General features: G+C 37.8%; 2 protein-coding genes across 2 annotated transcripts; one reads left to right on the top strand and one right to left on the bottom strand.

Moving 5' to 3' along the window:
• Positions 1–4,055: 4,055 nt before the first annotated feature.
• LOC104616064 (neuron-specific protein family member 1) lies at positions 4,056–10,241 on the top strand (the record flags this gene model as incomplete). Its single annotated transcript, XM_010290312.1, has 2 exons — positions 4,056–4,166; positions 9,413–10,241. Coding segments are annotated over 2 exons (312 nt in total), but the record flags the coding sequence as incomplete, so codon positions are not given.
• A 2,208-nt stretch (positions 10,242–12,449) lies between these two features.
• Positions 12,450–50,114, bottom strand: STX18 (syntaxin 18). Its single transcript, XM_010290310.1, has 12 exons — positions 49,959–50,114; positions 48,522–48,713; positions 45,773–45,840; positions 33,944–34,059; positions 32,778–32,855; positions 32,603–32,669; positions 28,695–28,810; positions 24,106–24,194; positions 15,574–15,632; positions 14,644–14,713; positions 13,979–14,059; positions 12,450–12,582 (listed from the first exon to the last, which is right to left on the bottom strand). Exons 1-12 carry the CDS (start codon positions 50,112–50,114, stop codon positions 12,487–12,489), a joined length of 1,188 nt encoding a protein of 395 aa, XP_010288612.1. The 3' UTR covers positions 12,450–12,486.
• Between the last annotated feature and the right edge of the window lie 21,975 nt (positions 50,115–72,089).

Genomic DNA, 72,089 nt, shown 5'->3' with positions numbered 1-72,089 from the left:
TCCCTCTTTCTGTGCTTGTACTTCTGAAAGGCATCTGGGAGGAGAGGGCTCAGATGGCGAGGCAGGGACGCAGGGTCACGCTGTGTTACTGGCAGGGGAGAGAAGCTTACTGCCTCAGGTTCAGAACTGAACCTGAGGATCTGACAATTCTGGACCATTGGTGGTAGGTTATTATGAGAGTGAAGGAAAATGGGTATTAGAAGGAAGAGAAGGATTTTCAGTTTATAAGGGAGAAGTGGATTGGATTAACAGGTGCTTGGGATTGCCTTGGAATCTAGTGATGGATTTCTTTCCATCTGTGGTGTTTGCATGTGCAACTGTCCTCTACTTACATGGAAGTTACTATTGCCCTGAAGGATGGCAAAAGAAGGGAGCATCTCTCCTGATAGGAAGGATACAAGAGCTTACTTGATTAGGGATTTGCAAATGGCATGTGATTGCAAATTATTGGAGATAATGAGAGTAAAAATTTACGTGTTAATACCAAAATTAATAAGATTAGGAGATACAGTTAAGTGCAAGAGAAAGATTCGCTGAGAATTATGAACCAAGAGCCCTGAGAGCTCTTCCCAGTGGCTTACTGTGTGGCGATGGAAGAACCATGCTGGGCGTGACTTGTACAAGCGGTGAGAACTCACAGCTCCACGTAGGTCAGTGAAACAGGTAGATGCTCCATGTCTCAGCAAATCAGCCCTGAGGCTGTGGCTCTACAACCTGCCAGGCTCCACCAATCCGCACAACACTGAGCTTTTAACCTCTGTCAAAAACCGTAAGTACTTTCCAAAACAGTTTCAGAGCCTTGGAGAAAGATTCTGCGGTAATTGTGGAACTACAAATATTTTTCCATTGTCCAGTATTTGGTCTCAACTACAAAATAGCCTGCTTAGCTTTCCTGAGGCCTCATCTGTATGTCGAAATGGTTACGACTGGGAAATAATGTTACAATTCTACTCTTCCTGGCCAGTAGGGTAGCCAGGGAATATTTTTAAAATGCTTTGAGATTTGAGAATATTTTTCAAAGCATTTTAACCTGTTTACGCCTGTCTGTGGAGGAGACAAATGTGAGTGGATTTGATCTGTACCATAGCAGTTGTTCTGCTTGGTGTCCGTGTCCCATGTCACAGGCCTGTACTCCTAGAGAGAGCAGCCGTTCGTGAAGGCTGTGTGGAACATATCTTGTAGGGCATGGGAAGCCTCAGCAATAATCCCAACTGGATTTTATCGTTTCTGTCCCCACTTTCTAGTCTCTCTTTTCCGTTTCTTCTCTAAGGGAAAGATCAGGGACTGTCAGAGCAAAGGAATGGGTCAGTGGGAAGTGAATGACCCAAAACCTGCAACTTGGACCAGGCCAGGTGTGTGTTGCAGAGCTGCTGGGCTGGGTGAGGAGTGCTCCCTCCTTTCTGGTTCCTCATCTTCCCATGCTGCCCAGCAGCAGCTGGAGCTCAGCGGGGGCGGAAGGCCTTGGGCCCATGGCCTCGCAGGCGCACAGGGCTGCAGACATGCTTTGGGGCCCAGGCATGGTTAGGGCCCCATGGCCTGGCGGGGCTGGTGGACCCTGGGCATCTGCAGATGGGTATAGCATGACACAGGTAGTGTGTGGGACTTAGAGATACCAGCAAGGTGCTGGGGAGGTGGGACAAGGAGTCCCAAGTGGGAACTGCAAGCTTAGGGGAGAAAGGTCAGTTTTTCTTCTGGAGTGCAAGGAGGATTTTGGGGGAAGAATAGAGAATAAGGCTTGTTACAGTTGTGGGGAGGGGAAAACACTGGAAGGTGGGATGCAAGGTTTGGGTCAAACCAGAGGGTGAAGGGTCTTGTACATGTGTGTGGGTGGGATGGCTCAGGAAACACAGGAAGAGGCCCCAAACAAGTGTAGAAGAAGAAAGGGAGAGGCCTGATTAAAAACACATGAGAGGGCTGAGCTAGGGCATGGCTTGGCCAGGAATGGGGGGGGGTTTGTTGTTTGTTGTTAAACTGGGCCACAGAGAATGACCAGAAAGGAAAATGTGCTTTATCTCTTGGATTCATGCAGGACATACAGAGACGTGGGACATGTAAGCAGAAAATATGAGGTCGGCAAGATAGTGATCTATCCATGTTAACTTTTCTGTATGCAAACGAGTAATAAAATTGGGGAAGGACTAACTGGATTTGAAAATCGATGTCAGTGTGAGGCTTTTGGAGGATGATTTAAGAAGATGTGGGTTTTTTTCTTTTTTTTTTTTTTGTAATCCGGTGACTGTTCTGAGAAACTGAAGATGTTGCTGTTAACCAGAAAGGTCCTTTGCTCCATGTGTCATTTTGATTGGCATTGTTACATTAATATCTACATTTCTTCTGCTAAATTGCTTTCTGATCTGCAGTTTTCCCTGTCTCTCCTCCAGCCCTCCTTTTTTTTTGCTTATTTTCTATCAAAATTCCTTATAAAATCCTTGGCTTGAGCAGCACACAATACTCCCCAACCTTTTCTCAGCCAGGAAATTTAACACTTGTTGTTGTCTGCCCATGGTGAAGTTTGCTTCCCTAGCATGAGAAGTCTCTAAAGGTAATCTCAGACCTTCAGTGTACCAGTCTCACTTCCACATGCAGTTTGCAGTGTTGCAAATCCTGTTATTTCTGGGGTTTATCATAAAGGGAGTGTGTGGTGGCTTTTTTTACCAAGAGGCAAAGCTACAATTTTTTTGGTTGCTTTCTCAAATACCACATTATTCTTGTTTGCATAATTGACCCTGATGTGCCTAAGTTCTCTTTTTAGGGAGTGTATGTAGCTGGCTTATTTGTCTTCCTTTAAAATTTAGATCATATTATACTTCGTTTTATATAATCTTGTTTCTTTTTATTACTGTTTTTTATGCTGTAGCACATGCTGCCTTCTTTCTAACTTGCCAAAAAAACCAAGCTCAACCACTCTTATTCTGTAATCTCCTCGAGCCACTCATTTGTCTATCAGTAGAGGCTTCAGAATAATAAAAACACACACACCTGGGACACTCTCCCAGATAATGAAGGCTATTTGCTCCGCTCATACCTTCAAAAAAACCACAAAAACAGGTCTGAATCAGGGACCTTTGTGGTGTAACTGCTAGACCAAAGTCTTGTGCTTTATCTTGTCAGTGGTAATTGTAGAGGTAGTTCTGTCTCCCAGCTCACCTGAAAGGCTGCTGGTCTCAAGCTGCTCAGAGTTTATTCCTGGGAAAGGTTAGCTTGATACTGACACTGATTTCAGACTCAACTTAAGGTGTGTCTTGGATTTTCCTCTAGTTCAAATTCAGGACTGGAAAGGTACTTAAGGACCTTAAGGTGAAAAGTCAGTGCCATGTAATGCAGTCTGTAATGGCTTCTCTGTGAGCACTGTGGAGAGGTGCAATGGAACGTCTCGAGGCTAGCCCTGTGTTGAACGTGGTGTGTTCCGTTATGCATCTGGCAGTGAGCTACTCCTGTACGGTCTCTGTGTGATGAAGTACTGTTTCAACCTATAAATTAAGGAGCAGAGTAACCAAGTGTGCAGGCTACTGGTGTAACTACCCATACATTCCTAGCAGGTGCAACAAACTCTCATCCTAAGAAGAGGGGGCGGATGTTACTTTCTCCTTGCCCTGCTAGAGTCAAATTTGTATTATCTGGATGACACCTGTGCTAACTTACTGTCACCTGACTCCATTCTTGGACAGGCACAGGGAAAACAAACGTGCTTATCAGCTGACATAAACTAGACTTACACTTGCATCATCCAAACACTGAAAAAGCAGCAGACCGAAGCTACCTCAGTGTGTCCTTCTGGCCTCATCTGTGCACTGAACAGAAATGCAACCAAAAAAGCCTTGCAGTACAGGGACAATGGGCCGCTGACCAGATCATCCACTTTCTTCTCCGAAAATGGGGAGGTAGAAGCACTTATATGCTGTTTCCCTGTTCTCCCTCAATAATTCAGTAGCTGTTTTTATCCTTTGATTTTACTTAAAGTGCATTCACAGCTGGCTTCTCTAGTCTGTAGTAACAAACAGCAACATAATAAGCAGTGCATTACTAACATGAGCATGTTTTATTTTTCTTTACAGGTAACTGTGCTGGTCCTTTTTGCCCTTGCGTTCTTAACGTGTGTTGTATTTCTGGTAGTCTACAAGGTTTACAAGTATGATCATACCTGTCCAGAAGGATTTGTTTTCAAGGTAAATGGTGTACACGTTCTAGAAGAATAGGAGAGCATGTAATATTCTTTGTGCTGTTTTCTGCATAACCTTGATTAAGTCATGCTGTATTGCATTGAAAATTGTGTTTGTTTTCATAGGTTAGTGTGTTTCCTGCTATGTCTCTTTCTGCTTAATTTATAATTAAGGTTGAACTATTGCACAATTTTCATAATGTTGTTGTTTTGCTAATGCTTTAAACACTGAAACTATAGCAAAAGTCCCAACATCAGTGCCCTTCAAACCTACTTCATCTGCAATTGCCTAGACAAAGCCCTCATTCATTGGGTCATACGGTTTAATGTTGCGTGTTTCTCCAAATTAATGTGTCTTGGGACAGAAGAGCATGATAAAACCTGGAGGAAAAAAAATACCCTGGAATATGTGTCAAAGAAACAGTAGAGTGATGTTCTCATTAAGAGTAGCAGAGTTACCTTAGGGTTATTTTTGTAGAAAGAACTTACTGTTCTAGAACAGTGACCTCTGAGCCCTACTGCCACAGGCCAAAAGTGATGCCAAAAAAGGGAAAACACATTTATTGGAAAAAATACTGGTGCTAGCTGAAAGGGAGGCTGGGGCTCACTTCATTCTTGTGAGATGGTACTGCTGTCCCCTCAGCTATGACCTGGGCTGAAGGTCATAAAGGTAACATTCATTTCCTGGTTGTAAATTTAGCAGGGTTGAACTTGGCTGTAATTAGATTAGAAAAGTAGCAGTGGCAATGGCATTCTTCTCTGTAATTTTTTTAAGAATATTTAGTCACGTAATGAATCAAATGGGTACCTAGTATGATCTTCAAAAGGTTTTAAGAAGGAATGGCTGCCTCAGTGCTCCTCGATGATCCTGTTCAGGACTTTTGATTCTGTCACTTGAGGCACATAAGTATCTTACAAGAATCTGTTCCAAAGTTACAATCAGTCATGCCCTGCTGGATTAACTTGGCTCCAAGCTTTGAGTTTTAGGTTACTGCTTTGCTTTGGTTCAAGAGCAGAGGATACTGTGGCTAGAATATTTGGCGGTAACTCAAGAGATCCAGCTTTTGGTTCTGCTGATGGTTTTTTGTGTTGTCTCAGACAAGCACTGAAACCCCTCTGCACTTATGCCTCGTGGGATGATAGCCTTTTTTTCCTAAGTTTTCTTGTGGCTTTGAGCAATTTGGAGTAGGGACCGTATGTTCCTACGGAGCCTATCTTGATGTGATCCTGACTTGACAGGAATGGCCAGTTATGTGCTCCTGTCATAAGTCTAGTAACAGTCTGTTGCTTCTGCTTCCTTTCATACCATCTTGTCCCTTTGAGTTGCAGCCTTCTGTCTTCTTTCGTCTTTTCTTCCTAGTGTCGCAAACATTTAAGGAGAGGACAGTTTCTTAGCCATGTTTCAGTGGCACTGTGAACAGACTCTGGCTGGGTTTCTCTCCCTGGGGCCCTGTGTTTGAAACAGAAGCTACAACAGAACGTCCCATAGCTCACGCTTTGTTTTTAAGGTCCAGCACATACACAGGACTGCGTTACTGTTACTCTCCCAGTGTTGGGTTTTGTAGAGGCTGTTTCCTAGCTGCTTGACGGCATAATGCCAGGAGACACAGCATCTTTGGTCATTTAACTCTTAAGAGTTTTACAGGATAAACATGTTAGTGAATGACCCAAGGCCTGAGACTGACAGTGTTGACATGAATTTGTGTTATTTGTTGCCTTTGCATCTTTTTTTGGGCGAGTCCATAATACGTCACGGCATAGCTTGACACAGGTGTCCTAAGAGAGATGAAGTCGTCTGTCACCTTGTGGCCAGTGTCTCTGTGGACTTGCTTTGTACTTCAGGTGGACTCAACAACATTCTCTGGCCTGGATGTCCCCAGGCTTTGGATGCTGATGTGATTTCCTGGTTAAGGGCAAAGGTGTCCCGAGGAAGCCTGGTACTATAGGAATCTCTGTGTAAAGACTGAGCTACCACTGCTGCAAGTCAGACTGGCTCTTCTCTGCTTTGATGCTCTCGTGGGTGGAGCAGTTCCAAAGGTTTCAGTGTCTTCAGCCTTTCTGCTGTCCTACACATCCAGGGCTTTGAAGGTGTGCTTAGAAAGGTGCTTATTTTCCTTTGTATAGCAATCTTAAAGTGCTTGAGCCTTGCTTTTGTGCTTGCTCAAACTTTCTGCTGTTGTGTAGATTGCTGTCTGAAGCACTCTATCCTGGCTGTTGGTGAGACTCGCTGGAGTTTTCCTCAAAGATCTGAGTGCACTTACATCCTGGAGGAATTCCTCCAGGGCTTCAGTATGCTCCGCACTGCATCTCTTACCCTTCAGCTTTTCTTGCCAAGGCACCTGTGTTCTGTCAGACTCATGGACAGTACAACAATTTCAGTGCATTAAAGACAACATCATCATCTATTAAGTTTGGAGTTAATGTGACAGAAGATGCTCTTTGTAAGTGAATACCACTGGGGTCTTTATGCCAAAGGAACAAAAGGAGTCATCTTAATACAGCCAGATACAGACTGGCAACCAGGATTTCTCTGGCATCAAAGGCCTTAACCCATAACTGATTTCTGAACTAGAAGGGTTGTGAAAGAAGCAAGAGACTGGCAACTCACTCTGGACCATCCCAGTTTCTCCATGGCCTTCCTTATTACTTCTCTCACCTGGGAACCATGGAAACAAATAAAGAGGTGGAGAGGAATGTTCTCCATAAGCTGAAGGTCTCAGGCAAGCAGCAGGAGAATTGGCACCAGTATGGCTTGCCTCGACTAGGAGCTAAGCAAAGGGCGCTGTCCTTGGCCAGTACACAAGGAGCAGTGAGTAGGAGAGGTTTTTCCTGTCTTTTCTGGAAGCTTGAAATCCCAGGAGCAAAACTGCAGTCAAGATGGAAACTCTGCTGTGTGTTTCTTTAGGCTCTTCTGTCAGATGTTATACATGTTTGTGACTACAAAAAATAACATTACTGAGCTATTTTTCCTGTTACAAAGCAAATTGCTTCTAAAAGCAACGGAAGATTCTGTGGCATTTGTTTTTAGACTGGCAGTCATCTTGGCTTGTCTTCAGCACTAATAATTATATTTGCTTGAATTTTCTTGGCAGATTTCATTAGATGAATGGATTGTATTCCTTCCCCCATTTTTAAATATTTAGAATTGTGACTATGTCCCATGACTGGGTGAAATAATCACTACAAAGATGCCTTTGTCTATGTACTTAGTCATTTTACCACATCAATAGTAGTGACAGTTATCCTGGATAAAGCATGGATAATACTTCTAGAAGATGGCATGGTTGATGGAGGTAAACATGCATATCAAATAGCTGTATTCCAGATTTTTTAATTCTTTTTTTAAATCTTGGTCCCAGTCTTGCAGCTCGCACATGCAATGATTATCACCATGGGGAAACCTCTGTGGACTGAAGTGGTGCTGAATAGGCACAAGTGTCTGCTTAGCTGGGCTTAAATCCCACCTGCTTTGTAGTGCTGCTTCAAACAAAACTGTGAGGGAAGATCTGCACTGGCTGCTACCTTAACAGGAGGTAACAAATAAACAGCCTGGGTGGATGTGGTAACTTTGAGTGCTATTGTGAGTCTGACACACATGGACCTTCTGTCACACAAGCAGCTTAGTACCGATGAGGCGCTAACTCCGAGGGAGGGCTGCTAGTCTTGTGACAGTTGTCTTTCAGCCATCCAGTTTGCCACGAGACTCTCTTCATCGGCGGCAGGGAGGTTCATAAGACTACCTCTGTAGGCCTGTTGTTTTGGCAAGTCTTGCTTTTTTCTTTCATACCTTTTGATTTTTTTTTTCACTCTTTAACATTTTTAGGATGCAAAATTTATATTAAGCCAAGACTGCCTGCTGGATCTTTCCCCCAGTCATTTTGTATTTTATGATTTAAACCATTATAAACTCTCTCTTTTGTCCGTGTGGGGGTGTGTGTGTGTCAACCAAAAAGTAAATGTGGACACATTTGAGATAGCATCTGGTCCTAAAAACCAGGACATTTTTGCGTGTGTTTTTTGTGCTCAGAAATGTCCAGTATTGTTTCGTTTGCCACGTTCTGTGAGAACAGAAGCCGTTCATTTCTGTGCTGTAGTATTACAAATTTTAGTCTTCTGGTGCTGGAAGCAGGAAGACCAAGCAGTCTATTTCTTTTTAAAACACTCAGAATTCTATGATTAAACTTCTTTTTCCTCAAGCTGCAGCTACTCATAGCTTATATTTTAGAGGGTCAACTCAGTTGCCCAGATGACTGCCTGTGCCTGACAACAGTCTGAGGTATCAGGCAAGACTGCCTGGGCTGGCAGGTATGGCAGAGGAGCTGTGGAGAGACCCTTCTGGAGCAAAATCTGGGGGTTCACAGGATATGTCTAAGTCATTTTTCCTGCAGTGCAGCTAGCTGCTTCATAGGCTTGCACTGCATCATCACTGGAATGGGCACTAGGCAATACCTGCTGACTAATGCACTGCACATGCACATTCGCTTTGGTGTTCAAGACAACAGCAAAGTTTGGATTCTACTCAGTATGTAACTCTAAATCGAGTATTTCGCTATCAATCAAGAGCTCTGAGCATCGAGCAGCTTCTGTGCAGTGCTCTTACACTCCCGGGAAGTTAAATAATGTAGTCCCACAGCTAAAGATAGCTTTTTAAAAGCCTGTTGGCTGCATCTCTCTGACAATCTCAAGAGTGACGTATTTTGTAGGTGTGTATACACTTGCACATAAGCTTGGCCACCCACAATGTTTTTCCTGTGTGTCTTATTTACTGGGCTATAAAACCCTTCGTACCTTGCCACCAATATATCTGTATTAATTTCTTCTGTCCCTCAGACTGAAAACAACTGTATTAAAGTGCCTGAAGCTAATGGTAGGATGGAGACACCTGCGATTGTAGACCAAACAGCTGGCACTAGGTGGGGAGGAAAAAAAACCAGGAAAACATGTCTGGAACAAGAGATTGAATACTTTTAAAAATAATTTGAGGCAAGCATGTTTCTTGTGTGTTAATTAATTCTGGGATGTAAACCCAGATTGGGCTTCCAGGCAAATGCAGGAGTAGTTTAAGGATTGCAGGGAAGAACATTTTGAACACAGCAGGACAACACTGTAGTTAGTAAATTAATTGCTCAATGTTGTGTCTTGCCTCACAGAAAGGGAATGTTGGTTTAGACTAAAAGGAAAAGAAATGAAACTACCCTACCTCTAGTGTTTGGGACTGTACCTGCAATCTAAGTGATGGATTTTTCTTTTCAGAATAATCAATGCATTCCAGCTGGGTTGGAAAACTACTACTCTGAACAAGATTCCAGTGCTCGAGGGAAATTTTACACAGTCATAAACCACTACAATCTGGCCAAACAAACCATCACGCGCTCAGTGTCCCCGTGGATGACAGTACTGTCGGAAGAGAAACTATCTGAACAGGAGACTGAAGCTGCTGAGAAATCAGCTTAGTATGATAAGCTCATTATTAACACTATGTCATTTGAAGGTAACTAAGGGACTTTAAGGAACTTTTCATTAAATATAATTACGGATAATTTAGAGGTTACTCATGTTTATGGTGCAATTGCTTCTGTTTGCTGATACTGCTTTGCAAAAAACAAAACAACCAAACAAAAAGTTGCTGCAGAACATTCATAGGCATAAACCAAGGTGCATATCAGCATTGCTTTAGAGCTTTGACACCATTTTCAATGTTTAAAAAACAAACCCCAATATTAGATATGTTCTTGCAGTTTATTGGATACTGACAGATTTCTTCACTGGTTTTTCAGGGCTTGGACCTTAGATAGATAAATCATGTGTTCTGTTGTCTGAACTGATACTTTATGTATTACTTTTTCTGTTCGTTCTTTGACATTTTGCAAACTGAAACACCCTAGCCCATAACTAGAGTGATCTCTTGTTTAGCTGAAAGCTATATTTAATATTTTGTTTTGGCTCAAGCAAGAATGATAGCATTGAAGTCAAGGGCATAATGTAATGACTTGTATGGAGAAAGAAACTGTCAGGTAGCATTTTTCTTACACTTTCTTTACTGTTGATTATTTGTAAGTGATAATGAAGTTCTCTGCAACAAGGCATGCTCAATGTTTTATTATTGCTGTCAACTGGATTTAACTGCATTTCCACTGTGGCTTTAGCAGCTTGGTAAGGATGTGCACTGAACCACAACACTAGACAGACATTATGGAAAAGCAGAGTTTTAGTGATGGATGTTGAGGAGAGCATGAAAGAGCTACAGTTCAGGATGTTCTAGTGAGAAACGACATCTTTTGATCATACATAAGAGGCAGAAAGCCTACTTGCAGTAGATGTAGTCCATGATGTAATTTGTTGGATGCAACCGAGGGAGTAATGTGTCTAAATTTTCTCTTATTACATCAACATTATCTGTTTTTATTAATTAGAAAGAGCTTCCAATTTATGTACAGTTTGCAGTTTGCTACTTTTTAAAACACAGAGCATCACAAGTGAAACCGTAGCATATTAGATAACACAACTGGCTGTTTTCATATTAGATAACACAACTGGCTGTTTTAAAGCTACATGTGAAAAAAAGAGTGAAGAGTAGAACTGTTTGTGTATGGCTTGGGAGGGGGAAAGATGTAGAAGAACATAGTATTGTGGATGCACGTTAAAAGTTCCATGGTAATTACAAACTTACCTATTCTTTGTGTGAAACCATGTTTTCATTTTTGTTATCAATCTTAACTATATATTACAAAAAAGACCTCTTAATGACAAAGCAAAGCACGTGAAGCATCTGGGCAAGCAAGTCACGGTTTTGTTCGTGTAACTTGAACAGGACAAGGTGTAGTGGACATGTCAAAAGTTCCTTTTCTTTTTTTGGTAGAGACTCCACAAAAATGAAGGTAAAACATCATGGGTGGGCTGATCCATAGTAGAACAAACATGGTCAGCCCTACTTTTATTTCTCTCCAGTAGAATTGCTTTGTCAACAAGCTTTCTTACCAATACAGTAAAAATAACCATTACTACTTAATTGCCTAGGTTTGAGATGAAATATGCATTACACAGATATATACTGTAAGAAGCTTTTTATTAAGTCATAATGGTATGTGGAATGCATAAAAAGCAATAAATTACGTGCCAAATTTTTCTTTGCATTTAAAAATTTCAAGCAAACCATGTTTGCATTTTCTAGTAGGCCTAAGCTTTATTGAATGCAATTACTTCACACGTAACTTTTGACATTTTCACTCAGTGCAGAGTAAAGAATGAGGATGCTGCTGCTTGTTGCATACAATGTATAGAAATATACATTTCAGAAGAGAGATAGCTAAACCCACATTTCTTATCAACATATTTACAGAGGACATGCAGATTTTACAAGATGGAAAGCTCTGTTCCCCAAAACTGTCCTACATAGAAATGATTCATGATACATCTCCTCCCCTTAAATTCAGGACAATAAAAAACTTCAATTAGTAAGTAAATACTGATGAGAAACAACTTATTTCCCTCTCACAAAAATAAACATTAAGAAAAATACTAAGCTTTATGATCTAGGAGAAAAGAGATTGCTTATGCTTCTCAAAGTCAAAACCATTTTTTCCCCTGATTATAACAAGAGTTTATCTACAGCTGTTTTTGAGACTTTCTTTTCAGTTAAACAAATTGCTCCCACTTTGAGTAGTTTGAAGAGTTTGGCTTTGATATTGTCTATCCTTTGGCTTTGTTCTGACATTGCAGAACATCTGTTTCACTGCACAATCTGTCTGTGTTGTATCGTCTCTTTTCACCCAGAAGTAAAGCTCTTTAGTTGACTTCTTTCTTATCATTATTATTACTATTAAATCAACCTGATCTCTGACTTGAGTAGTTTCAAAGGATTAGAAGTAGAGGTCATACATGTGCAAAATGATCACTATGTACCGAAGTGGCATGATGATTAAATAAAAAAAAGCCTGAGACAGTGTAGATGCTTTTGCACAGTAATAGTTTTCTCTTGGTCTGGTCTGCACACCGGGAGCTGGGCTTCAAACATCACAGTGTGTGGGTGACTACGATAAAACCATTATCGTTCTTCTTCTGCTGTTAGCTCTGCTCCAGCTCTTTCAAAGGTTTCTGTTACTTGCAGGATGAAGGGTGATTTTATGTTCGACAAAGGGATTTAAAATGAATGCTAGCAGCTCCCTCTGCACTACTGGATATATACACGTGCTTATTTACTGGAAATTATTTCCACCATAGCAGTATGAAAAAATGCATAAAATACACTGGTATGCCATAGACCCTGCTCCACTGAAAAAAGTTTAAAGTTTTACAAACAAAGCATGTGGACAATAATAGATTTTTGATTAATTATCATACCAGTCCAGGAAAAGCAAGGAGAATGAACACATCACAAGGAAGAACAGGATCCATACTCTAAATCCAGCATTGTTTTTGATGGCCTGTGAGGAAAAGGTCACTCCATTACCATCACCAGTAAACACACTGCAGAATTTTAACAGTGGCACCCCAGGATGACCGTTAGTGGCTTCACTCTTCCCTCCCACAAGAGAAAGAACAAAACTTGCCATTAATTTCATGTGGATAAGTCAGGTGGGCTATACCTCTTTAGTTGTATCACACTAAAGTTTCTCTCAAAATACTAAAATGGGTCGGTCACTCACTTAAAAAACTAAACCACCACAGTAAAAAAAAAAAAAAAAAAAATCCTGAGTCCCACACGAGGGAAATATACTCAAAACATTAAGAACTACATCAAAACATTCTTGCTTAAAGGTTAGTTTTAATTTCCAAAAGTGAAGTTCTGTGATTAGAAGTAATCAGGCTTTTATCACTCTAATCTGAGTAAAAAAACCACCCCAAATCCTGACAACTGTTTCTGGAGGTTGATTTAACACTGTCAATCATGTATTTCAGGCTCAGAGCAAGAAGTAAGAACAGCAAGGATTTTTTTTTTTTTGGATTCTCCTTCCCAAATTTGAGACCGGCATATAGCAGGAAACCTGTTTCTCATTTGTTACATTTATGCATGGAATAGATTTTTTTTTTTTTAATGTAATACAAACATTAACGTGAGTGACCAAGTTCTGTATTTATCACCTTTCTCTACCATTTCTCAGTGGTTTAGGAAACTTGGTTCTACCTACAAATGTGAAAAATAAAGCAAAAATAACTTCAGTTCATGCTGTGTTTGATGCACATCTCGGTAGAGCTGAGTGGTAGATAACTCATCCTTGAGTTACTCATTTTCTGTGCTTTCAGGAGGGAGGAAAAATAAGAACTGAGCTATTTAGTCAGTAGCCTAATTTAGGAACTCTGGTTTTATTGAAATCTCAGTTCCTGAAAGAAAACACCATTTCATTCTAATTAGCACGACAAAGGTAATGGGATAAGAGTTTTTTACTAGGAGCATGCAAGATGGGTTCAGCGTGATAAAGAGACTTTTCCGCTAACGCTCAGTATTTAACGCCAGTTTCAATTATTTCAGCACTGTCTTTTATTCACAGCCTGCAATTTCTCCCTCCCCTCCTTTTTTAAACAAGTTTCACAGGTGCTTAAATGCATGCCAAGTGACCTTCATGTTTAAAAAACAGGTGAAGCCAAGCAGCTTCCTGCAGACCCATATAGCTATTCCAAGTCACAGTTAGCGAGACGAGCAACGCCAACGATTGAGAACCTCGGCTAACTTGTAAGATTTTTCTAAAATCATGTCCTGACAGCCCCAGACACGCTGCACCTGCACCGTGGGTGAGCTCGCTCACACTGTTTAAAGCAACACTTGGGCAAAACAAAGCAAAGAGAAACAAGTGAGTTTAAAACCCAACTTAGGGACATTACCTCTCTGATGTCTTCGTTGCCTTCTTTGATATTCTCTGTTGCACCCACAACTAGTTGATGGATATTGTCAATATCTGTTTCCTGTCAAAAAAAAAAAAAACCAAACTGAGAAACAGTGATGAATGTTAGGGAAAAAAAGCCACTTCCAAGGACTTGGGGAACAAGCAGAACTTGAGAATAAAATAAAATAAAATCTAGTATTATTAACATTTTCATTTCAATGATGCAAAAGTATAGAGGCAATTAACTTATAATTTCTTTACCTGTGAATTTATGAGCCTGAATGGAGACCACCAAGATGAACAGGAAGTCTCCCATTTCTCTAGAATCAAATCTCACCTGTCTTAATTTTTGCCAGCTCTTTTGGAAGAGGTGCCACCATTTCCAGAAAAGATGCTATTAAACAAGACTTTTAAGAGGACACCAATTCTGAGGCAGAGGGATTGTTCTCATGCATATGTTGTGCTTTCCATTCCCAGCACATACTGATAAGTAACAACAGTAAATATCTTGATTTTGCATTTGGAAAACAAAAATCTTTTCCGTCACATTTGCATCAAAGATTCATTAACTGTATGTTTACATCTTGTGTGCAACCAAGACCAAAATATCCCAAATAAAATTTTCAAGCTATGTTTGCTGCTGTAGTATTAAATTACACTAACCTGTTGCAAGACTTTTTCAGTGAATATCTCTTGTAATCTGGAGATTTCCACCACCTTTCCTTCAATTTGTCTTGGCAAAGAACAGAAATACTCCATTAGAAACCAGTGCAAACATTTCTTGCTCCTGCAGGTTCAGATCCTCCAACCCGGCAAGCAGGCTGTTCAGTCTTGTTGGCTGGCTGTTGGCGCAGCAGCAGCCAGCGATGAGCGCTCAACAACCCATGGCTGGAAGACCAGGGGCCCACAGCGAAGCTCTGGGGAAGGCTCCACCTCTCCCATGTGGGGAGAGGGCACTGGCAGATAGCAGCCTTCCCTGCGAGAGCTTCACCCTACCGTCCTTCTTTCATCCAATATTAAAAAAAAATAAAAATCCATAGCAGACCCTAAGTATTTAATTTTGACGTATCTTTTTTATATGCTACTATGAAGTGTGGAGGTCACCTTGCCTAGTACTAACCACCCAAAAGTAAAGCTCTAGCTTGAGTGCAGAACACGCCATTCAGGCGTTCTGCAGAGCAAGCGCAGAGCAAAGGGCCCTGCCGCTGCCCCAGAGGGAGGTCCCTGCACGGGGGTCAGCGACTGCACCTCCCCTGCTGCTGCCTGTACTACGTTCCACGGACAACGTGCTACGAATGGAAAACCTCATCTTTTAAAACTTATTTAAGTGCGCTAGAACGTAAACCTTCCAAGTTTAACCAGCACTGTTTTGGATAGGTTATATGCCACTCGGAACCATTCTTTAGGCTGTGGGACAACACAATGTGTGAACTCACACAGTTCCTTTCCTGGGCGCTGCCACTTCACCCCTCCTCCTACCACACGCTACCCTTCATGCAGCTGGGTGTCCTGCGGCAGACACGCTGTGCGTGGCTGTCACCCGGCTCTGGGACCGGCGTGCACAGCAGTCTGTCAAGTAACGGAAAATTGTACCTGACTTCATCGAAGAGATTATTCATTTCACCAACAAGCCTCTGGTTCTCCTGCTCAAACTGGAAGAAGGAAACGACAGTGAGTTCGAATGCTTGGACCCAGTGAACCTTCCTCAGCCCCCACGCCTGATCAGCCAACCGCCACCCCTCCTTGCAGTCTATTTACAATGTGTCTTGACTATAAATATCTTCAAGAATTACTAATACTGGCCTAAAGGAGCAAGATGAACCTGCTTAATTGTAACCAGTCACTGTAACACTTGTCATTCTCCTCCCATTAATGACAAACCCCAAAATAACTGGAAGATTTTGCTCAAGTTACTTTGCAGTAAGCAAAAATACAGTGGGTGAAATCTGTCCTTTTTTATTATTTTAGAAATTTGAATGGGGAAAGCTTTCATGCTTGGGAAAGCATGCGATTCTTGTCCTGACATCTTTGCACTATCATTCACATTATTCATGTACTGCCCATGGCATGAAGCCAAGAGCTTTTAGAATTTGTTACAATATGAAATATCATGACATCTAGTACTTCATACTTTACAAATGCATTGGCTTTAGTCATTCCAGCAGACCTCTTCCATTTAAAACTCACAAGTAATCAATGAAACATTTAAATACACCTTTAGCACTATGTTTTTCAAAATAAAAGCAAAAATAGAAGACTTCATACAGGAAAATAAGCTTTGACTTTTTAGATGTACTTGACTGTCGGATCGTTTGGGATTCATTACAGAACACATGATCATGCAGCGAGTACACCACCGCCATTTGCTGGAACAAAGTCCGCACAGCCAAAACACAGCTGGGAAAGGTAACCCCCATCGTAGCGGGGTTTGCTGGAAACTGCATCATAAGGACTGTGCTTTACAGAGAAGCCGTCGGGACATGCTGAGCTGGGACTGGCAAGGTGCTGAAGGAGACCGATCCTGCGGTCTGGCACCCGGCTACAGCTGGACAAAAGCCCGAGGGGGGCCCGCAGCGTGCTGCTCCCTGTCCCACCGCCGCTCGGATCCGGGGTACGCTCTCTGGGAGCCCTGTGGCCTGCCCCAGCCGAAAGGCTCCTGCCCTCTCCTTATCTGCTCTCCGATAAGGAGAGCACTTCGTATCGCAAGGGTCACAAGTCCCATTTTGGGGGAGGGAGGGGAAGCTTATTCAAGGTATTCCACCCACTAATCCTACGTGGCCAAAGCCTCATAACAGCTGGGCCTTGTGGTATGGACACGACTGCCTCTGTCTTTGCGCTTTTCTCACAAAGCTGGGAAAGACCAGGTCTACGCAGTTGTACAGAAATAACACGCAGGATATGCATTTCTACTGAAAACGTCACCTGCTACGCGCCTCTGACAAACCCGAGCGATACGTACAGCAGTGCAAATGCCACAAAACAGGATTCAGAGTCCAAAGACTTTGACACGGGAGCTGTGCAAGACAGCGAGGCCTGTTCTAGTTCAGTTAATCTCATTTTTAACGAGCCTATGTAATACACTGGGATTTTGGCATAACTCAATCACGTTACAACTGCGTTGGCAGTAAAAGCGCAGCAGTCCTCTCAGCCACCCTGCAAGGTCTTGTTATCCTTTAAGACAGAGCAGTGTGTTGTCAAAGACGAAAATGCCAACAGAGCAGCACTGCTTACAGGTCAGATGGTTTTCAGTCGGTGCAAGAGGAATCGCTCGCTATCTGAGCATATGCCTAACACTTAAGCTTGCAAGGAAAGGACGTGTTGCGCAGAGGAGACAATAGTTGTTTTCAAATACTATCTTGTGCAAAAAGCAAAAGGAAAGAAGGAGGGGGGAAAAGTCTGAGTCACAGAGAATTATGATCACAGTGAGGGTCGCGTTACATCAGTGAAAGGCAGATGGGCATTTTGCTTTTAGAGCAGCGCTACTGAAATAGCTGAAAAAAGAAGCACTTCATATTTCAAAGTAGTTTGAACACCACCACAGTTCTTGATTAAGAGACAACATGAAAATTGGGGGCTGTACTATGTCATACAGCTCATCTGACCCACAACTTCTTTCACAGAGCCAGTCTATAAGAGTATGTAAATTTAACATTACTATACAGCTACATTTGGTGACGGATCTTCCGCTCACTACTGTGAGCCCCACCCTGCCCCAGCCGCCACCAGCATCTCTGTCCCAGGTCACAGAATCATAGAGTAGTTCAGGTTGGAAGGGACCTTTAAAGGCCATCTAGTCCAGCCCCCCTGCAATGAGCAGGGACATCTTCAACTAGAGCAGGTTGCTCAGAACCCCATCCAGCCCGACCTTGAATGTTTCCCAGGATGGGGCATCTACCACCTCTCTGGGCAACCTGTGCCAGGGTTTCACCACCCTTGTTGTGAAAAATTCCTTTCTTATGTCTAGTCTAAATCTGCCCTCTTTTAGTTTAAAACCATTACCCCTTGTCCTATCCCAACAGGCCCCTCTCAGTCTGTCCGCATCTTTCTTATAAGCCCCCTTTAAGTACTGGAAGGCTGCAATAAGCTCTCTCCGGAGCCTTCTCTTCTCCAGGCTGAACAACCCCACCTCTCTCAGCCTGTCCTCACAGGAGAGGTGTTCCATCCCTCTGGTTGTTTTTGTGACCTACTCTGGACCCACTCCAACAGGTCCATGTCTTGCCTGTGCTGAGGTCTTTTAAGATCTTCTGTACACAGCTTGTGCAGCTCCTCCTGCACATCGCTTCAGATGCTGATGTATGCATCCCTTGGAACGTTCCAGAATGTTCTGATTGAAACCTCTGCCACATCAAGTACTTTTATAATACTAACACAGAGAAGAATTAAAGTGTGTATAGTACCCAGGGTGAAATGAAAAAGACCTAGTGCAGCCACGAAGGAATTTGTCCTGCTCCCCTCTCTTCCCACATACAGAGTCCTAAGCAAGCAGCACTGCTCGTCTGATTTCTCAGTGCGACATTATCTCAGTAACCACCTTCAGAGTTTTCTGGTAGATTAGTAAACTGAATCCTACCACAGGACCAGATGATAGGGCTGGCTTAAGGGAGAGTGGATGGTAGGAGCTGAGCAAGACTTCTGCACTGACACTGACCAACACAGAAAAGCAAGAAAACAAGAAAATGGCAAGCCACCTTTCATACCCTTCACCTTCACTCCCTCCTGCTCACACCCCACACCATTGCCACTGTCCCCCAGACTTTGTGCTCTAACATTTTTCATCTTGCTTTAGGCCCATCAGGACCTCAGAGAAGCAGCACCTGACTCTCTGCCAACAAGAAATTAAATGTCAACCTGCATGACTTCAGGCGAAATGATTACTGTGTTAAAAATCAGAAATTTGTAGGTTTAATTTGGCAGAAGTGAGTGTGAAGCGACAGATATGTTTAAAGAAGGGTAACAGTGAATCTCATAGAAAAAAGATTTAGTCTTCTAACATAGGCAATTTATGTCATGAAAAATAATGAAAAATTATTTTTTAATTTCTTTTAAAAAACAAATTTCTTTTTGTATTAGAGGTTCACTATCTACCTGATTGGTAAAAAGAGCTTTATCTCCTTGGTTAAAGGACTCCAGAGAGTCCAAGATCACAGAGGAGGAGGAGGGCCACTGGACACTGTCACCTTCGTTGTGGGGTAGAGGCCTCACAGAAGGAGCCCAGACCTGTGGGTTGAGGGGAAACAGAGAGGAACCTATTGGACAGCTCCCTGAAGTCCCACTGATTTCCACCCTCAAGATCCAATGGTTTTGTTAAATAAAAAAGTATCAGTGTTGCAATATATTCAAATGTCATTGTCACTGCTGTCTGTAGGGTCTCCTCCTACAGAGCAGAGCATTTGTTAAAACGTAATCGACTGATAGAGTGATATTTACTTCACAGCGGCGGATGGTTAAAGGCGTTTCGTCACTGCACTCCTGTATGTTCACAACACTGTATGTCTCTGGTTTTAGTGGAGTCCCCTCAGAACAAATCCAAGGAACAGAGCAATGAAATAGATCCACGAGATTCACCACTGAGTCAACTGGTCCTTCCTTAAGTGACTAAACAGGGCCAGTAAGCTGTAATTGTTTCTCTGACTTCTGTAAGGATAAGTATTTCTGCACAAAAATTCAACATCAAAAATTCCCTATTTTGCTGCCCTAGTAAAACTGAGATGACTAATTTAGAAGGCAAATTTTCAATAAACAGTGAATTATTTTAATCCCTTACAAATAATGCAAATCCGCTTGAGAAGTATTCTTTTAAAAGTCCCTTTGATATTTAAAACCCTCCACTGCCTCGGATTGCCTTTTACACCGCTAAATGATCTCTGCAACTTTAAATCATGGCTGATGGACCGTTTGGCGCAGACAGCAGTAAGCTGTGCTAAAACAGCCAATTGAACAAAAGGTTAGAGCGCAGAACGTATCGTACACCACTGTGTCAAAGGGATTTAAATGACGGGAACATAAACCAAACGCTAGTGATCAGTTTAGCTTGGTGACTGATGGCGTGTTAAAGTAGCCTCTTTTATGACAGCGAAATATTCTGTCACCAAAGTATGGCGTAAAGTGACAAACTGCTTAACATAAGTCTAAAAAATCTAATGCACAGAAGGAATAATCACAGTTCTTTTTTGTTATCCCATGAGATATGTCATTATCTGAATTGAAGACAAAAACAAACAAACAAAAGATAAAGTCAGGAAAAATTAGATGTTTTCACAACTCAAACAGCAGAGCCAGATTTCTTCCCCCTCAATGCAACCACAAGACATCTGCTCACAATAACTATAAAAGCCATTAATATACCTGTACTCAGGTTATAAACTGAAATTTATTGTGCAAATCATACAATAGCCTGCAACCATTTTGAACAATGTAAGGCTCTCTCCTGTGGGTAAAATACTGATAGAAATTGCTCCTGTAGCAATATGATAGGGCTTTAATTCATTATTTTACCCACAAGATGGATCATGATTGAGAATTGTTAAGTATGATTTGACACAAAACATTCTAGTTTAAAACCAACACAGCAGTTTCTACACTGTAATGTACCCTCTTCTCAGAGCTGCTGGATTTTCTGAGTAACTTAAACACAGCTGGTCCACGCTTCACAAATCAAATGTTCAAAAAGTAGAAAGTAACTTCTCTGTAACAGCAAACATAGTGCAGAGGAGAAATAATTAACTGTCCTTTGAGTGAACAAATTAACTGAACCTGTGAGGGTTTGTTACATGTTTGTAAAGACCCTTTGATTCCTGCATTAAAAGCTCAATGAAGTCACTAAGTATTGCCAAGTTAGTATGAAGGATTTATGTGAGCAACGAAAAAAGCAATGCACATTCAAATACACAAATTATCTCCTAGTTATACCTATAGTTACACCTTGGACCTATATTTACCTGAAAATCAGAATAATGGATCCAGTGACTTTAAAGTCTGTTAAAAGTGAAATTATACAGTACCCCACTTTTACTAATAAAGGCCAACTTTTTAGCTGTGAGTTTCCTTCAAAATGCACTGAAAGAGCAGGTTTGCTGTGGAATAGTCACCACATACATCCCTAGCCTTTGTAAATTAGATAATTAGAGTGTTCATAAAACAACAAAAAAACCCCAAACCCTAAAAAAAGATCATGTTGGGTCCACAGGACAGAGCGATGGCTTGCTCAGCTCTGAGCATCAACAATACTAGTGTCAAGGTTTACATCCAATCCAACAGCAAAAAAGTTACCTGACAAGAAATTACCCTCATTGTGGGGCATTAACTCTAACTAGAAACAAATAAGCTCGCTTTCTACTTGGCAACTGGTGGAGAAAGAGAAAAACATCTCTATTAACACTGCCATGAATGCTGACTCACTTTTCTTTTAAATCATAATAAATGTAGATTCCTTCCAAGGCATAACGTGGAAGTAACTGATGCTTGCTAATTTAGGAGAGGTAGAAAGCAAGCCTGTATTTCTTCACAACAGTGCCAGAAGCACAGACTCATAGTCAGTGTGAGAAGAAGCTGAGATACCGACAGCTCTGACTGCCGGCGGTCATACTGTCAGCCTGTAGTGAGGTACAACAGGAGAGAACAGCTCTGGGTGAGAGCAGAATCACAGCAAGATTCAACAGGAGATTCACACATCCAGCTCAGAACCAGCTTTCTGCAAAGTTCAGAATAAATTATACAGAGAGGAAGCTGTTCTAGTAGTAACTTCCCTTTGTATGCTTTTTTCAATTCTAGGTTGCTACTATCAGTACTAAAACACAGGTACTGAGACTACATAAAAAAAAAAAGTAAATTCACACACAGAAATTCAAGAATAAACTATGGCATAACAGCAGTAATAATATTTCAGTGTATTAAAATATATATAGGACTTCAAAGAATGTTATTTTTATTTTGGTAGCATTTTGATCTTCTGCTTCTCTAAACAGACTAGTAAATTTGCCTCTCTCTTCCCACTGAGCAGACTGATAAAGCTGACATCTGAAGTTTCCACACAAGTCATTTTTCATAGAATCATAGAACAGTTTGGGTTGGAAGGGACCTTTAAAGGCCATCTAGTCCAACCCCCCTACAGTGAGCAGGGACACCTTCAACTACAGCAGGTTGCTCAGAGCCCTGTCCAACCTGACCTGGAATGTTTGAGTTTTTCAAGGCTTAATCACGGCACTCACATCAAGGCTCTGTTATATACTATAAATTTTCTTGCAAACTATTGGCAGAACTGTGTAAGCTAAGAGTAAGGACGTATTATAGTCTGTCTGAGCTAAAAGCTTATTTAAATTGGAGCCTCAGTGTTACTTTTATACTCCTTTTCATAGGAAGTGCAACTCCTGAAAGCACAATAGAAGTAAATCAATGTAAAACAACCAGTAAAAGTTTAGAAAGTATATAATAATAAAAAAAACATAGCACAGGAGAGCTCTGAATGGGTCAAGAATAAGAATGAATTTAAAAAAAAAAAGTCTGTTGGTTGTCCCCTAGGAAGAGCTGTGCAAATGCCTAGTAAGAAGTAATTTAGGACTGGAGATTTAGGAGTCTAGCAATCCTTCAAAGCCTTGAACTATGAACATAGGATTTTTCTCTTATGTCGGCCTGGAATCACTCCCCCTCACAAGTCAATAAAGAGAACTCATTCCAGGAAAAAATTGAGGTCCTCAGTGGGCAAAAATCAGCATTTTAAGATGTTTATCTCTCTTAACTCTTGATAACAGAAGCAGAACAAAACTTACAGACTTCAGTAACTCAGATGAGTTGTGAAGTATCTGGGGCCTTACTCTAAAGAGTATAAAAGGATTTAATGAAAAAGAAATGTATTTATTCCCAAAGTACCATGGCAAGGGATGTAACATGTTTAAAACAATTACAGTGTGAGGCCTACAAAAAGCAATCCAACATTTAGTGGACAGTTATTAATAAGCCTTGTCAGAGCAATCACCTCTGATGCTTGTTTCCTCCTGCAAGCTTACAGCAAGGAGGCCGATAATATTGTGCCTAAACACAGAAGAATAAAAATATGTAAAGAATTCTCTTTAAAAAGAGAACAGAAAGCAGCAGTAAGCCTTTAGATTTCAGACTTGCACTCGAAAACATATGAGAGCATCAAGAGCAGCCTCTGAAGAACCTTTTCTCTTTGACAAGCCATACCATAATAAAGTGCAACTTACTCATCGCTGACGGGAAAAGTGATGCACATTGTGTTTGGGAACATCTCTAATCACTGCCAAGGAAGCTTCACATCTTCATACTGCAGCAACCCTTTGCCTTAGTAAAGCTCACCATTTTGAAAACGGCACATCTACTGGCTAGTTATAAATCTGTTTTTCTTTCTTTATATAAAACAAGGCAATATGTGCTAATGTAGAGAGGTTTTCTAAAAATTCTGAGCCAAAGAATTTTGATTCTAAGACTTTCCAAAATTCTGAAATATTTTATTCTTAAAATAAATTTTAGGGAATATCAAAAAGTCTAACAGACAGCTTGTCAGCAGTCATGCCTATGTCAGAAATTTTGTAGTATATCAGCTCAACTGTAAGGAGAACTGGATCAAACGATACATGAACAAGCTGATAATGGGGAAATGCAGAAAAGGCAAAATTAATAAGATTCTGTTGTGATGGAAAGTGTGTAGCTATTCCTTCTAGTAAACCAATCTGAGTTTGATAATATAAAAAAAAAGGAATAAAATGAAGTATAACTTCACAGTTATACTTCAATAGTATAACTAAGTCCAAGTAAAAAATGGCCAATGCTTTATTCTTTCAGAAGTTTCATAATGCTTTTTCTGATGTTGCCTTGAGTTCTATTGTTTCCTGACTAAAAAGCCATTCATAATTGTAATTTTAAAAGCAATTTTAATTTCAATTGCTGAAAAATAGTTGTTACTAATTTCACGGCTACATCTAGGTATTTTGTAGCAATTTTAAATATTAGCTGCTACCAGAAGAACCAGAAAGCCATGTGCAAAAGATGTATCACATTATGGCATTATTCTGAGTAAAATGAAAGTTGGGTTAATCTGTACTTTCTTAACACATATGAATACAGCAGAAAATACAATAAAATGGACAATCAGACACAAAATATACTTACCATTTGTATTTCTTCAGGTGACAGTTCATCTTCACCTTTGCCATCCCCCCATAATCCAAGGTTACTTTGGGCATCAGGCAGATTCCTGTCTGTAAAAGAACCACCAAATACTTGAGACAATGCAGGACACCGAGTAGTGAAGTGAAAATCATTTTTCATCCAATTCAGAACCCTAATGAATGTTATATCTCATCGGTCATTAAACTGAGACTCACCCTATAGTTACAGCACAACATTTAACTTCTAAACTGGGTCAAACATCTACACATATGTTTAATTTTGTGACTACAAGGAGTTGCACTAATATATTGACAGTGAAGGATGTAAAACAACTCTCAATGCCCTAAGACTTGTTAGGGCACAAAATACTGTAGCATTTGTCTTTTAACAGAAGAAAACACACAATTTTCAAAATGACAGTCTATATGCAAAGCTATTATCTTCCAATGAGACTTGACAGAACCACCAGCTCCTCAATCCAAAAGGTAAGAAAAGATCTCAAAGACATTTTAAGCAAAAGTTCACAGGACAAACTCGATTTCCTCACGCTGTTCAAACTGCGTATTATAATGCCAAGCCTACAGCACGCTGCGCAAGGGGTTCTCCTGCGTGTAACGGGAATCAGATCTGATCCCACAAACTAACTCTTACACATCATAGCTGCTTCATTAATTTCAGTAGTACTTCCTCTTTTATTAAAGCTAATCATCTGCATAAATCTTAGGAGTTGAGCATAAAAGATCTTGAATGGCTATTTCTGGGATATTGCCTTCTGGAAGATTTATTTTTAGGCTCAATTATATAGCTCTGATTATAGATGAAGAAGTTAGAATGGGAGAGAAAAGAAAATATGCTACAGGAACCAACTGTTCTGAAGCTGTTGTAGCATCAGTGTTTAAAATCCTAATGAAAAGATTGCACTCTTGAGAGAAGGCCTCTCTTCTCCCCACTGGCTCGGACATTTTTGACAAAACCCAAAAGAGAAATTTGCACCACAGCGTAATGGATCAAAGCTGAACCTACTTTGACTTATCAGATGCGGGTTGCAAATTATAAAACAGAAAGATTTAGTTTTCACTTTTTCACAGATTTCAAACTTCCTGTTCATCCCAGGTAATTTTTTCAGGCATTTGTAAGTATTTTCATTTGTTTTGTAATAACCTTCTAAATCTAATTTTTCTCATTTGCTTAAGCAGCACTGATGCATCATCATCCAGATAGTGACTTCTCTTAGGAAGCCTCTGAAAGGAGTAATCTTATTTATAAACAAATACATGAAATGGATTCATAAGGAAAAATTTCCCCCTTTATCTTTCATTACAATATTTGTGAAAACTCTTGAAAAGTAAATATTATAAAAGAGTATTGTTGTGTATGTCTCTCTCATAAATGTATATTTTGCTTCCCAACAACCAAACCAGGATGTACAAACAATGACAGCGTTACAAATTACGGATGTGGATAAGGAATATAGTAAATTTAATTAAAAAACCCCCCAACCAACCAAACAAAAAATAGATCTGTTCTTTCTTACAAGTAATAAGAAATAAAAACAAGAATATCTTTAAAGATTATTTAGAAAGGATTCAACACTTTTTTCCATGGGGTATCCTCAGTATTTCAAGTCTATTTCACAGAAACACAAAACTTATTTGTTTAGGTAATCAATGTATTTATATCAAAAACATGATGAATTATTTACTGGATTCAAAGAAAAGAAGATAATTAGCTTGTGGAGCCAAGAAAAAGAAAAGATATATTCCTATTTTATCCCAGAGGAACCAATTACTTTCAGGCATTGTCAGCACTGTTAAAAACACAGCACCTGTATCCATCGTGATTGCTAATAAGCAAATACACTTATGGTAAGAGGTAAGTGAGAAACACGTATCTCCCCAGGGTTCCTCCTGTCACTGCGGTACATTTGTGGCTACTGGGAAAGTTGTTCTGCAGCTTTTATGGAGCTGACACTAATGCTTTTCTGCAATTCATCTAGCAAAACTCAAACTATATTTCTTTTGCAGAAAGAAGTAGTTAATGCATACAGAAATACAAAATAATGATCAAATCCTCTGAACCCTTTTCCATGCTGAAAGGAGACAGCTGCTAAGCTTGTGGATGAGTTCAAAAGCTACTCATTATTTACATTTATTTCCATAAACTAAATGTCAAATTTGTAATATGCAAATAAATACTGTCAGCATATAAAAGCAATCTCCAGAGAGACTATTTTCCTACCATAAGGCATGTCCAGTATAATTCTAATGTAAACAGGTGCTTTGCCTCAAAACAAATATAATCACATTTTGCTTTGGTTTCTGCCAAAAAACAGACAAAACCCAAGCTGGGCTTCAGCACATCAAGGAGGATGTTTAGCTGTTCATCATAATGTTCAAAGTAAGGACAGGACCACAAGCTGCTCTCTACAGTTGAGATACTTATGCAAGGAACCCAGGCACGTTGGTGATGGCTAATTCATAAATACAAGTGATCACCATTCTCTAAACCACTCACACCCTGAGGATGAAATAGTTTGTTTAGAAACACAATAACTTCTCCAATTGCTTAAAGATTTGAAAAGTTACTTGTAAAAAAATTAAAAAAAAAAAATCAAAGTTTATAAGATTTAAACTGAGCTGCTGGTTTCCTAGTCACCTTGTCCATGCTATTTCCATGCTTCAACAACGACCTACCAGTGAAGTCACAAGGCTGATTTCTATAAGCAGCAGCAACCGACACTTACAGTTGTGTGAGGAATCACAGGCTGTGTGCATTTACAAACTGTTTCAGACAGATTAATTTTGATATACAAGTTTCATAGTTTTCTCAAAGACTAGTCAGCAATCCCTCATAAGTCCTGCATCAGCATCACTTATATGATGAGGCCCCTACTTTCTTATGGGAAATTAAAGCATATAACCAATAAAAGTGAAAATTGGAGTAATCAAAATTAATGTGCAAGAAACAAAGTTTGACTTCTGTTTATTGCAGTGGTTTGCTGTGTCCAAGGCAACCAAAGAACAGGGTTTTCCATGGAGTGGCACAGATTTTTGGACCTAAAAATTTTAAGGACACTATGTGGTAGAAGCACACACTTTCAGAGATTGTGGAGATGTTCAGTAACAAGGAAAGAGCACAGGCCAATGCAGATGCTACTACGCTGCTGTTTCTCTGCTGGCACTAGCTCACAGCTGCAAAACACTGATAACGTATTAAGGTGAAACTCATCTATGTGGCCTGTGTGCTGCACCACTTAAGACATACTATAAAAACGTAGTAAGCACTAGAAATGACACATAATCAAAACCTTTACTTCTTACAATAAATTCAGTGTCGGGAGGAGGGAGGTAAAAGCATACTGAGAGGGCTGCAGAAGTACAAACTGGTTAGGAAGATAAGCAGTGCTATATCAGAAAATGAAACTGTCGGCACACTGGGAGGTAATTCAGTATAAGAGTCTTCATCCAGAAATGGAGTACCCACTTCACATGAGTCTACCCTTTGTATGGCCCTAAAGTCACCAACCAGAGGAACTTTACTCTTTTAATAAAAATCACCAAAGAAACAATAACTTATGATCAGAACAATATGGCCACCGAGTGCATTTCATCTATCTTGATAAAGTATTATCCTAATGTAACATCACATTTCAGACAGTTTCTATTTCTCTCCAAAAATATTTTTCACACTGTAAATCACAGGGCACCTTGGACTCCTCTAAACAGCAAAAGCAGGACTACTCAAGCCAGGGAAGGCAACTCCAAGGATCACAGAAACAAGATATCTCTTTAGGTATGAAACCCAAAATTATCTGCATAGTAGTGGTACTCAGAAAGGCACTCCACAATGAAGTTCTGCCAGTGTACACATCCCAGGGCAGACCAAAATGGCTAAGAGAAGGGACTCCTATCCCCTGGCCTCAGAAGCAGGACACCAAAGAATCAGAAGCAATGTTCACAAGTCCTGTCAAGAACAGCACCAGCTGAAATGACCCTGGGGTCAGAGATACTGCTTTGGTCTTCTGGCTATCTCCTGCCCACCAATCCTTCCAGCAGGGAAACTCAATGCTGTGGAAAAGAACATCCCCAAGACTACTGGAACTGGCCAGCCAGTGACCTCCCCTCTATGAGCATATTCTGCCTTCAAGTTCTGACTGTAGAGTTGTCCAACTCAAGGTCTCTGTGCTTAAAAACTAGAAAATGTTCCCAGAAAGTCACTGAGCTACCTTCCCATTCCTTGCCATCAGTGAAAGGAATGTGGAAAAAATCAGACAGATCTCAGAAGATATGTCAGTAGATGGATATTGATAAAAATAAATAAAAACAAAAGACTTCACACAGAGTTTGAGAGGATGAGGAATCCAACAAGGCATAAGTCTTTTTTAGCTGGTTGGAAAAAGCATGTCAAAAAGTTTAAGATTTTGCTTCCTCAGTCTCACAATGAGCTTCACAAAAGCCTGATGAATTCAGGGAAGATGAAAATAGAAAAGGTGCAAGTCACAGGAACAGGCCCTTATAATGGGAAGAAAGTAATACTGAACAGACAAGCCTTGCCACAAAAAACGAAATACAACTACGTTTTTTTCTCACCTTTGCTTTCCTCAGCAGAAAGTTTTTCTTCAGAATCATCTAAAGAATTCTGTGAAGATTTTCCAGGGGAAAAAGGTGATTTGGACACGTTACTCTGCTCAGGTTCAAGTCTGGACCTAGAAGCACAAGAACCTATAATTTAACTGATATTACACAGTTGAATTTCTTTAAAACGAGAACAACCACAGGTTATTAAATTTGACACTTTAACTCTTGCAAACTTCACATTATAGATTTCCCACTCAAGATACAAAATGTACTTAGCAACTTCCACTGAAATATTATTACAAAAGCAAAGAAAGCCCAGAAGTATTCCTGAACAAAATACATTACATGTTCAGAGTTGAGAAGAATTTTGAAGGCTATAGCATAAAAACACAGACGTTTTATTAAACTTCCTTTCAAAAAATCCAGTGTATTAAAATATATATTTCTTTTATAAAACAACCAAACAACATTTTGGTCATACTGAAAATTGGGTTAGTAGCAATAGCCAACACTAGTACTTTATTTTCATTCAAGTAATAATTACAATTTTACTTAATATTGTAACTTATCATAAAGGAAAAGTAAGAAAATACGACAGAATTAGCTTTTCCTGAAACAAGCACTTTTATTTAACTAGCTTTAAAGACTAGTTTATCCAGGATCAATAGTGATCCTTACCTTGTCTGCCAAAAGACACAACAGACCACTGAGAAGCAAGGCAAAGAAAAACCGTATGTAGTGGACAGATATATACTACACCTAAGTCCCTGCTATGTAATTTTAATACAAAAGCAATGCAAAAAATGAGAAGCATATTCAACGATTATATATTAAGTACTTGTCAAGTACATTTTACTGTGGCACCAAAAAGAAAGTTTAAAATTAGTGGCAAAATATTTTTCCCAGTAAACTTCTATGGTTTATTGTTGTCTACAACGAATTCTAACTGCTATGTAGTAGACAGTTAAATGTTTAGTAGTTATGCTGTTAGAGAAGCTAAGGAACAAAAAACCAAAAAGCAATGGGCTGAACCACCTGCTGTGCCTCCTTCATCACTTCTTCCCCTCTCAAATATAACCTACAGTTAATTTCATTATGATCTGCAATCTTCCCCTGCTGCTTAACAGAAGGTGTTGCATTTTGTGTTCCTTTCTTTCTTTGTATTGTGTCTAAATTCTAACCCATAATTAGAAAATTCTGAGAAAGACAGAATATAATGCATTAGTCATCACTGAGTGACCACGTTATTTAAACAAGAAAAAAACCCCACTAACAGGGAACCTTTCATAGTTCTAAAAACTCTGCAAGTACTGGGCTTTTGGTAATTTTACAAAAAAGAACTATTCTTCTTTCATCTCCTCCCCCTCAAGTCCCAAATTTCCCTAATACTAAGGAAAAAAAGGCTTATCTGGATGTCCCTGCAGTTCAAATACTAGTTCCGATACTAATAAAACACCAATTCCCCAGGTAATAAAAAAAAAAACCAAATCTTGATTTGAATAACTGCATACATAATTCACAAGATATTCTATGGAAAAAGAGGTTTAAAATGGAAGTTATATTTAATCTTGAATACCAATAAAAACTGAAAATCACAACCAAGCACCTTGACAGAAAAAGATGCTTGTGTTTCTATTTCTCAACTTTTAATTTTGGGGAACTAGTCCTATGTAATTGGCAGAACTTTTTAATCAAAAAATACGAGTTAACACATAAAGGCAACTTATGTAAGAAAATTGAAACATTCAGGCAATTTATTGAAGAGCTTACAATGGTTATCAATATAAAAGGAAATATGATGAAGTATATTTCTACTGGAAACCTTTCAGTATTGTCTGATACATATTTTAAGTTGACTAAATTGCAGGAAAGAAGGTCTGTACTAGGATTAATTTACTTTTAGAGGAATGCATTCCTTTACTGTTTGTTGCCCTTACTTTGCACAGCATGCTAATGTACAAAGTTTTCAATTAAAACTGAACAAAATGCCTGGGATGCACTAAAGAATGCCTAGTTCTTTTAAGTGATAGAACATGTTCTTATCACATAAAGTGTCTGCTGAAATCCTTGGGGAAATTACGAATCAGCTAGCTGAAGGCATATGGAAAAAAAAGACATTTTTTCTTCAAGTCATCAGAAAGATTGGTTTATGCTCTGTGATTTACTTAAAATTAATTTTAATTGAAATCACAGTTTAGCCATCACATCTGCAATGCATACAGATTCCACCTGGTCAACATCTGTTTTCTAGTTTTTACATCTGTAAAAAGAGGCAAAGAGGTATCCTCCAATATTACATGCGCATCTTCTGAGCTATTTTTTAATGCCTTATTGCTCTTTAATTAAGAGGTATTCTAACTTCTAAAATAGCTCTTTCTTTGCTCTATGTTTAGCATACATCAAATTGAGTTGTTTTCTCTGTTTAGTTATCCAAGAAATCTTGAACCTGGGATTTCACATGGAAACAATAATATATGAGTACAAACAACAGAAGAGCTGGTATTTGTCAGCCAGTTCTTTAACTGCAAAACCCATGCTATCTTGCTTTGAAATTCTTTAGTGTGAAGAATACCAATAAGGTTATGTATTTTTACACACTAAAAATATCACACAGTTTGTTTCTGTGTGTTTTTTCTGAAAAGTTATGGGAATTGCAAAAATACCAATACCCGCCTTTTCTCGCATTACTTCTTGCCAAATTTCAGAACTGGTTTGGGGTATTTTGTTTACTTGGTTTCGGCTTGTATTTATATTAGGTATTGTATTTATTGTATATGTATTTATATACTACTATGAACATACTATTTATGTCTCAAGAGGATACATTTGAGTGAATTCAATTGTGCTTAATCATGCTGAATCACTCTGAATAAAATGTACTTATGGACTTTTGAAAACATCTCTCTAGTTTCAGTGTAAATAGCTGATCAACCCAAACATCAAGCTGATAAAGCAGCATTAAGACTTGGAAAAACACTCTAGAATTTATCTATTGATGTGTATGTTCTAGAATTTGTTATTTTTAAATTAAAATTTACATAAGGGAACTTAAGGTTAGGATTCAAATAATGCAGATTGAGAAGACATGGAAAGCCTTTCAGTTATTAAATAAATTGCAAACTTGCTCATTCTCCCTGTCATTCTTACATCTGGGAATGTGCAGAAAAAGAAACTGAAAAAGTATGTTTTTTTCATACTTGACTGAAAAAAACCCAAAAAACCCAGACCAAAAAGCCAGCAAGCATATCATCTTTAACTTCTCCTAGACATTTTCACCTCTACAGCAGCCTGAACATATGCCACGATAGGAAGCAGAAACTGTTGTGTTTCGATTAAGAAGTTACATGCAAGTTTTTTATTTAAATCATGTTTCTACTTGCTATGAAGACCTGCCATCTCAAGTAGCATTTATTCACAACATAATCACTTGCCACTTGCTTTAGCAGAAAGCTACTGGTTTTTTAAAAAAAAAAAAAAAAAAAGGGCAAAAATAAAGAGAACGGGAGAGAGAAGTAAACATCTCTTATAACTAAACAGACAGTATCCTAAATAGCATCTTTGAGACCTATTACCAACACGTAGGATTTAATTCTAAATTATTTTATGCAGAACATTACTTAATGGGACACACAAAAATATTTTGTTGCATTTGTAGAAGTCCAGTAGGTTTACTAACCCACATTTTACTGATTTGGTGCTTTAATCATTTACATCAATGAAAAGTACAACATTATATTGGCACTCTGCCAGTTACAGACTTAACTTCACATGCCAGAAGTGTAAGAGAGCCCTGGAATGCACCTGCTGACCGCAGAAGTTGCTCATCCAACTACAGATATCCATTAAAACAATCTCTTTAGAATCTAAACAATAATTTTGTTGAATGTCCTACAAATGAAAGGCACAGTTAAACTACTCACAGTCTCTTCTTATCTATCACTCGCTTAACTCGGATGGCTCTTTGTTCAGAATACAGTTTACACACTCCTGTTCAAGAGAGGTGTAAACAAAACTTCAGGTTAGAAGAGCATGATTTCTTTCTTGGAAAACACAATCATTCATTTTTAACCATTTGACAGTATAAATACTAAGTACTTTTTAAGTAATCTTCAATGAAGTCCAAGACAGCTGTCCTGTGGTCCTTTACCTGAGCAGACTGGACACCCTTGTGTGCTGAAATAAAAAAGACAAACATAAAACAATCTTTTAACTTTTTACTGAATTCCACAAAAGCTTTCTTTTTCAGTTGATACGCAAGTTATATTCAAAAGTCTATTAACATTTTATATGTTGTATATTTGTATTTATTTTAAACATACTTATATTTAATATAGGTTCTATAAAACAGCAAATCATTACAACAAAGCAAAAGCTGAAAACATCTAATGTCTTACAATATTTATGTTATTCATTTGTTACATATGCCACCAAGTCATATTATGTCAACTAACTTTCTAAACAAGAATAGATGTCACCAAGACAAGCGTAGCAAAACAGATCTAGAGATTTAACTTGCTTAAAATATTGAACTTCTAACATTTTAAATTCTCTAGTGTATAGACTATGTGGAAACCTGTGGGATTTATTGTGTCAAGCATCCTTTTAATTCACATATATTAATATTTCTTCTTTTGATACTAAGTAATTCTCATGCATGACTGACTTTCAATGATTCTGAATAATGCTACAGCTATGTTTAGTTGGCATTTCAAAGCTGATGAAAATACTGATAAAACATACACATGCACCAAGTCAACCTGAAAAACACAAGTTCTCTCCACAACTTCCGTAAGATAGTGTTGTAAAGGTACAATCGCATACTCAAGTTGTCAAAAAGGCTGTTACTTTACCAGGACTCTGCTAAAGTTAATTAATTATCTCAAACTTGGAGAGATTATACTGGTAATGTCTTACAGGTGGACAAGCTAGAAAGAGACAATCATTGAATCTGGTGAGCTTTGGTTCACACCTAAACTATTATTTAAGTAGAAAATATTTAAGACTATCTTTTTTACACTTGCTAATTAGTGTATTTGAATCAAAGAAATAAAATTCTGTGACCTGGCTTCTCCTTCCACTAACATTAAAGAAAATTAAGTACAGTGCTAATCCATCAATGGGATTACAGAGATGCAAACAAAAGGCAATGAGACTTCACCAATCTCCTCCCAAAAGTATTTCAGATTCACCATTTAATATTCAGCATTATATTAGCCTTTATCAATAGCTAAGAAAAAATATTTAAGAGTTTCTCAGTTTACCTTCTGTTCTCAGCTGATGAATGGCATCGGCACACGTCCTCATAAATATCTGAGCATCTTGATCTATCTGATCACGCTCTGTATCTGTCATCCTCACATACTCAGACATAATATGGCTGAGAAACAAGACAAATTGTCACTTAAGAAATCCCCAACATAAAACCTACAAGTACAGATTTCAGGCCTTCTTGCCACTCACTGTCTCCACAGAAGCTTTCTGGCAACGCTGATTTTCTCAGAAAAATAAGTAAAAAGTACTTCTATAAAGCCAAGATGTTTTTTTTAAAAAAACATTTTTTGACTAGTAGAAGATGTAGAAAAAACAATCTATCCTATCATCTCATACATAATGAAATACTGAGCAGGTAAGGAGAAAATACAACTAGAAAATATATCACTGCCCTCAGTACTTATTCCAGTGAGGCATTTTTCAATTCTGAAAACAAGTAGGAAAAAGGAACCCCTCAAATGTTGAAAGTAGTACAAAAAATTGGAACTTACTTTACTTAAAAGTATGTTTTCATTATCCTAAATACTAAGCTTAATTTTTAAAGTTGCTGTACTATGAAATCTGTGAATTCAAACCAGTGTAAAGAATAATATTGGAAAATAATGCACATTTTAAATATGAAGTTCATAATAAGGTTTATTACAACCTGCTCCCATTGCTTATTTCTATTTTAAATGACACATTAGGTATTTAATATTTTCTGATAGGATTGATGTATCTTTTTGTTACTAAATTAGAGACCCCACTTGGAGTCCTGCATCCAGCTCTAGAGCCCTCAGCACAGGAGAGACATGGACCTGTTGGAGCGGGTCCAGAGGAGGCCACAAAACTGATCAGAGGGCTGGAACAGCTCTGCTGTGAGGACAGGCTGAGAGAGTTGGGGTTGTTCAGCCTGGAGAAGAGAAGGCTCCAGGGAGACCTTATTGCAGCCTTCCAGGACTTAAAGGGGGCTTATGAGAAAGATGGGGACAGACTTTTTAGCAGGGCCTGAAGCAACAGGACAAGGTGCAACGGTTTTAAACTAAAAGAGGGCAGACTTAGACTGGATAGAAGAAGAAATTTTTCACACTGAGGGTGGTGAAACCCTGGCACAGGTTGCCCAGGGAGGTGGCAGATGCCCCATCCCTGGAAACATTCCAGGTCAGGTTGGATGGGTCTCTCAGCAACCTGCTCTAGTTGAAGATGTCCCTGCTCACTGCAGGGGGGTTGGACTAGATGGCCTTTAAAGGTCCTTTCCAACCCAAAGATTCTGTGACAATAAAAATGGAGGCCCGTCAATAAAATATTAACATGCTGTAGATAACCACCAGAAAAGCATACTCTGTAAAGGTAATTAACAGTGTTTCCACAGACATAGATGACAGGACTTTGCTACAGCAGCTTACCCTATGTTCATATTGTGTTTCCTGATGATACAGTCATCACAAGCTATTATATTTGCCTTTATAAACAGGAAAGAAAACCTTAACTCTTACCTTTATTTTAATTTATATTTTTATTTATATGTGAACATTTCCCCATTTGTTCAAGGTATGGATAACGCAACTACATTAATGCAGTAATACAAGTAAAAAGAAAGGATCTTCAATTTGCAAAGCTAGCCTGATATCCTTAGAGATCTCTTACACACTTCACTGCAATAATGCCAAATTTTCCCTGTGTCTGCTGCAATCCCTGCCATGGGAGTGCCTACAACCAATTCACATCACCCCGTCCCATCACCTCTCACCACATGCAAAACCACCAGCTCCTTCCTGCATCTTCAACGTACCATCAGTTTGAGTCTCCCAGATGTCCTCCACAAAGTTTTAGGCATACTCTAAATGTCTCTGAGTATTATATCAAAATGTCTTCATTCTCATCCCATGTGACTGGCTGCACATGAAAAAAGCAGCGCATGGTTCACCTGGCTTGAAAATTAGTTTCTGCTTACTGGTCAGCTATTATACAAGCACAGACTAGCCAGCAAACAGTAAGGCACACTAGTAAGAAGTAATATTCTGTAATTCACTTGTTTGTTTACAACACGGTCATGTATTTGACATCTAAATATAAGTGCTTTTTTCCTCTCTTGTTCAAACTATTCTAAATATTATAAAATTATTTTTTACAACTTGCAGAAAAGCAGCCATATATAGTGTTTCCATTACATTTTACTAGCTGAATTGCTCTCCTTTGGCCAGGACAGATGGGTTTCACAAATTTGTGGCAAAATCCCTATCGCAACTGTAATCTGTGGTCTTCTAAGCCGTAACTCGAATTTGCACTCTCTGAGAAAGCAGTTTCTGAATGATGAAAGATTTGAAGCAGTCTGATTTTAGAGACATCTGATGGAAAAGCTTTCCACAGCTTGGTTAAGATGACATATTCATAGTTGCATATGCAATGTAAGATAACTCATATTGTTAAATATATTAGGACAGACCTCTCCCTGACTCCCTTTGCACAGCTTATATAGATGGAGCTTTTTATTACTAGTCTTTGACATAAGCAAGTTCTCAGCATACATACAGCCAGAAAACCCATTCTTACATCCATCTCTGCACAGGCCCAGACAGAAGGGGACCCTTAAGATCATCTAACATGGGATAATGCATAATGTTGTTCAGTGACCCATGCCTAGAGAGTTACTTGAGCATGTTAGGGCACAGATTCAGATGGAAAATAAAGATGGAGTAATAATAGCTTCATGATGGTCCCTTGTATTTATATGTTCAGGTTCTTTTACCCTGCCCAGCTTTGTGGTATTTGCGGAGTTCTATGCTTTCCATGCACTTTTTAACATTACAGGGTAAAATAAAGATTACAAAATGCAAACCAGAATTTTCTTTTAAATCAGACTTAGAAATACATATGAAAAAACCTGCCTCAGGCATGCTTTATTTTTTACTAACAGTAAACTCGTAGTAGTATAGTGATACACCAAGGATAACTGTAACAGCTTTAACATTGGGAAACAGGTTGTTCAGTTACTTTTCATAGCTGCTAATACAAAAATATGGTAGATAAAATTCTCAAATAGGAGTTTCACAGCTTCAAAGGTAGCAAAATGCAGCTTAATCCAGTAAAAAAGAAATAGAATACTTTTCCTTTTATAACTACTTACAGTTTACAGTGTCTGGTACCAGCACTTTTGAACAAGAGATAAGGATACCTGAAACCCAACCTCCTTGGGAAGGCAAGAATGGAGTCATACAATCACATCCCATTATGTCAAAACACATATGGCATCCACTAGTACACTAACAGGGTAGCAAAGTCCCCACTGCACTCCCCAGTAAATCTGCACATTAAGAATATACTGAAAATCCATCTAATCACCATTATCCTCACTGTGAAAAGAACCATTCACTTAAAAAGAACAGGCCAAGGAAAAGCAAAAAAAAAACCACACACAAAAAACCCCAATTGAACAACAACAAAAAAAATTTCCAGCTCTCCTGTACGTCAGAGACAAATATTTACTCAAAAGTGCAGTGGCAGTATCACAGCAATAGGCTGATATCATATATCACTAAATCAAGAAAGGTCAAATGAACCAGGTTTTTCAGAAGCAATCAGAAGAATTAGCCGAGACACACATTGGCTAATGCATGCAGATAAAGAAGGCAGAAAGAAGGCAAATAAATTCTTCTAGATTTTTATCCTAATCAATAGGAGAAAGATTCATGAGAAACTTGGGCTGGAAGGCAACTGGGGTTATTCGTGGTTTTTAAGAAGAGGGGCAAAGAGTAAGATAAGGACAGTGACCATCAAGTAGGCAGACTTCAATAGTCTGGAAAAATTAGTAGGTTAAATTGCATAGAAACGGGAAACCTGAAAATGAACAAAAATAATTCAGGTGAACTAGTAGTTTTCATACAGAAATTACATTATGATAATTTGCAGTTCTGCCCTTGATGAAAGGGAAGACTAGGCAATGCAGTAAAGAGATCACCTTAGCTACTTCATGAGCTCTTCATTGAGCTCAAACACAAAATGCAGAATACAGAAAGTACAAATTAGGTCTGATTACTACTGGCAAGCCTAAAGGAACACAGCATGTAGGGACACAATCAGAAAAGGGTCAAGTGCAGGATGAGACACAACTGGCAAGGGATGCCACTGATAACAAGAGATTACTCTTCAAATATTACTACAAGAAACACCTAAAATGGGAAATGCATCAAATGAAAGGATGCATCCTCATTGTCAAGAACTAGGGGAGAATAATTAAGTGCTAGGTTGATAAAAAGATGGAAGTGTAGCAACTACCTTTAAAAAATAGGGTTAAGGAAAAAAGGGTTAAGGAAAAAACCCAAAAGCAGAAGACTTACCACTCAGCCTAGGAAAATATAGGAACAAATAATCAATTTTTAAGTGCTTAAGAAAAGAACAAAAAAGATAACCAGTGCCCAAGATGTAACAAGAATATGTAATACGCAGTTTTACTGCGTATTTACAGTAATACGCAATTTACTTCTGGGGTGCAGTAAGAGGTCTTACGGATGGATGAAAAGCAAGCATTGCTATATATCTTCTCTTTAGTGTGGCTTTTGTTACCGTCTTACATGACATTCTCATAACCTACCAGCAAATAAATGAGTTAGAAGAAACAAGCACCATAGGGATTTGAAACTGTTTGAAAAGCTGAACTTGGAGTAGTTACATACCAAAACAGAAGGACACACTGAGTTATGTTCCACAAGGGTTTGTCCTGAATCTGATGCTGTTTAATACTTTCATTAACAACTCAGGCAGTAGAATGGGGTATACGTTTATTAAATTTGCAGAGGCATACAGCTAAGTGAATTAAAACTGTATCAAGAGAACAAGACTTCAGTTCAAAACAATACTGCCAAGTTGGAGAAATGACATGAAGAATTTGAATAAGGGATGGTCAGACACTCTTTGTTGCTGCAGGAACAATTATCTGAACCCACAGAGAATGGGGAACAACTGATAAGGGAACAGTTCCTCAGAGATTCATCTGGGATTGGATCATATCATATCATAAACCGAACATAACAACATGCTGTTGCATAAAAAGTCATCATTACAATGGGATGCATAAATGCAGTATAATCCATTACAAATGAAAGGTAATCTTTGTGCTATCCTTAGCTTTGGGCAAGGCCTCAGCTGGAGTTCTGTTTCATTTCAGCACTTCACTGCAACACCAACTGGGACAGCGTCCAAAGGAGAGGAAAAAGTATGATCAAAGGTCAAAGAGAACACTTACGAGAAATCCAAATATACTGTAATTGTTGTTTCTAGAAGAGACTAAGGAGAAACCAAAGTAAGTTAGTGTAAAAAAAAAAAAATCTAGTAGCATGGATAAGGAAACAGGAAAAGCAGAGGGAGGATATGGAATCTCCACTGAAGGAAACATTTAAAAGCAAGCAAAACACAGTGGTAGAATCCTCTTTTTGAATGTGTCAGCCATGCTCCTTTCAGCCTATCATTTCTATGCTCCTATTTTGCTGGCAAAGCATGAGGAACCAGAGCTGATGGAAGCATTACACCAGCGTTTGGAATTAGTAACTCTTTCTGCTGGTGCATAAAATATTTTCTGCTTACTGATTCAATAAAGATACCAAATCAAGCAGAAAAACTTAAGGGAAGCAATAAGCTGAAATAAAGCAGTTACAAAATACTGATATGTACTGTTTTAGCAGACATATGCCCAATTTACCACCTGCAGTTATTGCCTTACAAATATATACATAAATATATAACATATTTAAAGGAGCTCGCTCTCTCTTTAAGTCTGTGGGGAAGCTTCAACTACTAGAACAGGCAGTACAGGCATACCTGAATTAGTATTTTCAGTTTTGTAAAATATTGCTGAGAAATTCCAGAATGCTGCTACAAAGAATTACTATTTCTAAAATGTGATATATGAACTTAGTAAAATCAAAAAAGAAGATAAATAATTTGAAAATAATTCCCTGGAGAACAGGAAAATACTATATATTCCTCCATGAAGAAAGTCCTTACAGATCATCTACATGTTTTACTATCTTAGTATAACAAACAAAGCCTCGCTTCTTGCAAAAATGCAATTAAGTCAAGACAAGAAAGCACTCTGGCATTGTACAGGAGCCAGTAAGACACTATTTTCAGAGTCCTTTAATGGTTACTTTTCTTTTATTGGTTAAGGCAAGAGAACACACTCCACAAAACATAAGGTAAGCATTCAACGATTTTCTATTAAGTGGCAAACATAACTGATTTACTGCTGCTTTCCCCCTCGCCCCGCCCCAGCTTTACTAGGTAGATAAATGCTAGGGCAAGAGGCATATTTACTGGGCACCAACATTATTTTTTAAGAAAGAAAGATAATTTAAGAATTTTTTCAAAGTATATTATTTGCAATAAACAACACATAAAATGTTCATTTAACTGTACAGAAGGACCACAGAAGCATGTAATGAAGACACATCAGAAGCCACTCATCCAGTCTTTCTCGTGGAAAAAGCATAATTTCTACTCAGAACCAATCTACGCTACACTAATGAACTACATAAGTATCTCCATAGTTGCAAAAGACAATAAAGTAGATGTCTAGTAATCACAGATAGAAAGCTCTTCTCTCAAAAACTTTCCTTTTAAGTATGAGGTGTTCTGTGGTCAAAATTTAGAATTCTCTGAATTCCATTCCAATGTCTGATTAAAACAGTAGGAATAACTACTCATCTTTAAACTGTCCAAATCTTGAAAGATCCTTCAGAGAAACTGGAGGCTGTGGAGGAACCCCAAGAGGGCCAATTCAAATTTCCAAGTGTTAGAGCACTATCGCTAGTTCCTCAAAACTATTTTTAACCTAAACGTGCAAACTGTCTTGGTGGTTCAATGGTCAAAACCAGGAAGTAGCCAATGACAAAAAGCAAAGGTGTAATCTGTTCACAGATGAAACATTAGACAACTTACCGAAGACTGAAGATAGGGTCTCACACAGCACAGTGTAGAAAGCAATGTAGGAATGAATTACAGCAAATGGACTAAGAGGAAGAATATAAAGAATGTACAGCAGTCACACACTAAAAATGGGAAGGTAAGTGTCCTGGTTTCAGCCAGGATAGAGTTAATTTTCTTCACAGAAGCTAGTGTGAGGCTGTGTTTTGGATTTGGGATGGGAAATGTTGATAACGTGCTGACATTTTCAGTTGTTGCTAAGGAGTTAAGGACAGGGCAGCTTCTCATGCCGGCCTGCTAACAAGAAGGCTGAGGGTGCACAGGGAGCTGGGAGGGGACGCAGCCAGGACAGCTGACCCAGGTTGGCCAAGGAGATATTCCATGCCATACGACGTCATGCTCAGTATATAAAGCTGGGACGAAGAAGAAGGAAGGGGTGGAGGGACGTTCGGAGTGATGGTGTCTGTCTTCCCAAGAGACCATTACACATGATGCAGCCCTGCTTCCCTGGAGATGGCTGTACACCCGCCTGCCCATGGGGAGTGGGGAATGAATTCTTTGTTTTGCTTTGCTTGTGTGTACGGCTTTTGCTTTACCTATTAAACTGTCTTTATCTCAACCCATGAATCTCCTCACTTTTACTCTTCCTATTCGCTCCCCTGTCCCACCGTGGGGGAGTGAGCGAGCAGCTGCGTGGGGCTTAGTTGCCGGCTGGGTCTAAAGCAGGACAGTAAGTAACAATCCTCATCTGAAAGGAATGAACACAGTTTGCTTAACAAACACAAATTTAAAAAAGCACCCACATCTTGTTAACATCTTCAGGAACCAAGAGTCCCTTCCTTCTCCTTTCCAGGAAGGATGATTGACTTGTTCTGCTGGAAACAGTTTATGACCAAAGGGAGACAAATAAATAGCCACCTACCCTTACAGCTAATTCTCTACAGAAATTAAAAAAGGAAATGTACTATTCATTTTTCTATTATAGTAGCATAAATGAGAAATTATTCCACTACAGTCAATAAAGTCTCATCAGCATATCACTTAGGAGAAAAGCTGATATTCAGACTTCACAGAGTCAGGAAGGGACCTTTTTTTTTTTAAGGTACTATTCATCGCTAACTCAACTAACGATACATATTAGCAAATCATTATCAAAATGCAACATTGCTGGGAAAGTCCTTAAAGATCACAATTTAGCAGGGATAATTTTTTAATATATTAATGTCTGGTGTTTACCATATTTACTCATCAATTGAAAATTACTTTTGTGATTATCAAATAAACTTAAAAAAAAAAGTTAATCAGTTCTGTTTAAAGGAAAAGTCCTTGGTTATTTTTCTTACACATTTCCTCAAGGACTATACCCCATATGTGCTTTCTAAACACCACTCTGAAGCTTAATAAGCCTATTTCAAAAAGCTGGTGAAGAAGTCCTTGAGATAAACCATAATCCAGATATGAACAAACAGCCAAATACTGTTTACCATTGCTGGTTTTAAGTATTGTCAGAGCATTTTCCAATAGAAACTAATTAATTTTCAAATACTCTGAGATGTCCTAAAGCATTTCTTGATTGTTGAGTTTCACTTCTTTCCAAAGATTCTTGGAGTGAGACTGCAGTTAACAACATCACAAGTGACAGCTCAGAAACAGCTATTATTAGCAGGAACAGCAATGATGCAACGTCCCATGATTTAGCTACGTATTTCTTATAAAACACCCTGCCACTGACTGTGTTCACTGATAGTGAGTATGATACCCAACCAGCTTCATTAGGTTTGAAATATGTAATGAAGCCAGCAAGAAAATAATTAAAATTATTTAAGTTCTTTTTCTTTAAGACAAGGCTGTAATGTTATATAAAAGCAATGGTACATATAGTTATTGGTCCTTCCCTTAATAGGTGTAACCAATAACAACATGAATCACTCATAGTCTTTGCTACTCAGTGTTTTCATTAATTATTTTTCCTTAAAATGAAAGTCACTATTACTGCCACAGATTTTAGGATAAATACAACTCCCAATTTTTAAGCCAAATGACAAGAAATAACCACACATTTGGAGAGAAGTTTGAAGCAGGAGCTTCTATATGTGCCCTTCTGTAAGTGAGAGTTTTCTAACAGGCCACTTTGAAGTTTCTTTTCATCGTAACTCATGCTGTCATGGAAGATGATGCCACATCTCTGGTACAGCCAAAGCTCTCAGAAGTTCTATCCAGAGGAGAGGAATCACAGTAGACAGGATAAAAAAGGTAAGAAGAAAAAACAAAAAAGTTCCTTATGACAGAAAGACAAAAACCAAGGTCTAAGAGAAAGCAAATGAATCCTGATAAGCAGGGGACGATAAAGGTGCAATGGCTTGTTAGTCAGTAAGCTTAGATTACTGCATCACTAGTTTCATGTGTTTTGCCATTCACATATTTTATAGCTAACGGTCAAATCAAGAAGGAAGGTGAATAAGCAATTACTAATTCTTGAGCTTTTTGGACTCAATTCAGGTATTTCAGTTAAATATTTAAAGTTTGATAAAATGGGTCAGGGCCTTAGATTCAATTAACCCTTCTTCCAGTTGTCTTTCACATTGCTAAAGATCTTCCTCTAAAAATGAATTAAAGACATCCCCTCTACAGGAAGATATTTGATGTATACCAAAAATAAAAACTCTATTAATAAAGAATTTATAGTCCGCAAAAGCAAGGTCAAAGAAGCAATCAAGGACCTCAATGTAATACATTATGAAGAAGTTTTACAAGGCACACAATAATTCAACCTGGTAACTCAAAAGCGGAATTTCACCAACACACCATGCTACAAGTTGAAAAACAAATAGCAGGATTGACAAAATACAGAGTAGTCAAATTTAATTAACAAAATTAAAACTTCCTACATAAATTCCAGCACAGTATTAAATTTTTTGAAACTTTTTCCCCATAGCTTAAGTACTGAAAAGTTATTAAAACTGACGTCTAGAATGAGTGAGGCATTTGCTAAAACTGCGAGACTATCAGCATGGATGTTATGATCCATCTTCTTTGCATCCCACAGAGTAGAACACCATAAGCAATATAGTACAGAAGTTGACAGTAGTATCTATTTTAAGTTTGACCATTAAGGACAGGATCAACTGCAATTACAGGTGAGATTTGGAGGAAATGACACTTCTTTCTTCCTCTCCTTAGTTAATACCTGAGGTATGTGGGGGGTGAAAAATCACTAAAGGAGTTTACAAGAAGAACAATAAAAAACTTTTAGGATACCAAAATAGCTTATGACTTCAATTTTAGGCACACTACTGTTAATAAAACACAAATAGTACCCAAAAATTTAACCACTACTGACTGTTTGCTCTTACTGCAATTATTTGCAGTCTCTCACCTTATGCATTCACATGAAGTTTTCACACAGTAAAAATAGTTATTTCAGTATTAAATTGGTAGCTCCACCTAGTGTTGTTCATGACCTATTCAAACAGGAATTGAACAGCAGAGAGGGAGTCATAACATGTAGCTGTATGCTACTCCTCCTTCCTGCTTGGGAAGGCAGTTCCTGCTACACCTTGCGCATCAGACTTGACACCCACACCCCTGAGCTTCATTTTTGCCGGCACTGATTACAAATAGGTCTTGGCCTTACACTTATAAAACATGCCAAAATAATTTTTTTTTTTGCTTTGCTTCATTTTTGAAACAAAAAATTACTGCTTTTAAAATCTCCAGGAAACAAAAAAAAAAAGGTGCCAGAAATCTTCTGGCAACTTACTTAGGGACACATTTTGATACCACTATAGATATATATGAGATATATATACACACCATTGTATAGTATTGCTATTGCTGTGACAGAGCTTTTCAGGCCTAGAAGTTGTTTCTCAGAAAGACTGTTCCTCCAGTATGCACCAAGCCTAAGGAATAGCAGACAGCTCATCTGTTCTATTGTCTTGTCCTGGGGGATGGATGGCTGGATAATGCTCCTATTTGGTACCTGTGAAGCCTTTTGGAGAAAGGCATTAAATTGACTTGGGACTCAGTGTCTTCAACCCAAGATGACTTTAGACTGCATTTTTTCTACCTTGGTTGCAGCAAGAACTTAGTTTTAGTCAGGGTTGCGGCAGAATCAGAATGCAGACAGGGCTGACTCACCCCATGCAACACTGCACTTATGTTGAGGGACTGGAGAAATACAACCCAGGAAACTGTGAAATTTCAGAAGATCCTTTAAAAGGGAAAGCTTATCTACAGTGTTTCATTTGGATATATGTCCCACCCCCCATCCCCACCTCCCCCTCCCCGCAAAACCCCAACCAAATGGATTTTGTGCTGTGTGGGATGATGGGGCGGGGAGGACAGACATTTAGTTGTCTTAAGTGATAACTACCAGAACTGAAGCCTACAGTTTTTTGTCACAGAAAAGCAAATCCTGTGCTGCCTCTGACACTGTGTTCTCAATGGTGTCCCTCATCTGGAATTCACGTTCGAGAGTCTGAAGCCTGAAGAGTCTGCATCATTCTCCTCCAGGACCTGCTGATGCTACTGACTGTATACTTACTGATAACAGGTCGGGTTAGTGTCACAGCGCGAAAGGGAAAACCTGGATCATTGAACCCAGTATTCTGCTGTCTCGGGAATCACTTCAGAAACCTACTCTACAGGTCCTTTAAAGGTGTCGGACTTGGACTGCCAGGTTGTTTTGTTTCAGAACTCACTCCTAAGAGCCAGAAATCTTCTTCAAATCCTGAGTCTCATTTTATTTAGGACCACCTTCTTCCTGTGACAGCACTATTCTTCATCTTAAGTAGCCTGCAGTAAGCCAATTAATAAGCAATCTACACTTTGTTTTTAGTTATTAAGCCTAAAGATTTTTAAGCTGTTCACTTTATAAATCTGAAAATAAATAATTCTATTTAAACACAATGCACACTTACCTGTAAGCATTAATGTAATCCTTTCTGTGTTGCAGAAGAAAATCTTTCAGCTTTCCAATATGAGAAATCTAAATAGAAAATAATAATTAAAACTTCAGTCAGATAACTGATTACTTTTATGTTTAAAGGTCAGTATTTCACACTTCCAACATGAATTTGTAAAATTACTTATTCTGTAATTAAACAGAATCACAAAATGTACTCTTTTATAACAGAATTTTTACATTTTGCAAACAGTTAATATATCAAAACAACCTAAAAAAGATCTGTTGTATGCAAGGACATCTCAGAGAAAAGTAGCAAAAATACATGTCTTCTATCCAAAAAGCATAAACTAAACACTAAGTACAAGAATAATATTAAACATTTAAAATATTAAACATGATAATAACAGCACAAAACATTATCTAAACTGGCAATCCAGAACCTAATTTATATTTGCGAAAATAAATTCATTTTAGAAGAGCACATAAGAAAGTTTTAAACATTTTACTGATGAGACATGATATAAATATTCAAGTCCAGTCATTAGAACTTGTAGAGCAAGGTGCTATCCCTCTCCTTTCTGTTTTTGCCATAATAGAGCGACCAGTTTGTGCCTAAACTAAAGCAGTTTCTCTATCATCTGATAATCATTAGTAAGTTTTGCCAGAGTATACATCCTTATCAAATTTCTACTTCTGGATTTCTACTTCACTGTGAATTTTTCTATAAATCCTCTTGATGTTATTTAATAAAAGTCTTTAGAAAGATCCTTCGAAAAGATGAAAAAACTCCTAAAAATCTAAAAGAACTTTTGCAAACTTTAGTCTGATTTAAAAGATTTGCTGTAGCATAAGATGCTTCTTATCCTAGAGAATGGAAGAACTACAGAAACCTAATTAGCCACAGAAATGAGATGACTACCAATATGACTTCCTTTGCAGGTCTTGAAGGAGACATGATGGGGGAGAGGAGGAGAGGGAAGAATTATATACATTAGTGGTATATATTTTTGAGGGTGAGGCAGGGGGAACGTTTTTAATCTATCAAATAGCGTTTTAACTGTGAAATATTCATTAATAATTCAGTGTAAAAAAGCATGCAAGGAATTTTACAAAACAATAGTTGTTTTAGTTTACAAATACAATAAATACAGTTGACTCCATGTATCTGGGAAAACGCATCAGAAGCTGTTCAAGTCTTAAAATCCTATTTTCATGCAAATTCCTTGTAATTAAACAAACAAAAAACCCACAAAGAACACAGAATAGTTTGGATAAATAGAAGATTAATTCCCCCAATTATTTTCTTCAAAAGATCAGCAGCTCTTTGAAAAAAGTAAGAGAAAAAAAATGTACTTAGTAAGACCACAGCGATTTGTACAACTAAAAATGTTTCCTTGTGGAAATAAATACGCATACATTTCCCTATTATTATTTGCTCTTTTTCATTTTTACTACAACTCATTGTATTAGATAAGAATTTTCCCAGTTTTCACATTTAAAGTTTTCTATGTGATTAACAGGACAGGAAATTTCATCCCATCCGTAGCAAAGCGAGTTCTATTAGTACCTCCAGTAGATCCAAAGTTGCCTTAAGTGTTAGCACTGTCATAAGCAGTAAGAAGAGAAAAACTGAAAACACTACAAGATCAACGAGGCACAAAGAATAAGCTAAGCCATTCTACAGATGTTCCTTCTCATCGTCACTGGAACTTATTTTTTGTATAGTAATCTCCTTCTCAGTTCAGACTTGGCATGTCATGAAATTTGCTGAATAGGTAAATTAAGCTTGACTTATGAAAGCAAAACATTTAAAACAGTTATAGTGTTTCAGTAGAACAATAATACTTAATAGGCAGAAAGTACTACAGACAACAAAGAGTAGAAATGTAAAATAAGAAACATTTCAAAACATTTACATTAAATAACATTTAGTGAACAAACACTAAACTAGAAAAGAGATTAGCAAAACTTCATAAGTAATAAATCTTAATATTACTGCAATAGCTACAATTTAGGAGTGATTAACAAGCAGAAAGAATCAGAATGACAAGCAAGAACACTGTCTTACAGTAATTAATTCATCTAGCCACAAAGAGCATTCTATTTAGGCTAAAATTGTCATCGTGTGTTTGAATTGCACTGACCCCACTTTGCCTCTCCTTCATTTGTAAAGCTATTTTCATGAATTTAGAATGACACCATTATGCCCACGCTCACATCAAGCTCTTAGTTCCCAAGATTTGCATCAGAAGTGAGACTTCTTGTTCTACTTTCCCTCAAATTCTAACAGCATCTTCTGCAATCCTGCACTGCTGCTGTTTCTCTTTTGCCTTTTCTTACCATGTACTAGGGGCACAGTTTGGAATTCAATTTGTCATTACCATATCAACAAAATTAAACAATTTTTAGAAAAAGAAGGTCTCACTAGCATAACAGGGAATATAAATTTTATTTTATTTTTAATTTTGGTACAATGCTTCATGTTCTACAGACACAAAATACTCCTGATGATACAAATATATATCTTCAAGATATCTTCAGGTCTTCAACCTGCCATTATTCTAGAGTTATCAGAGGCAGACCATACACTCTTTACAAAGGTATCAAGCTCCAGCCTAAAGGTAATGAAGGATATCCCTATTGCAACAGAATGGCTTTATTAGAATCCTACTGCTCTTATTATGAATAAGAACCATCAAATTTCCAGGCTTACAGATTTCGAACTTCTATCCATCTGTTCTTGCTTCAAAACAGCCCTTTACCTTAAAAGCTCTGTTTCCCTGCATGTGTTTAAGTTTACCATCAATAATCCTATCTCCCTCTAACTTCTGTAGCCCCAGACAAACAACCCAAGCTTTTCGTTTCTTCTCACGAGACAGTTCAGAAGTTGCCGAACCTGTAACTTTCCTTTGCATATGCCCCAGTTTGTATTCATCCTTTTCCAATGCAGGTGGCTAGAAGGGCATTCACTGGTGTTAGTTACTTTGTAACTCAGCTGGAAATATAATTTTCATTGATTAGTTTTGAGCTTATTCTTTGTTTTGGTCTCTAAGTACATATTCTACTGCTGAATTTCTTCTCCCCACAACTCCAGGCCCCAGAGTCACGCAGCACTTGCTGTAACCTATCGTGCTCCTCCCTCTCCTTCCTCAGGATTCCCTCATCAGTGAATTTAACCGATCCATCTTAATCTGGGATTGATTTTAAAACTCATCTTGTTTAGTACTGCTCTTAAGTTTGGGGAACGCAAAAAGTAATTCCACTATTAACCTCTCTTCAGCCCAACACTTCTTTCAACACAGAAGCATTGCTTCTGCTTATTCATCTTATTCTGTTAATATTTTCTCTGCTAATCTCCTCTAGACTTCCTATTAGCACTTCGTCACTTTACCATCAGATACCAGGTCATCTTAACAAGGGAAAAGCAGATTTTCTTAAAGCATCAAATTGGTTGGGCACATCCTATTTTTAGTAAGATAGCAAATTACACTGCATTGCATCTTGTTTTCTATTTATCTTTTTCCCTTAAAATCTTTTCTGAATCCTTGACCACTTCTGGGTCAGGCCCTGCTGATGCCATTATCAGTTTCCCTCTGCTGACTTAGTTATAGGCATAAAATTTGCCCCAGATCCTACCATCTTCAATTCAATGTATTTTCATTAAAAATAGCTGCCATCATAATTTGGGATTTCTCAAATCCACTATGTCTGAACTCAACACAGACATTATCTGATAACCACAATTTGACTGCATTAAAGTTCTGAAATTTTCTATTTCCAATTCCATGCTCTGGTTCCCAGTAAATATCTAGCTTTTACCCTGCTAGTCCATGGCTTTTTCCTTATTAATTTGGTCTGGAGACCATGTCTAAATTATTCTTAGTCTGTACTCCAGCTGCATGACACACCCACTTTTTTGCTAACTGTCTTTTTATTTACATAGCTAAACAATTTTTAAGGGGGGGGCTTAATACCATTAGTTAACCCATTGTGAATTTTGCCAAACCTGACTTTATCTCTACAAAGTCTTCCCTTCTGCAACAGTTTTCTTGGCCAGCCAGTCTCTCTCTCCTCCCCTGCTTTTTACTGCCTCTGGGCTAATTTTTTTGTATCTTCCATAATTAATTTTTCAAGTAGACCTAGAAGAATTTTAAATCCCCCTTGCATTTCAGCATATCCATTTTTTCCACTCCATTTACCCATTCGTCATAATTGCAACTTCCTATTTGCTGTATATGCCTGTTTTCAAAACAATTATACCACCAGTTGACACAGTCATCAAAGGGATACGTGAAAGTAAGTTGAAGACGAAGCACAAACACATCTGAATACTGGCCCCTTGTCAGTGTTCCCATTCTCTGCCCCTGGAAATTAGCTTTTTTCTTCTCCGAAAGTCTGGAGCAGAGAAATAAGCCTCTCCTTCAACCTTGAAATAATGAAATTATTTCCTTTTTTCCCTGAAGGGATAGAAGAGCTTAGAGGAATGCCCTTCATAGTTGCAGCATTCTTGCACTATACTAAAACTAAACTTATCTTATGGGGAAGAACACTACTGAATTTCCAGATATAATTGACATTTTTATGAGAATCGTGGGAAAAAAATACCTTTCCTCACAATATTGCCAACATCAGTTATATCGTTATACTAACAGCATGTTCTCGAGCTTCTGTTCACTACCAGAATACGGAGCGTTATGTTCTTTCTGATGACAACAACAACCACTTACGAGACTCCAGGCTCTGCCTCCTCCCATTCCCACTGGCACTCCCTTGAGGGTCAATACCACACACCAAAACACTGAAACAAACTGCTTTTTAAATTACTCCCCTGGAAATGTGAGTTAATAACACTTAAGACCAAATATAAAGAATCAGTTTTTTCATTTCAGCTCTACAAATACCTGTGTCAGCACAAGGGAGAACAGAAGCTGGACAGCACCAGCAGGGAACTTCCTAAAAGATGCATCTGCCATGAAAGGATGTATATTTAGAAACAACTTAAGAAACTTATAACCTCCTAAGCTGAGGTACTGGAGCTGGAGGCTCCAGGTGTTATTTAAAAACTCCCAACTGTAGCTCTGATCATGAAAAACCAATTGATTCTCTACAGTGAAGCAGCAGCAGTTTTCCACTGGGTGGCAACAAAAGCGTCAGCATCACGCAAGTAAGAAACACTAAGTTCACATTAAAGCCTGTAATGGAACTTTTTTAAAGTTACTTTAGGTTCCAGTTTGCACTTCAAAAAGTTTATCGTCATTGTAAGGTACCTTTTTGATGCATATATCCGTCTCATTCCACTGCAGATTTTTTAAACAACTCTTATTAAAACATAAAAGCAAATATTGCATATAATGCAGGTCCAACACAAAAGGAAGCTGTGAATGGCTGCCATCTGCTACCACAGGTGGCATGCACAGCTCTATTTACACTTGGGGCCTTCACTAGAAATGGTAGTCCTCTATTTAGAGATTTTTCTTATGATTTTAGAGCAGGCTTTATTTTTAAATAAGAAGAGAAACAGGAAAGCATTCCCTCCAAAGCAGCATCTTCAAAAGATGCATGTGCTTTAGAATGAAGACGCTGACTATGCTTCCTTCAGTATCTTAGCAATACATACAACATTTCTTTCCACTCCCAACAAAGAATTGATCACTCATGAAACAGTAGGTTCCAATTTGCATACGTTTAACCCACTGCAAGAAGCAGCAGCATTGTTTACGATTAAAATGATTGGAGTAGGTTCCCGTGACATATTGTAGAGAGAATTCGACAGCGCTGAATAGTCATTTTAATTGAACATAGCGTTTTATCGTTTACTCTTCCACCAGAACAATAAGTAACTATTTACTACCATATAAAATTGACTGTTACACTTGGCACTATATTGCTGCTCTGAATTTTTAAAAGACGTACTTTGTTAAAGGAAGCTTTAAAAATACTTAAAACCAAAACATAATAGAAAGGCTCTTGCAAAAGTCGTAAGAGACACAGCATTTACTGTCGATCCAGCAGCATTTACAAGCACTGCTGATGGAAGTGTCTTATTAACCATAAAAAAAAAAAAGTTTTACATTTGATTTCTCAGTATGTCCAAAAGCACCTGATCTTCAAATGTCTTACCCAAATAGATTCCATCTACAGATACATGAAAAGGTGACTACATTCTACAATCTCCTCTGCAAATAGCAGAAAATTTAAGATCGTTACAATACTAATATCTAGACACCTATCATGTTTTCGATTCCAAACATACAGTCAACCCAAACATATCCACTGCCCATTTCAGAAGAAATGAAGAATTTCAGTAAGACATTACGTCATGTACAGGGACTGCATGTTTCTGTCCAAAAACAGTACAGTCTCAGTACTAGGAGGAGATACAGTAATTGGCGTAAGAACATAAACTTGTTTTTAGTACAGAAAAAACTGTTTCCAATGTCTAAATCATAGCAACCATAAAAAAAAAAAAGGACATTCTCCATGGTTAGTACATGTAATGAAGGCAAGCGTTTTCAAAAATCTGTAATAAAACCCAAACTGAATAGATACAATTTATTTAATATGAATTTGGTTTCTGCTTATAGTAAAATTAAGAGCTTGGGCTCTTACCTAAACTATTACAGTTGGGAAAGACTAGTTAAAAAAATTTTGATGCAGAAATGACTCCTATGGAGAAGTTTCCCACTACAAACTACCTTTGAGTAGATAGGGTTACGAACTTTTTAAAAATACAGCTCATGAAAGAGCTTCGGCTCTGAATGTAATAGTGTGAAACCTGCTATATAAAGGGGTTTGGATGGTGACTTAGTAGGAGGCCATGAGGTGGTGCTGTCCTACCAGAATTCATTGCAGAGGAGCACTGGCTGCCTCCAAACGTCAACTGGCCAGTCTTCAGCTGATTTGTCTCTTGAGGGGATACATTTGGTTTAAGTTTCCCCAGCAAATGTGAAAGTTTCTAAAATAGGTCACGCAGATCAATTGCTCTCGTAATCTGAAACCCAAAAAAGCAAATAATATCTAAACTGTGGCATGGGGGTGGCCCAATGCTGGAAGCGGGTAGCAGCAGGCAAGGAGACAGCCAGCCTGGCTACTTCTAATCTCAGGAAAACTGTGACTTTGTTCAGTTTCTGCTTTACATCAGCATATATGTTACAGCAGCAGCAACGGGCAGGGAAACATTTTAAGGGCATATTATTAGTAATCTGGCATTCAGAGCAAAGGAATTAACCTAACCAAGAATGAGGGTGTTGTATTAATAGATGTGTGGTACATGGGATAAGAGCATTCAAAATTGAATTTAAAAGCTATGAAAATGGAAACTGAGGCATTTTGACTCACCAAGGTAAAGATGGCCCAAAACTTTAAAAAGATTTAAAAAATAAAATTCTTAATATTATCAATTATTTACAAGAAGACAGTATTTTTTTGAAAAACCAAAGTAAAATTTTAAGGAGTCGCTGCAAAAATTTGTATTAGCCATTGTGGGATACTGGAGGATAAAACCCGTTTGCAGAATACCACAGGTAGTATTCAGTGGTCATCAGCGAACTGATTAAGAAACCTCTAAACTGCAGTAAGAAGCAAAGCCAATTTCCTAACACCTGGTCTGGAGTGGAAAATGCTTCCTTTCGCTTAATATCAAACTGGCAAAAAGAAGAAAGTAAAAAAGCACTGTCTTGCACAGTGAGGAAAAAAACAGTTTGCTTTTAAAGGACATATTTTGGTTTTTAATTTCCACTTTACTTGGCATATATTTATAAATATTGCCTATATTTAAAAAATAGTCTCTTATTGATTTTTGCTGCTGGCAGTTCACATTTGAACCACTCAGCCTCTAAAGTGCTCTCTAGATCTACACTTGGTTATTTTTATTTTTTATTCACTGTTTGTTTGTGGAAAATTTGGTAGTAAATAACTCACTATCAGCCTAAAAACCTCACATTTCATATTATCATGCTTTCCTTAAAAATAATCCAGAGCTGGTATAAGATTCGGTCAAGCGCATGATGAAGAAATTATTTTTGGAATTTTGTGACACAATTGCAAACCATTTGTGTGGTTCAAGACTCTTCTAATAAGAGTCAAGCAAAATTAAGAACTAAGAGCTCGAAAGCTCCAGTTCCCCACTGACCACAATGAAGACTGAAAGTACCCAGTATTATCACTGGATGAAGGTTTTACCGGGGTGTTATTTGGGGGTGGGTTGCAGCATGTTTTAAAAATGTGTATGGTACCTACAGCAAACTCAAACTGTAAAGAAAAGTTATTTTGAAGCCACTGAATTTTTTTGAAGTACACTGTATATCCTTAAAACCATTTTAATGCTTTGTATTTCAGGCATTTATAAATACAGAAAAAAAAAATCTTATTTTGTAGGATAACTACTTATAAACACTGAATTTCAATTCTGAACGAGAATACTGCAATACATCTAGAATTTTAGATAAAGAGGCTTGTGTTAATTGTCACTGTTTTTCTTAGGTCTTGCAGGAACACACTGGTTTGGTATGTGCACATACAGAATCTAAATACACACCTAAATATTCCAAAAATGATCTGTATAAAGTCAACAGGAACATGAGGTGACCGTCAGAAAAAATTAACCATAGGCTTTCTACAACGTAATGTCACGCTAAATGTTTTCAGTTACCAGCCTTCATTTATTCTGTAGCAACAAATACTTTCAATAAAAAAAGGCAACATCTGATTTTAATAAAACTTACTATTTCCCTTTTTCTTGTTTATTGTCCAACTCTAATCATAACTTTCTTTAACGTTTATACTTTTACACAATCATCCAAAACCTCACTGACTAAAATATAAACCCCACAACAATTGTGGGGAATGTTTTGGTTGAGAGATAAAAGTAAACTGGTCAAAACACATATTTGCAATAATTGGCGTTTACCATTGCTGTTCAAAACGCTCTATTTACAACCATTCAGTAACTGCATTCAGCTTTGCTTGGGTCTTTCCGTAAGAGATATTTTTCTTGTCCCTTTTTCTCACAGTCTGAACTCATTTAGTACTATATTTTCATGACTCAAAGATGTTTTACGATATAAAGAGATTTCCAGTCTCATTTAACAGATACACAGCAATAAAAGGTTACTCTGTCTGACCATCACTATGAAATTCAGAATCCAAGTTTCTGTAGCACAATTCAGAGAGAGTTACGTGTGCTTCGCTTCGGGACGAAACTGAAGCTGCTTCAGCAGAAGCCATCACGGGGCACCAGGGCAGTTAAGCCTGTGGCATCAGCTGTGCTGACGTGCTCTCTGCTGAAGCCGCAGCCGGATCGCAGCCTCCCTTGCGCACGCCACAGTCCCACGCTCCTCTGCCAGGCCCTTTTCATTCAGAGTTCAACATTTTTGAGGTATTTACACTAATACACCTATACACTGCTGCAGCACGAACTGACACAGCACTTACTCTGTCTCAAAATCCTACCACTTTGTCAAATACAATCCAGGGGGACAAGCACCATTGTTTCAGTGTTCAAGTATTTTTCTGGATTTTCATCAGCGGTACAATAGTGCTCTTAGTGCAAAAATCCTTTCATTATCTTCCAACACCTTCAGTGGTGTTGCACAGATGAAACATAACTTTAATGGTTGCCCTAGCATTTATACCAAGTAAGTTTCTCCCCCACTAAAACACCGGGCTGGACCAAGAAAATGCCAAGTCAGAAATGAGAAGTTTACAATTCCTTATCTAAAAAACACGTATAGATCAGGCACAAAAGCAAATAAATAAATATGCTGGAAAGAAGCTCATTCTGTACACATGAAGATTTTCATCCAAGTGCTTTAAGGTATTGGCAGAAAAATGAAGACAAAGGGCCCTTTTCCCCCTGCCCCTCATGTAACAGGAAACCCCAAGACCTGGATCATCTGCCCTAAATCTTAGGAACTCACTGGGCCACCTGGTCACTGTAAGCCCTTATGTGGCTGATGCGGAGTGGCACACTGAGAGAGGCTATTCACATCTTCGGTAAATCTAGACAAAGTTTCTCAATCAGGCACAGATCTCTTCAGTGCCGCTCCACTTCAAATGGACTGCTTTGCTGCACTTTCTGAGCAAGCTACTGTTCTTCTGTTATAGCATCTAGGCAGCGGAACCAGAGAAATCCTTCCTCCATCCCTGGGGAAAATAACTCTTCTCCACTAGTCCTTAGAACAGTAAAAATTTTGGCTAAAACAAGGCGAGGAAAACAACAGTAGGGAGAAAAAACAAAAAGATAATCCTTTTAATAAATCTTGGACTAGACAGGGATACTAACAGAGTCAGTCTGAAATCCAGTCTGCTAATATTATCCCATTCCCTCCACTCTGCCCCTTTCTAAGCAATAGAAGTGTCTTATAAAATGATAATTAAGGCAAACCATGACAGGTTCTAAATTCTATAGCAAGGGCTAGAAGTTTATCAGAGCACAAGTTGGCCTAAAAGTATCACTGAGAACGAAGGCACTTTTGTGCACACTTCAAGAATCTTCTGACATGACCAGAGTCCAGCCATAATGCCTGAGAAAAATCCCGTCCTTTGGAGTACATCGCTCTGTCATATTTCTATTAAGTTAACTGCCAAATGACCATTAGCTTCCCAAGGTAACATATGATGTAGCATGAAAAGGTGTCTCTGGACTTTGTTCACCACAAAATGCTATTTATGTTGGTTTCGATCTACCCAAGGGTATTTGCCAACTGGTTTGGCCTATGAAAAAAGTGCTCCCCTCAAACCATGGGGGAGAATAACTTCTACTTGAAAAAATTCCAGTAGACAGTCACGTAGAAATTTCTCCCAAGAAAGTGCTTGCAGAATTTGTGAGCAGTAAGCTTTAGCTGTAAATAAAAGGGAAATCGCTGGTATTCTTTTACATCTAAGTAATGCTGACAATTCAAAAGTATATTTTTTAATCACTGAAAGCATAAACTTCTGACAAGAATTTAAGTTGTGAAGTAAGGCACTTTTCCTTTCTCACTTTTTCTCAGCAATGAATCTCAGTAAGATTTTTTTAAATGTCCATTTCCTGTAATTTTGGTAATTTCAGAGTATAATTATTTTTACATTTTTATGATGCCTTTGAGGTATCATTACAAATATTTTTAAGCATTTAAACTTAGAAAAATAAAATTAAGTAATAGCTTCTCTTAAGGAGAGACTGTCAGCCCTGTCCTGAATAAACAATCCCTTTTAAAAGCAATCTAGAGATTTATATCCCCTGTAACCATAGAAATTAATCTTGTGTTTAAACAAAGTAGAGTAAAACATAATTTATTTAATGAAAATCAGAACACTGCTATTACAAATGAAAGTTAGGTTTCTAGTTTTTTAATTCAACAGAAAGCTTTGTATGCAGTCATAAGATTTTACTTGATGGGCTACTTCTTACAACTTAATCATACTCACTTAACCTATTTGAACAAAGCATTCAGATTTCTGAGTATTTTCATTTTACTCGAGATAGATATCAATCAGTAAGAAAAAAGCTAAAGACTTTTCAGATTAAAGAAGCTGAAGTTAAATGTAATTATATTTAATGATAAAAGCAATCATGAGAAACTGCTATGACATTGTGAGGCCAACAAGAAGACAGCACAATTTTTTTAAATGAGTTTTTCATACAAAAAGTTTGGGAACAGTAGAGAAGAAAAAAAGTACAAACTGGGAAACATTTTTATACGTCAGCAGAGCTTAAAAAGCAAATGACATTATGTTCAGATAAAAACCCTGTTTCCTATAGATTAAGAGTATTTACGAGGTTGCATGAAACATTCCAGCAAGCAGACCCTCAAAAGCAATAATAATGCCTAAAGAACTTCAAGGTTAAAATAATTAAATATTTATAGCTCAGTTAAGTAAGAGCTAAAAGAGCATCAGCATTTGCTGTGTTTTCAAAAAGCAAGGAAAAGAACTTGAAGTTCACATGAGGAAACACTGATATGCTTCACAATATAACATCAAAACAAGAAATCATCGTCCAAAACCTAAAAAATTTTTCACATCACAGTAAATTGAAATAGTTTCCTGTGGGAATACCCATAACAGCCACATAAATCTAACAGAAGTTGTGAAAAATATACAAGTACACAGTAGAAGGAATCTTTATCAAAAGAAATACAACCTAACAGATCATTTATTTAATTGCCATTATGTATTATAATAAACTATTATGTGCCACTTCTAGCTGTTACATTACCTGTATATAAGGCCTTCTTCTAAAGCCTCCCTCAATCATATCCATAGGAAATTATCAGACCATATCAGAAAAAAATAATAAAATTCAGTCTTATTTACAACTACAAACCTAACCTCTAAACTCTATACTCTAAATTATTATTATTCTAACCCCAATTATTCTATCTATGATACAATGACAGATATATATAACTGAAGAGAAAGAAAGAAAATTAAGCTGCTTAAGAGCCAGAAGTTTCTAGAACGACAGTAACTGTTCATAAACCACAAGTAACAACTCTGAAGCCCTCAGGAAGCCCGTCTACATGGGGTGACTCACTGTCTAGCTTTGCTATTTGAAAACCAGCAAGCTGCTATGATACTTGCAGCTGAAAAACATAGTATTTCCCATAATTTAGAACATTATTCCAACTTTACTTTTTTCTCACTGCCTGTGATAGAGATGAGTTTCCAGAATGGCGTTGCCCTTACCTCCTTGACCATCTTTTAAAGAGCGAAGTGAACAGACGAACGTGAAAGGGCAACCCTTACAAAAGCACTGATTTCAAAGAATAGTTTTTTGTTGTCAATAAATAAAATAATGACATTCTCTACCCCAGTGTATGAACAGTTCCAGAATGCCCCTATCAATCCAACCAGACGACAATCTGCGATGTTACTTTTTTACTCCAACTACTTTTGTCTGTAGATTCCTCTGTAAAACCTCATCTGAGCAAAACCTGAACCTGGCTCTTCATTCACAACCACAAGCCAAAGTGTTACTCACAACAGCTTTAACTTTTACCATCAAGAAAACAAAGGTAACGAAATGGCACACTGACAGTGTTTTACATGCGTTCCCTCCAAAGTCAACTCTCTCAAACAGAATGTAGATGACTTTTCCCGGCAAAGTAACCTTTTCCTGTCTTGCAGAAAAGGTAAATCGTGTGGTCCCATTATCTTCCCCCCACTCCCAAATACACATGCACCCTCCTGGGAAAAATTTCTATTCCTTCCAGCTGCACCCAAAGCCCAATGACACTGAATGTACTATAGGCTCCTCTCACCAGCACCTCAAGGAGAGATCTACAAAAACCTCTGTATCTAGCAATGCTCCTTAGCAGCAATGGCAAAAATGTCAAAATCGCACGCATTTAGGGCCTGAAGCATACTGGCCCAAATCGATGCTTGCTCTTGCAACGTCACTATTATTAGTCAGCAAAAAAGAAACTTGGATATGATTGGGGCAACCTAAGCAACTGTGTAATAACACACATGAATATGCATCATCCTAACCAATGCTAATATAGAATGCATCATAGAATAGTTCGGGTGGGAAGGGACCTTTAAAGGCCATCTAGTCCTATCCCCCTGCAAGAAGCATGGACATCTTCAACTACAGCAGGTTGCTCAGAGCCCCGTCCAGCCTGACCTTGAATGTTTCCAGGGATGAGGCATCTACCACCTCTCTAACATGGGAGTTACAAGCTTCTGGTCTCCTTCTCTTACTCCAGTCCATAATGGAGAATTATCTAGGAGACTCGGACAAACTCAAGGCTCACATGGACATACAAACACTTGGACTGTAACACAAAGGGGAAAGACGACAGGAGTGAACATTGCAAGGCCATGTAAGACACCTGATAATAAAAAAGTCCATTCCTGTCTCCTAGCTAACTCACCTGTTTACTCTAATAGGCTACCTCTTCCTGCAATGTACTACTCAAGTCTGAAAGCATTATGTCTATGTCTGCAAAGCCTCAAACTCATAGGAAGCCACAACTTAACACAGTAGGTAGCTTTTTGATGGTATGCATCCACAGAAAAGAAAATACACAATGTGCAAATAGGGAGAGAACACAGAAACAAGCTAAAAAACCTAAGTCAAAAACTTTGCAGAGACATACAAGAGGAAAGAAAAGGCTCGGCTGAAATAAAAGGAAACAGCATCTGCACTGAGACATACCACCACTGTCTACTGCTGTATCATCAAGTCTTAGGTTTCAGCCAGTAGTCAACTCCAAAGGGCCTCCAAGAAAGGGCTGTAAACTACAGTTATTTTCATGGGTGCTCAGGAAGGCAACACTGTCTCCATTCTGAAATTACTATGTGACTATAAATGTAACTGATTACCCAGCCAGCTGCGAGACAATCTTAGGAAGCAAGATGGCGAAACACACACTGACACATCTTACGTTTATTGACAGATTTATGTTCACAAGTACTTTGCAGTACACTTCAGTTATCCAGCACCGAAGTTCACTGAGATAAGATCATGTTAACTAGCAGGGGACAAAAGAGATTGTGCTTATTCTGTAAACTGATGAACCAGAAGAGCTTCAGAAGACAAAAATCTATTAAAACACTACTTTGAAAAACAAATTTGAGTTCTGATTTTACTTGAAACAATCTTCTAGAAAGAATAAAACAGGGACTGCTTCCCCCTAGCCCCGATTTTTAAAGATCTATTTTATAAGCAATAGTGCAGTTTTTCAACACCTTGTGGCCCATGAACATTTCAAAGATGTTACAGTTTCCGTAGAGGCCTTACTTTTCACAACTTTCTGCTAATCTACATATGGGCATCGCTGTAGCATGTAGGGCAAGAAGGAACAATCAAGTAACTAAAACACCACCATGTCAACAAGTAAACACTTACAAACTTGTCTATGCCTTTACAGATTAAGCGGTAAGAGACACTAAGAAGCTCTGTGTTAAGATTCAGTGTCCATCGAGCAGTTTCATTGTGTCTCGCCAACGTGTACACAGTGAAGAAATCAATGTTACCTCTCTGTCTTTTGCCATGACAACTAGAATGCCCAGGTTGGGCTGCAGTAGCTAAATGCTGCTGCATTGCGGGGGGGAAATAAGAAAAGAACTGAATAGAAAATGCTTGTGTTTCAGCAGGTGTGCATATGCAGAAAGAGGAGTATCTATTGTAAGATGGATACTGGTTTGTACACTATTTTCACTCAAGGTTAGAGTAAAATGCTACAGCAATTTGCCACACCAATGTTTCACAGCTCTTATATGAACTCTGTGAACAGTCCCTCATGTCAAGGACAGAGGTGATATCACATTTTCCAGGTTTTATTTGGGTTACAAACATCTGATTTACAGATGTCACACCTCCACAGTTCTGCTCTGCATTACAGATGAGTCCGCATTACTGAAATACATTCCATCAGTATTTCAGTACTCTGTCCATGCACTGGCATGATGTATTTAGGAAGAGAGACAGATAAACATGATTTACCTCCCCACTAAGGAGCTATCTCACTATAACTTTCAGATGAAGATTTTAAGGCTATGAGTCACAATTAAAACATGAAAAATTAATACCAGGAAAAGAATTTACCACAAGGAGACTGGTCAAGATTACTTGGTAAATATCAAGCAGATATCCGACTGTATGAGTAGATGGAGCAGGAGTTCATAAAGGTCACTGCGGCATAGAGGTAAAAAAATAAGAGCAACACTGAAAAGTGAAAGAAGGGAAGTAGTGAAGATGAAAGAGAGAATAAAAATGGCAGCAGAAGGGGATGGTCTGGTAGAGAATGAAGAAAACCAAAACATAAGATACATCCTGGCTAAAGCAATAATTATATTTTCAATGCAAATGTGAGACAGATACTAGAGACACAAGAGCTAGCATGTACTTGGAAGAATGGGATCCTTATTTAGAACATAAAAATCCACTTAATAGGGGGAAGAAACAACCCCCCCCCCAAATCAATAATTAAATCTATTAGGATGTAAAATATTCTCCTTGAAAGTGTTCGAAATAGCCTGAACAAAACACTATATGCTATATATATGCTAGCAAAGAGAGGGTTAATGTGACCTCATGTTTTTAATAGCATGTTTTACTCCTTAGCACATCAGCATTAGAACCAGAGCATCCCAAAATCATAATTTTTCCCCACAGAAACACACAAATGCAAATGCCTGCAGCTCTAATATTATACAAAAGAAAAAGCGTATTATTGCATGTACTGTATAGCTGTGTAACTGTATACCAGCAGTGCAGATACTGAAAGACACAGTATCTAAACCAGTTTGAAGGTATTTTTTTCTTTTTTGACCTGAATGTTCTTCAGTCCCCTTCATAATGATTCAAACACTGTTTCTGCAATAAGCAACTCAAGTGTCTGTCTGACATGACTAGAGCATCAATAAGCATGGAAGAGACACACAAAAATGACTAATGATAGAAAAGCAGAGAAGGAAAATAAAAACTGTTGTCTAAATAAAAAGTTTTACTAATATAGCTTTGTTTAGTTACATTTAGTTGCACTGTTTCAAATTAGCTGAACTGTAACTTTTTATGAAGTAACTCAACATTATTTTTCTTTTATTTAAACTGATTTCAGGAATTTGCACGTTAGAAAAAAGCATAGCTTCAATGACTGCATGTATCTTTTTATTGCTTAAGTAGTAGCCATTATTAATACTAATTAATGATACGAATGGAGTCAAGAAAAGGAAAAAGTCCAAAAAGCAACAGCTGGACAAGAGAAGAAAAAAAAGACAAAAGAAAAATTAATTATATAGATTAGAGTTTCACATGGATTGCCCTTTTCCTTTTAATTTCTTTGTCTTACATGACAAATTAGAGAGCAACAAAAAGAATAAGCCTGCCTTCTGCTGCAGAAAAAGTAAAACAACTAACTAGATATCTGTGGGCAACCAACTTATCCTTCCTGCAGTTAAAGTCTTCTTACCATTTAAATAAACAAGCAACTATTAATCCTGCAATATGTGCTGGTAGAAAATGAGGAAACAAATACACTAACAAAGGAATCAAATGGAATGCAAATGAAGAAGAAAATACCAACAAGAAGAAATCAGTGACAAAAATTGTGAGAGAGATTTCAAAAGAGCTATGATGAAATACAGCACTGAGCCAGAAATAAAAATATAAAAAAAAAAAAAAAAAGAGAGTTGGAAGTAACAAATGAAGGCAAAAGCAAGCTACTCCTTTGAAATTAGTGAAACAGGAGAAAATGGGGTGACTCCTGAAGAACCACCATTTTTTACCAAAGTCAAGTCCAGGGATTATAATATATTTAATATTGCCTTTAGATTTAAAAGTGATCCTACAAGGAAAATTAAACACATTTACTTGGACAGAGGCAGTTAAAAGATGCGTGCTCTCCTCTGCCTGGTTCGCAGCATGTGCTCCAAGGCAGAGAACGTATTATCAATTGTAAGAGCTGATTTAACTAATCTGGTTTGAAAAATTAACACAAAAATATCCCCTGAAGCACAAAGGACAAATACTTTCTTTTCTAAAATTTCCCTTTCCATTAAACTGAAAACACAGTAGTTTTTAAAAAAAATAATAGTACTGACCGTTTTTCTCTTACATAAGAAATATAAAGCATGTGCAACATACATGGCAGAAAACCTTTTAGGCAGTGTTAGTTGAATGCGACTTCCTAACTGAAGTTTAGTAGTTTCATGGAACAGTCACAAACCAAAATCCTTTTGCTAATGAGCAAAGGGGTGGAACCATACCAACCAACCCTTACTTGGGACAAGCAGAGAGTTGACAGGTCATGAAAAATCTTGAGGGAGATATGAAACAGTAATTTTTCCATTTTTACTGTTAAAACCATTTTTGTCTATTGTAGCAGGCATTACTCTTAACGATTACTGTTAGCAGCCTTAGCATTTGAGGTGAGAGGAGGAGTGCCACTACACCTCAGAATTAAATTTAGCCATAACAGACTAAACACCATGCAAAATCTAGACTTCTCATTTCTGGTAACCTACAGACCAAAGGCATTGCTTTAGTTTACTCACAGAACACACTCATTTTAGCTGTTGGTCTAAAATGCTTTCATTTCTGAAATTCTGTGCAACCCTGAAGCCCTAGAAAATGAAATGGAGCACACGTAACAGATTCAGCATCCTGCATGTAGCAGCCTTCTCCTGCGAAGCTATAACAAAATTCTTTTACATAAATTAAAAATTCAGAAGTTTCTATCAACCATCTTTACTTTTGATTACAAAGCCGGGTGGTATGTTGAATGGCAGCATAAACTTTACCAGAATTTCCAGGTGAATTGTTTCTTTCTACTGGCCATTATGGTAAAGAGGAGAAAAAATAAGTGCTAGGGGCCTTATTGGAAGCACTCAGTGTTTTTAGACAGAATATAGTCCTATCTTCTATGATAAATCTACTAATACAAATATGATTGTACAACAGATTATGACATTCACCATTAGCAACAGCTGAAAGGTCTTCTCAACTCCACATCAGGAGCCAAAGCAGAGAGGAAACAAGTTCTCAGTGCTTTTGTAAATAGGATTTTGATGAAGGACTGAAACTGAAGACTGGATTTCCTGACTTCTGAGTGCATGACAGTCCTTTTAAAAAAAGGAAAAAAAAAAAAAAACAACCAGACTGATGTTATATACCAAAACCTACCACATTTCCTCATCATATACTATTACAAATTTTGCTTTAAAATTACAATTATGAATATATGATATATTTCCATATTACCTTTTCAGAACACTGTCATCCATCCAGAAAACTACTATACACTACAAAAAAAAAAAAAAAAAAAACAAAAAAACACAGAAGACTAATATTGGAGAACTTGACCCATGCTTACAGAATATAGAGAAAAAATACATTCAGACTAATCAATGCAATCTCTTGGGCCTCTTGGCTTTACAGTTACGCAACGTTTCGTAAGATCAGTTTTTCTTCAAGCGCTACAAGAAACACCAATTAAACATCAAAAGATTCCTGCTTGTCACATCAAATTTACTACTTATTGGAACAGTATGCCTTATTTGCTAAATATGTGTTGACTTGGAAGTCATCATGAACCACATTCTTAACTAATTACACCAACTGCTACAAAATACTGATTACTATTAAGAATCAGCAAGTTAAACTAAAACGCACCAATTATCATAGCCTTCACTTGCCAAGAAATGCCATTCCATCAAAAACACACCACACAATTAAAAGTTAAAAATATAGTGTTTTTTCTGTCCTTAATTACTGTTCCTCCACTGCTACCCAAGAGATAGGAAGTGTACTACTGTAACAACAGAATTCTTGCATGCTGCGGTTGGTTTCTGCAAACTACACACATCTTTATTGCAAAAAACACTTTTCAAGTGAAGGTTGCACATAAACCATCGTATAAGGAATAAGAACATCATGTTGGCAATGTTATTATGTCAGACAGTGAATGCAGTGCAAGATACTTCTCAGCAAGATGTATATTATGTGGTTTGTTTAGCTTGTGGGATATATCAAAAGATGCCTGGGCTTCAACTTGGTGGTCAAAGGGATACCCTACACTCAGCTGTAGGGTAGTGGACTCAGTGGTAGCTGTGTATGTATTCTTTAACGCTGTCTGTATGGTCAATGGATAGTCTGTTTGTTCTAACTGAAATAAATTAATAAAATACTCAAAAAATCTATTTTCAGCATAGTTTCTAATCTGTGTCAACTACTGGCGATACTGCAGTCAGGCAGGTTTGGGGTTCATTTTTCTAAAACAGCAAAAAACAAAGTTGGGGTTTTTTTAATCTGAACATTAAATATACAAATACAAACACAGAGAATGAGTTACGTAATTTTGTTCAGATTCTTTCATAGTTTCATTGTAGCAATATTAAAGATTCAAAAGAGTTGGTTAATCCACCTTTGTTACCTTTAAAATTTTTTACCCAATAAACTCTTAGGACTTGATGTCATTTTATTAACTTCACTGGGATAAAAATGTAGCCGTAAACATTACTAGGTCAAGAACTAAAAACTTGCATAATCTAACAGCCAGGTAGCAAAATAAATCCTTTAAAAACGATCAAACAAAGCTAAAAATAAAATTACATATAAATTCACGTTTTAGACTGTGGTCAATTGAGGTCTAGACAAAACCCTATGTTTGTTCACTGCCTAGTCTCCAGTCTGCTCCAAGTTTGAAAAGGTAATTGAACTCAGTCTATAATTACTGGATTAGATACAGATGGGTTCTGTACATTTCAGGGGAGGAAAGAACTGTTTTGATTCATTTTATGATTGCCTGTAAGGTCAAACTTTTCAAAATGTACTTTCATCTCTTAAATGGTTTCTCAAAGTCCCAGGGGGACATCTTCAATAACTGATGTTTTAAGCAATTTGGGTCTATCAGATCCAGTCTTTGAATGTAATACGCTGTCCATTTTCTAGCATTATAAATGTGCATGTAGGTTAATTGCTACAACTCGTACATATTTTCAAAACTACACTTTTTTGAAAAATTGCAAGTTTTACCCAACAACTGTTATGCACAAATATTTGTAGAATTATTTTGGTTTAGAATACAGAATGTCTTTGGAAATACGAATAAATAACACAAATTAGAAATGTCCTTATTCATCATTCCTTCACATCTGTCACAATATTCTGAGAATGCTCTCAACGTATGAATAGTCCCAACAAATTCAGTTCACTTCCTACAAACAAACAAACGAGGAACATACCTTAATAAAAAAATACTAAAAAGCACTAGAGAAGACTTACCTTTTCTGTACTCTCTTATCTGAGCCTTCATCCTCACCCTCACTCACAATATCAAATGTGGAACAAACAATGAGCATTAAACTTTCACTCTGCCAAGAATTTTTTGCAAAATCTTTTCTTCAATTAAATCAACCATAACTCTGCAGCCTGTTTCAGTACAACCAGGATTTCATGTTGCATCTTGAAGTATCTCCCTTAGTTAAAAGTTCAAATGCTCCACAAAGGATATCTAGCTCTGCTCTCAGGGACTCTCAGAGCTACCGTAATAGCAATTTAAAGCAGAAAACACATCATGCAATCAGAAAGCAACACAATAGTTCAGTTCATAGTCTTAAAAGAGGCAGGAAACTTAATTCTGAACAAGTTACTATTCAAAAGTTTCAGTTTATTTACATCACAACAATCTTCTTTCTTATAAAATTCCAATATGAAAGTATTTTTTGTTACAACATACATTTGTGTTTAATCAACAGCATCTTACTTGCAACAGCCTCAGTCAAACAATTATCTTTGTAGGATCAGACACCTATAGAGTTGTTCTGCCAGAGATTTGATATTTAAGCACTGGTAATAAGGATAATAGGAAATATGTTAATATAATCCCCCTCTGTCTCCAAGTGTGCTAATCAAAGAGGCTTAAGAGCACAGCAAGTTATCTCATATAATTTCCATTATTAACATTTTATTAATATTCTTTCAAAGTCCTCCAAGTCAGAACCAACCACCACAAAGCCCCAGCAGAAAGATGCATGATAATAACAGTTACTCTGCAGGTTGTGCAGAATTCCCACTACAACTAACAAGTCTCACTGAAAGAAGAAACTTCTTGCACTATATTTTCAGAACTGACACAAACCAGTTTGTTCAAAACAGTTCAATCCATAAAAAGCCTGCAAACAAACGATGGGTTTTTGTAATACTGGCTTTTTTTAAACATAAAAGCATCAGTAACAACCACATATAAACAAATTAAAAAAAATGGTCTTTGAAGTAAACTTCTGATTCTTATTAGTGTCAAAAACAAGCATGCAAATTTACTCAAAAGATAAAAGCCATGTAACATTTGCATTATCTTTTTTCCCATATCTCTAAGGGATGCTTTTAAACGTATTTCTTTAAAATTGGAATAATATTCAGATTAGAATTTACATAGGGTGCATATGCTTAATTCAATAAAATAAGAATCAATCTTTAAGAGCTATATAGAAAAGGCTTCTTTTCATTCATTGTAAGCAAAAAAAAAAGTTTCCTTCAAAAAAAATGTACATGCCTTATTTCCCCTACAAAATAAAATTTTAGTAAGTATTCCAAGTGTATGGTGTGAACCCACAAACCACTCCTGAAACTACTGTAATTTTTAAGGCAATAAATTGTGAAGACACGCTAAAGGAATAGCCAGACCACAGCACCGTGCCTTCCATATGCCATAACGCAGAAGAAAATAAATACGATCTAAGAAGTTATACTAGGTCACATTTTAGACCAACTAATTAACCCTCTGCTATTTTTTTTTCCTTTTTTCTCCTCCACATTTTGAACATCTCTAAGAAATATTTTCCTGTATTTGCTGTATGCTCCTTTATATCATATTCAAAAACATATGAAACAGTATCTGAGCTCTCATAAGTATTTCCCATCTATACTTCAATGTATTCCACAGTGAGCTAAAAATCTTAGTAACTGGAGACATCATCATTAAGAGAAATAAAGTGTATTCTTATAACAAGCTAGTCTTGCTCTCATTATGGTATACCATTGTGTCTTTACACAAATCTTTAAAAAACAAAGAAAGGAGATAGCCAATTCATATATATATATTTGAATCAGTGTGCAGACTACAGCAATGTACTATCATTTAATCAATGAATACCTCACATTGGTGAATAACTTGAGTCTTTAAAAAAAAATAAAATTATTTAAGTGTACACCCATTCATCTTCTGAAACTTGTAAGGAAGAAATCAGGAAAAAAAAAATCCATTAAAAAGTGGTTGCTTACTTTGTGGTAATTTTTGTGGTAGATAACTAGATTAAGCACCCTGTTAAGTCTAATATGGCTATTTTATTTTAGAAATACTTTAACACGTTGTTTCCTGTAAGTTCATTTATTATTAAAAATGAAGACAGAACATTCATACATTTGCACAGTCTAAGGTCAGACTGATCAGTCATAGGTCACTGGAGCAATAGTCTGGGATTTGAAAAACCAGTATGAAATTCTTTGCTTTGGTATGTATCAGTGTCCCATATGTAAAAAGGAATTCCTGAGCCATCCCTATGCATTAACTCCTGCATTACTTGTTAAGTACCACATGTATTTTGGAGTATATGCACTTGACTTAGAGATTAAGTGATGCAGAATCTACCAAATCAAGGATCAGCTGAATCGCACCACAAATAATGTGTACTTTTTTCAGCACTGTATCTTATTTTTGCTTTTTCATAAGATCCAAGAACAAATCGGAGACTTTTTTCTTGTCATCATGTCTCCTAACAAAATAGGATGAAAAAATTTCTCACCACTATGTAGATTTTTCAGACTTTATTTTTGTAGCTCTTTTCTACAAAACAACAAAGCAAAACAACCTCCCACCACCATTTTTCTGAAAAAAGCTGACACCAGAACAGGACACAACATTTTGTCATTTTAGTAGTATCATATGCTTTTCCTTTAATTCGTAATTCCCTCTATGCTTCATTAAACTTACATCCTTTAAAAGCTTAAGTTTCTTTATTTTGGTATCGACTCCTATGTACAGTATTTATTAGGAGCCAAGGAGACCACATTATGCGCTACCATATCCACACAACCAGCATTGATAAATGCCCTACTGACACGTGCAAAGGTAATATCATGCCCAAGAATCTTTGCATGTGCATAATAATTCTTCTATATAGTTGAATGAGCTGTCCCTCAATTTAAGCCTACATAAAGGAACACTTTCCCTTGAATATCACAGCAGAAACTACAGTATGCATCACACTGCCCAGCTGAATCGACCGGAAGAAAATAATATGTAACAAAGAAAACTGAAGAAAGGAGAATTTTAAATTAATCAAAAATTTGTAGCTGTCACTTGAAAACAGGTATGCAACAAGGTTCTGAAAGAAGAATATCCCAAGAACATGCACATCTGTTTAATATTACAAGTCAACTGTCAACATCCTAAGTGAAGTTTTAATTTAATATTTTTTCTTTCTTGATGTTTTACCTTTAGTCAATGCCTTGTGAGAGTATCAGCTTTCTATAAGAAACTGTTAAATATAAAGAAATGTTATTGTAGTATGTTTATAAAATCATAGTTCGAGAACTTTTTATTTTTCTAAAGCCTGACCACAACTTAATTATCTGCAGGACATTCCAAGCTCACAATTGCAAGCTCCAGTTCCCAAGCAATTTTAAATAGTATCTACTGTACAGGACATACGGTATTGCAAATACCACAACATGGTAGTGTTTCCAAAAGTCAGCATTAGAGCCTTTAGACATGGTTTTTATTTTCAATAAATATTTGTTTCCCTATTATTCATTAAATGGTTTTCATCACCATTAAATGTTTGTCTTTCACATGTCAGTTTGCTATTACCATTTATTTTTAATATAAGTGAACTAGGTATAAAAAAAGACAGATATAATGTATAACATGCCTTACGTTATACATAAAGCGTCAGCAGAGTAAGCAGTATGTTCCTCTGCAGTTCACACAATGTTTTGCTTCTTTTCCAGGAAAGAGCAAGAGTAAAAGCAAGAAAAAAAAACTTGTTAAACTGAAGATAAGGTAGTGGGGAAAAAATTAGACCATTAGCTCAGCCACAAATTCTCGAAGAAAAGCTGGAATTTCTTTAAGAAAGAGAAATCTCAAAAAGCCTGGCAATTCAAAATTGTTCCTACTTTGTAAGAATGTCCAAACCACCTGGAAATAGACAAGACAAAAAAAATCCATGATGCAATTACATCTGTATTCTATACCTGTCAATCTTTAAACCAGCAGATAATACAACATTTCTAAAACAACTCAGAACTCCAAAAGTATATTTTCCTCCCCAAACTATCAGTACTCTGTAGAATACCTTGGTTTCAACACATTGCTGATAAACTCCCCTCTCTTCCTGCCCTTTAATCAACTTTCCCCTTCTCTGGAGACTGTTTGAGGACTCCGGCTACTTTGCACTCCCCAGCACGCTGCTGCCACGGAGCCAGCGTGAGTCCCCACCGCACTCGTGGTGGGCTGCCGTACGACCCAGTGCTCCATTCTCAGCTCCTCTTTTACCTGCCAGGCCTCAGGTGTGTATTTTACTCCAGAAACCCCCACAAGTCCTGCAGCAAGATTATTTCCGGTCTTCTAAATGTAGTGATATTTTACTTTCACCTCCGCTAAACATTTGACAACCTTTTTCCCATTAAAAAAAAAAAAAAAAAAAACCATTGAATGACCATATTAAAATTCTAATTAGAATATAAGAATATTATGCCATATTAAAGCTCTAATAAACTTATCAGTCAAACCAAGACCCCCTACTCTTATTTTCAACTACAGACGAACTTAATGTTTAAGAGTTTCTGAATATCCTCACAGAACCTCCACTGACATTCACTGGAACCCCATTTCACACTTGCTATCCAACTGAGGTGTGGAGAGCTGGGAAACACCAGTTGGTTGCATCTTGTACGGCAGAAATGAAATAATTACATCCACATTAAAAACCGTTTAAAAGTCAATTAAAAAAGGCAATATCCAGCGGGAAACCTCAAGCAATCTATTAATAGTGGGAAAACAAAGACTGAAAGGAAGCCAGTTACATTTAACTGTATCTGTTTTTTGTTTTGTTTTTGCATTTTTCAAGTGCTGGACAATACTTATGGAAATGGAAAAGATTTAAATTTGAGCAGATGCAGTACAGCCACTTTTCTATTGCTCTCACCACCATCCATCACAAGGGAAGGAAGAGTCAGAATGAGAGAGTAACATGGGACAACAAACACCTCAAGATTGGTACCTTATCACTATAAAATGTCATTTTTTGGCATACAGAAAGCTTTGACACACCACCCTGAAGTCAGCAACTTGTATTTTCAAGAAAGTATCCATCATTTAAAATTCTATGCAAATTATATCACATTGTACTATTTTCAACACTAAAGAACATTTTCCCCAAATTGCTGGAAACTATTCATACCTCAAATTTTCACCGTTTAATTGCTTTCACTGCTGAAGCTATCGTACCAGGTTTTAGTATTTGCCAGTCTGGAAAATATTTTCAAGCATAGTGGTCTGAAGTTTCAAAGATAGAGCATATAGTTACATAATCTTTCACTGAAAAATTATATCCTTTTGTCTATGGCAAAACACACAAAAACTTAATCCACTCATTACCAAAACTCATAAGGAATCAGCTCAGCATTACAGCAATAACTAATCCTGATGACCAAAACCATTTGCCCAGAAAGCTGGTAGATGCCCCATCCCTGGAAACGTTCCAGGCCAGGTTGAACAGGGCCCTGAGCAACCTGCTCTAGTTGAAGATGTCCCTGCTCACTGCAGGGGGGTTGGACTAAGTGGCCTTTAAATGTCCCTTCCAACTCAAACTACTCTATGATTCTAAAACCAAACCCAATT

The sequence above is a fragment of the Phaethon lepturus genome, unplaced genomic scaffold, assembly GCF_000687285.1.
Source record: "Phaethon lepturus isolate BGI_N335 unplaced genomic scaffold, ASM68728v1 scaffold5177, whole genome shotgun sequence".
NCBI classification, from domain to species: domain Eukaryota; kingdom Metazoa; phylum Chordata; class Aves; order Phaethontiformes; family Phaethontidae; genus Phaethon; species Phaethon lepturus.
The sequence above is the reverse complement of the archived record's forward strand: the minus strand, read 5'-3'. Positions and strand labels throughout refer to the sequence as shown.

What these genes read in the sequence shown, in the direction of transcription:
- STX18 (XM_010290310.1), bottom strand. Translation starts at nt 50,114, where the DNA reads ATGGGAACACTGACAAGGGGCCAGTATTCAGATGTGTTTGTGCTTCGT. An exon ending in GATTACATTAATGCTTACAG is followed by an intron (nt 34,060 to 45,772) that starts GTAAGTGTGCAT and finishes CTTGTTTCTCAG; the next exon opens with CCATATTATGTCTGAGTATG. An exon ending in AATCTCTTCGATGAAGTCAG is followed by an intron (nt 14,714 to 15,573) that starts GTACAATTTTCC and finishes TTCTTTGCCAAG; the next exon opens with ACAAATTGAAGGAAAGGTGG.